The sequence below is a fragment of the Lactuca virosa genome, chromosome 8 (genome assembly GCF_052849685.1).
Source record: "Lactuca virosa cultivar CGN04683 chromosome 8, Lactuca_virosa_CGN04683_v6, whole genome shotgun sequence".
In the NCBI taxonomy this organism is placed as follows: domain Eukaryota; kingdom Viridiplantae; phylum Streptophyta; class Magnoliopsida; order Asterales; family Asteraceae; genus Lactuca; species Lactuca virosa.
This window is the reverse complement of record NC_136433.1, coordinates 117388822-117460910: the sequence shown is the minus strand read 5'-3', so window position 1 is coordinate 117460910 and position 72089 is coordinate 117388822. Positions and strand designations below refer to the sequence as shown.

The 72089-nt window shown below is 36.5% G+C and overlaps 1 protein-coding gene and 1 non-coding gene across 2 annotated transcripts; both read right to left on the bottom strand.

Moving 5' to 3' along the window:
* Window positions 1-12245: 12245 nt before the first annotated feature.
* LOC145130766 (uncharacterized) lies at window positions 12246-67935 on the bottom strand. The gene is made up of 6 exons (XM_079065533.1): window positions 67808-67935; window positions 14858-14929; window positions 14530-14754; window positions 14243-14416; window positions 13713-14128; window positions 12246-13438 (listed from the first exon to the last, which is right to left on the bottom strand). Exons 1-6 carry the CDS (start codon window positions 67933-67935, stop codon window positions 12246-12248), a joined length of 2208 nt encoding a protein of 735 aa, XP_078921659.1.
* On the bottom strand, window positions 65510-65580 carry TRNAG-CCC (transfer RNA glycine (anticodon CCC)). Its single transcript has one exon. It is a non-coding gene; the product is annotated as a tRNA-Gly (tRNA).
* Window positions 67936-72089: the final 4154 nt, after the last annotated feature.

The window sequence follows — 72089 nt, the reverse complement described above, 5'->3', positions numbered from 1 at the left end:
TAAGACGTTTTTACGGGTTATTTAATCAATCTACTTAATGTATACATAAAGACAAACAACACTTCGATCTTGCAAGTGTTTCTTATCCTTTAAATATATCAATAAGATATGTTATAAATAATAGTTTTTATAATGATACGGAGGAAGAGGGACGAGAAGTGGATTTTCCGATTAATGATAGTATCAATGTTACTCTCGATCCAAATCACCTTTGTACAACCACCACCTTTTCTATAGGCCTTAGCTTCGTGAAGTTATCTGCACTAGACTCGCTAAATCAAGGTTCGACCGGAAAAAACCTATTGATAAAAATTGTCGCTGAGTTTGTTAAGAATGCACAAAGAGATGAAGGGTATGTTGCCATGTAGAACCGTTTTTAAAAGAAATTGCATGAAAAATCACTACATTTTGGATAATTATCACAAAGTCACTACATTTTAGTTTCTTTTTAATTTTGACACCCAGAATGTGATATCACCAAAAATTGTCACGACGACATGTTATACCAGTTGTCACGTCATCAAAGATTGTCACGTCAGGATGCCACATCAGCTGACAACTAGATGACTAGGTAAATGATAATTAAATAAATTGATAAACATAATATCTGAATTGAGACAAAAAATAATGCAATATCAAAATCAATTTTTTGTGTAAACTTATTGAGTTTTTGTGGAATGTACCCTACATATTGCTAAAATCGTTTTATTTTATTTTTTTTCAAATTTATGCAACAAAATATATTTTCTTAGAACGGCTGAATGCATTAAGAGGCTACTAGCAATGCGCTAGAGTAAAAACGTAACAATTACATCAGAGAATAAGAAAATGGCTTATAAGCCAATCATTTCAATTAAGATAGAGCTTATGTTTTCTACGAACTATCCAACTAAAAGAAAACGAAACAATACCATCAAAGAGTTTATCAACTCTTTCAAACATACATTTGTTTCTGAAACACCAAACCAAAGGCACAATAGCATCAATTATTAGATTTTGCAAGTAAACGACACATGCAAGGAATCCAAAAAAACCAGGAAGATCACGAACCAAAAGAAGACATGTGAAGTCAACATCGCAACAAAATATTTTTATACAAATTTACAATATGGATTCACTTTAAAACCAAAATATGAAATGATGTATAATATTTTATAAGTTTTTATTTATGTAGCAATACTTTTACTAATCTATGGAATAATATTTACTTTTTATCAGTTTATATCTGCAACTTATATGAATTAAACAACTATATTATAATTTATGTTTACCAATAAAATATTGCATTTATCCTAAAATATTAATCATTGCATATGTTGTATAAAAACACAATACTATAAATGAGCATGTTCTGCAAAACTAACAGGTAGCAGATAGCAGGTAGTTGGTAGCATTTCATTAAATGCTACATGAGGTAACTTTAGATTTGGAGCATTTTATTTAAACTAAACGTTAAAAGTTTGTATTGTTAAACGAGGTTTTTTTTTTTTTTTTTAAATAGAACGTTTTATCAAAACTCTAGAAGCTAGAAGCTCACAAACGTTCCATAACAAACACATCTAACGTATATTGGGAAAATATAAAACTGTTTCAAAAAATATGTATCTAACCATTCTTTTAAAAGATAAAGTTAATACCATCTTCATTTCAATATACGTATTACTCATTTTTTTCATTTCTATTAATCGCCTGATATACATATATTGATATACCCATCTTATATTTCTTAATATATAGAAGTTGATTTAAGTAATTATGACTTATGACAATCAAGATTCAGCGTGTATATATATATATATATATATATATATATATATATATATATATATATATATATATATATATATATATATATATATATATATATATATATATATATAGAAAAAAAATTTATTATCTTTCTACCAAAAATTTCATTCTTATTTGATCTTGACTATATATATATATATATATATATATATATATATATATATATATATATATATATATATATATATATATATCAAAATAAACCATCTGGATTGTCCCATGCAAAGTATATGTTACGCTAATGGTATGCTCGTGGCATTTCGAATGGAGGACAATTTGATCCCAATTACAAATAATAATACTTATTCAACAAATAAATAAATAAATGTTTGCATAGTTTATCAATTCCATAATCCTAAATAAAGAGAGCATAACTTATATTTTTCTTAACAAATAATAAAAATGGTTACAATTGAGTCATCAACTACCTTTTTTTAATCTTGCAATCCTAATTATAGGTAGGAAGACATGATTAACTTAATGACAGTACGATTAGCTTATATAGTCTTTCAATCGTTTTCACGATCAAAATTGTATTTGTTGACCTACTCAAGCAGCTATGTCAATGTTAGCTAGTTTAAGGTTTAATGAATAATGAGTTTTGACTTTTGTAGTATTTAGGTGAGAAATAAGTCTTTAAATATGTTTTCTTAAAATATGACATTGTCCCTATACTTTATAAAAAGTGGCTTGTTCAGTCCTTTTGTAACAGAATGGTCTGCATGGGCGGCCCTTAAGGCATAACTGGCATTTATACTTTTTTTTAAATTTATGGGAAATCTTCAGAAAAGTCCCAATATTTACGGAAAAGTTACACTTTAGTCCCAAGATTTTTTTTTGAACGAAAAAGTCCTGAAAACCGGCAAAAATTTGCAGTTTGACCTTTTTTGACCGGTTGAAACCGGTACCAAATTATTTTAGGACTATTTCGTAAACTAACCCAAAATATTTGGACTTTTCTGTAAACAAATAATATTAGGACTTTTCTGTAAACAAAAATATTAGAACTTTTTCTACAAACAAAACTCTTATTATTATTACTATTATTATTATTATTATTATTATTATTATTATTATTAAAAATATAAATAAGAAGACTATTTTTTGAACTTGTTATTATTAATGCAATTAAATGAAAAAATAATATTAATGACATTATTTAAGGGTGGAGGTGGAGGAGATGGTAATGCTTTTAGCATTGAAATCATGAATGTTTGTTTGTATATTTTTACTTTGTATATGGCCATTTCACATTTGTTATTATTGTTTTCAATTCAGAATACTAATACTTAACAATTTAAAAGAAGTTGCATATTTTTAAAATTGTTTATAAATAGTTTAAGGTAGAAAGATTTCTCACTTTGTATATAAAAATGTTTAAGGTAGAAAGATTACTTTCCAAATCCAACAGATCCACTACAAACATCTACATAGGTAGCCCATATCAAAATTTAAAAGTATTAATTACAATATTTTGTTTAATAAAAAGTAATAGGACATGTTTTTTGGATTAATACTTTTGAATATTGATTAATACTTTTGAATTATTCCTGTTACTTTTTATTAAACAAGATATTGTAATTAATATTTTTGAATTTTGATATAGGTTACCTATGTAGATGTTTGTAGTGGATTTGTTGGATTTGGAAAGTAATTCTTCTACCTTAAACAATTTTATATACAAAGTGAGAAACCCTTCTACCTTAAACTATTTATAAACAATATTACAATTATGCAATTTCTTTTGAATTGTTAAGTATTAATATTCTGAATTGAAAACAATAATAACAAATGTGAAATGACCATATACAAAGTAAAAATATACAAGCAGACATTCATGATTTCAATGCTAAAAGCATCACCATCTCCTCCACCTCCGCCCTTAAACAATGTTATTAATATTATTTTTTCATTAAAATGCATTTATATGTATTAGTAACAATATTAATAATAACCTCTTGTCCCTTGGCTTAATGGATAACATCTTTGTTTGCTTCCCCATATGTCATGCGTTCGAGGTTGGTAGAGAGGAAGAAGAGAGAGGAGAATAATGGTATTCTAAAACAATATTAATAATAACAAGTTCAAAAAATAGTATATTCTTATTTATGTTTTTAATAATAATAATAATAATAATAAGAGTTTTGTTTGTAGAAAAAGTCATAATATTTTTGTTTACAGAAAAGTCCTAATATTTTTTGTTTACAGAAAAGTCCAAATATTTTGGGTTAGTTTACGAAATAGTCTCAAAATAATTTGGTACCGGTTTCAACCGGTCAAAAATGGTCAAACTGCAAATTTTTGCCGGTTTTCAGGACTTTTTCGTTCAAAAAAAAATCTTGGGACTAAAGTGTAACTTTTCCGTAAATATTGGGACTTTTCTAAAGATTTCCCTAAATTTATTATAGAATTTTTCTTTTACAAAATGTAATTGAAAATAATAGACTAAATTGCACAAATGGTCGCTGTGGTTTGCTCAAAATTGCCACTTTGGTCCAAAAAAGTTTGGACTAGCACCAGAGGTCCAAAGTTTTCATTTTGTTGTTTGTTTGGTCCAATCTAATCTGATTTTTTTCAAAATGACGGATTTGCCATTGTTAATTTGATTTTCTCTTTTTTGTTAATTGTTTTCATGATTTTTAGATTTAAAAAAATAAAAAAATAAAATAAAATCTCTCTCTCTCTCTCTCTCTCTCTCTCTCTCTCGTTAATGCCCATTTCTTTCTTCATTAGTTCTCCTTCACCATAACTCTTTAATTGTTTCTTCCCCAAAAATTCATCAAAAATGGCTAAAGAACATCAAATTAGATAAAGTAAACCAAAAAATTACACAGGTCCAAGCTAAAGTCCATCGCAAAACTTGATGATCGAAAGGATGATGATGAAGCATCCGATTCAAAGCACACCTAGTTGGAAGCACCAGAAGAAGGCGGTGATTAAGTCTGTCAAACTCCAACCTCTGATGATCTTGTCCAGCCTTCGTGTTTCTCCTTGCATCCACCATGTCCACGTAACCTCATAATCTGATCTAATTGCTACACCACCATCTCTGGTCTGTTTTGAACTCCACTTTTATGAAACCCTAGCGCCACCACCTGTAACGCCCGTAGATCCGGGCTAGTCAATTTAGAGATAATAGGGGTCGAAAACGACTTTTTGACAAAAGATTATTTAGAATAATTAATCTTAACCAAGTTGTAGAATATGTCTCAAGGGTTCCGTACATATAAAGAACGCCGAAATCCGAGTTATAACGAAGAAGTTATGACCTGTCGAAGTTTTTCGGCAAAACCGGCACGACACCGGGAGACGTAAATAGCGAATTTGCGATAGAGGAATTTTTGACCTTAGTAATCTAAACGAAAGTCGTAGAATATGTTAAACCGATAACATCCATAAAAAGAACACCCAAATCTGACTTCGTATGAGGAAGTTATGATTTTTCTAAGATTCGGCTTAGCAGTGCACGACCCGAAACTCGAATTTTAGTTCGAGCGGTTTTTGGCTTACGCGACCTAAATGAGAGTTGAAGATCTCATTAATAGGAACTCAACGGTAAAAAGACAGACAAAAGAGGTACTCTGATTTTTATAAAGCATAAACAAAATCGGTCTTTTCTGGCCGTGAAAATGGGGATGTCACAGTTGGTATCAGAGCATTAGTTTAAGCGAACTAGGAATAAGGATTTATTTCTAGACTTAAACTTAGAATGCTAAGCGATGATTGTGAGGAGTGTATCTAATATATTTTAGGTAGTACACCTGAATAGACACAAGCACTAACTTATTTAGGGAAAATGTCTAACATGCTTTTATGTGCTAAATGGTTTATGATATGCGTTATATGATCGGATCTATGGTCTGTTGCCGACCGGATCTGGAAATTTTATGTGTTCAGATTTCTAAACGTTTGATTACGGTATTAGAACTGGCATGTAACTTTTCGGAGTGATAGGGAGAATTACACGTCGAATCTTTCCTATCTTAATTCTCGTCATTACACACCGAACGTCTGATTTGGTGTATAGATCGAAATGGCAAGAACCCGAAGTGGAGCTGGAAACGCGAATGAAAATAGGAATCGACGACCTCAACCCGAAGTGATTGAGCAGGTGCCGATAGTCGAAGTTGCACCTGAGCCGGTCACAATGGCTGGAGTTTAAGCCATGATTCGGGCTATGATGGCTGAACAAAGGGAAGAAATGAGACAATTGTTGCTGAATAACAGAAATGAACCTTCAATTACTGTTGAACAACCAGAACTGAATGACGGAGAGTATGAAGAAGGGAATAACAGTCGCACTGTTAGTCAGGTGGAACCCCCAGTGGTAAGAAGGAATGACCCAAAGAGGGAAATCGACCGAGAGGGATGTATGTATAAGAACTTCTTGGGTGCCAAACCACCAAGTCTTTCCGGAAACCCAAAGCCTGTGGAGATTATGGACTGGATCTCCGAAATGGAGATGGTATTTGAAAGCTGCAACTGTAGTGATAAGCAGAAAACCGTCTTTGCGGTTCGACAATTGAAGACCGGAGCCTTGAGCTGGTGGAAATTGTTGGCGGATACAATGCCACGAGGAGAAGCCTTGAAGATGTCTTGGGAAGCGTTCCTGGAGCAGTTGAAGATGCAGTACTGCTCCGAGATAGATCTTATCGATCTAAACAATGAGTTCCAAAACTTGAAGAAAGGGAAAATGAGCATTGATGACTATGCTACTGCGTTTACTGAGAAGATGAAGTTATTTCCATACTTGGTGCCGACTGAACTCGCCAAGATCGAGAAGTTTGCTAACGGATTGCCATCAGACTTTGGCCCAACAGTCAAAATGGCAAGTACGCTGAAGGCAGCCGTTAGAGCAGCCAAAAATGTTGAGACCCAGTTAAAGGAAAGGGGTCTGGAGAGAACTGAGTTGGGTGAAAAGAGGAAGTTCGAGGGATCTTCAAGGTCCAACAAGAAGGGAAAATTCTCGAAGTCCGAAGGAGGAAAAGGTGAAGTGAGATGGTGCGATAAGTGCAAGAAGAAACACTCTGGAAAATGTGGCGATGAGGTGACATGTTTCAAGTGTGGGAAGCATGGGCATTACGCCAATGAGTGTACATTCAAAAAAAGGATGTGTTATGGATGTAATGAAGAAGGGCACTACAAGCAAGACTGCCCAAAGAGGGAAGGAGCTACAAAGGCAAATGCACCGCCAAAGGCAAGAGCATTTCAGATGATCCTTGATGAAGCAGGCGACGATGCAAGGAATTAAGAGTAAGAATCTATAGAGTATCCGTATAAATAGGATCATGTGGTGTAGCCTATTAGAGGTATAGTCTAGGGTGAACTTGAACACCTATGTAATCGTTTCAAGGAATAATATAAAACCTTCGTTTTGTTATCTGGTGTGTTAAGTTGTTATGTGATTTTCTTGTATGATGACTTGGAAAACTGCGAGACAATACTTGGGACGAGTATGAGTAGGTGTGAATGGTAGTAGAGGCCTATGCTACCGGAAGCACAGGACTCACGCTTGGATCAGGGAAGGTCACAAGGTTACCAAGAAGCTAGTAAATGATTATGTTTTGTTCATGTCCGTCGCTACCATCGTTTCAGTAATGACTAAGAAGATGATTGTTATTCCGACCTTAGTGGTCATATCAAATTGAGTCCGACTACGATGAGTATGTTACGTGGTTCAGAGAACCAAGTTCGATGTGGCATCTGACTTAAGCCAAGGAGATTGAAGTAAAAGATAGTCGAAGCAGTATCGCGCTTATAGTTAAAGAAGTTGGTAGCTAGAAATGCTACATGTTGAAATGTGATTATATCACATTAGAACATGAATAAAAGTATATTCCATTCCGGAATTTGACTCAAAGAGACCTGAGACTAAGCATTGCAACATACGTTGAGAGGTCATTAGAACGCGACCCATCGGTCTAATGTGGAAATCGAATAACTTATCTTAAGATTGTTAAGAAGAAGAAGCAGTCTCCAGTAAGGATCGATATTGTGACTTGAAGGTCATAATTTGGAGTCTAATGTGAGATAGGGAGCAGGTGCAAGATCGAGCACCGCCTGCAGTCAGGAAGTCTTAGAGTTACATACTCGTTCGAAGAAACATCAAAGTTACGGTTATTACTTAGGATGAATAGATAACGTATGGAGTCATCATGTGAGCCCTGTTTCGTTGATGATTCCGGGACGTAATCATCCTAAGGGGGAGATAATTGTAACGCTCGTAGATCCGGGCTAGTCAATTTAGAGATAATAGGGGTCGAAAACGACTTTTTGACAAAAGATTATTTAGAATAATTAATCTTAACCAAGTTGTAGAATATGTCTCAAGGGTTCCGTACATATAAAGAACGCCGAAATCCGAGTTATAACGAAGAAGTTATGACCTGTCGAAGTTTTTCGGCAAAACCGGCACGGCACCGGGAGACGTAAATAGCGAATTTGCGATAGAGGAATTTTTGACCTTAGTAATCTAAACGAAAGTCGTAGAATATGTTAAACCGAGAACATCCATAAAAAGAACGCCCAAATCCGACTTCGTATGAGGAAGTTATGATTTTTCTAAGATTCGGCTTAACAGTGCACGACCCGAAACTCGAATTTTAGTTCGAGCGGTTTTTGGCTTACGCGACCTAAATGAGAGTTGAAGATCTCATTAATAGGAACTCAACGGTAAAAAGACAGACGAAAACGGAGTCCGCATGAAGGAGTTACGAATTCTTCGCGGTCATTTAACAGTATAATCTCCTCATACTGTTAAATTTAAAATCGGTCGAGAATTAGCCGACGGAGTCAAAATGAAAGTTGTAGATCTTATTTTTACCTACGCGTAGATATAAAGAACGTCGAAAACGAAGCTCGTATGCGAAAGTTATGAATTTTTGAAAATCGGCTGATTTCCACCCTGTGTGCGATGCCACGTGTCAGCGTCAGGCTGTGCCTGGCTATGGCCAGATGGCTCACGACGTGAGCACCCTTTCTCATGACGTGAATCGGCTCAGACAGCCTATAAATAGAGGCGTAAATCACCCCCAAAACACACACCTTTCATACCCTTTCTCTCCCATTACCCCCAAAACCTCTCTTCCATTCCCTAGTACTTCCTAAGTGCTAGAAGCGAGTCCTGGAGAGCCCGAAGGCTCCAAGAAAAAGAGTTTTTCGGTTTGAAACTATGCCCGCACGGAGCCCGGTTTTCAAGCCAACCTCCCGATTTCGTCAAAGAAGGTTATTTTAAGAAGCGAAGTGTTGTCTGTAGCACTCCTTATCAGGTGAGTGCATAGTTACTTTCATCTTACATATAGATATGAAGTATTTTATATAAATTACGTGTTATGTGCGCATATCTACTTGAGATCCGTGCTAGATGAAAGATTTAAACTTCTTTGTTTTTAAGATCTAAGCTGTATATATATATATATATATATATATATATATATATATATATATATATATATATATATATATATATATATATATATATATATATATATATATATTACACTTTGAGATCTATGTTGGATGAAAGATCTAACTACTTTGTTTACAGATCTGAACCTTTTTCTTCAGATCTAGGCTGTAGATGTATTTTGTTCACAGATCTGAACCTTTTTCTTCAGATTTAGGCTGTGGATGTACTTTGTTTACAGATCTGAACCTTTTTCTTCAGATCTAGGCTGTGGATGTACTTTGTTTACAGATTTGAACCTTTTTCTTCAGATCTAGGCTGTGGATGTACTTTGTTTACAAATCTGAACCTTTTTCTTCAGATCTAGGCTGTAGATGTATTTTGTTCACAGATCTGAACCTTTTTCTTCAGATCTAGGCTGTGGATGTACTTTGTTTACAGATCTGAACCTTTTTCTTCAGATCTAGGCTGTGGATGTACTTTGTTTACAGATCTGAACCTTTTTCTTCAGATCTAGGCTGTAGATGTACTTTGTTTACAGATTTGAACCTTTTTCTTCAGATCTAGGCTGTAGATGTACTTTGTTTACAGATCTGAACCTTTTTCTTCAGATCTAGGCGGTAGATGTATTTTGTTTTCAGATCTGAACCTTTTCTTCAAATCTAAAGCTATAGAGGTATTTTATACCTACAAAAAAATATTGGGTAGAACACGGGTAGATAAATGATGAGGTATGAAAGATGATATAGGTGAATATTGGTAGCTGCATCATAACCTGTAGATGATTTTGAAACGCAATGTACTCTAAACATCCTAGCAGATGCGCCTATAGGATAATATCGGCAGCTGCGCCTAATAGAGAACGTCATAATCCCGGCAGCTGCGCCTAGATGATAATATTGGCAGCCGCGCCTAAAAGATAACATTGGCAGTTGCGCCTAATAGATGATACTGGCAGCTGCGCCTAGTTGACAACAACACAATCCTGGCAGCTGCGCCTAAAGGATAATAATGGTAGCTGTGCCTAATAGATGACATTAGCAGTAATGGACTTCGCGCGTATTCCCTAGGATAAACCTTAGGAATGAATGAATGAAGGATAACTGATTCTTAGGGTAAACCTTAAGAATAAAGATAATGGGGATGGGTAATCGGGTTGATTGTTTGATGATTAAACATAATAATTATATTATTGTGGGTTGAAAACCCTATGTACTCACCAGGTTTCCCAACCTGACCCACTCAGTTTATTTGTATCACAGGTGTCGATATAAAGCTGCACTACACTGAGAGATTAAAGAGATGTAGACCACTAGTGATAATGAATGTAAGTTCTGTTTATGCTTATGCCTCTGTATAGACGATGACATCCCAAATGTTTTAAAAAGAATGAAAATACATTTCTTCGGAAATGCTTTGATAACGTACTTATCATGTTTTTTTTTCTGGGAACAAATTCTGCAACATTTTTATTAAAAGAGGTACTCTGATTTTTATAAAGCATAAACAAAATCGGTCTTTTCTGGCCGTGAAAATGGGGATGTCACACCACCCTTCTCATCTGAAACAGAACATAAGGTGGAAATCCAGGTCTAAAGTTCGATGAAGATGGCGACTGTTTCAAGATGAACAGAACATAAGGACAGCGAGACTAAGGAAGATGGAGACGCCATTGTTCGATGAAGATGACGACGTTGTGGTTAGGTGGAAATCCAAATCGATGAAAATGATGGAGGTTTCAAGATGAACAGAACACAAGCCCTAGCACCGTCCACGCCGTCTCTCGACCCTCCTAGCTCCATCAAACGACCCTCAGGTGAGCTTCAGCTTCAGAGGCTGTCACCATTCTCATTTCCTAAAACCCTAGGGTTTTCAAAGGTTGTCGTCGCTTCAATCCCTAGCTTCGATCTATTTGTCACAGCCTGGAACTTTTAGGGTTAGGGCTTCGTTGCTAGAGCTTCGATCTGGTGTAGTTCATCTTTTTTGTCGATGGTGTTTATCTTTTCTGCCGGTGGTGTTCATGATTTCCGGCGAGAGTAAAGATTGGGTGAGGGAGTGAGGATGGTGACGTTCTCTTAGAGAGAGAGAGAGAGAGAGAGAGAGAGAGAGATTTTTCATTTTTATTTTTTTATTTTGTTATAAAAAAATTATAAAAATAAAATAGAAAATGCAAATTTTCTTTTTTATTTTTTTCCGTTAATCAAAAAAGTATTTAAATAATAAAAAAACTGAAAAAGAAAAAAAAATAAGGGCAAAATAGTCATTATGAAAAAGTTTATAGAAAAATAGACCAAACTCGCAACAAAATGAAAACTTTGGACCTCTGGTGTTAGTCGAAACATTTTTGGACCAAAGTGACAATTTTCAGCTAACCCCATAGACGATTTGTGCAGTTTTGTCAAAATAATAATAGATACCCCCCTCCCCCACCCCCGTCCCTCCAATCCACCTACCCTCCCTTTTCCTTCTCGCCTAAAATTATCACCGTTTATTCGAGGTGAGTTATTAACAGTATGTGTCCATCGGCCTTCCATTTATTCTGGGAAGCATTCAGGAGAATAACCTACAAGAGAAAATGTGAGTATATAGTATACCCTAACGACATACAATTTATGAACTATTTGGTATATATTGTGCAACAATTTTGTTATATACTCTGGATATACCAATTATGATGAATACTTAGGTGGTGTTTGGAACAAAAAGTTTATTACGTATTAACTTATAGCTTATTAGTTTATTGACTTATAGGCTAATAAGTTACAGGGAGTTAACTTATAAAAAAATGACTTATTAGCGGTTTGTCACCGCTATAAGTTATTTTTATCCAAACACTTTTTTAGCTTGTAGAAGTGTGGAACCGCTAATAAGCAGGGGCGGACACAGGAATTAGTAATAGGGGTTGCACAATTTTTTTTCCGCTCAAACATAATATAAAACATAAAAAAAAATTCCGGTCAAACATAATATAAAACGTCTGATACAAAAAAAAAATTTGGTTAAACATAATATAACAACGATCTATTACAATTTAAATTTGTCCTCTTCGTGCAAACATCTTTTGAAACCGCTCCATTACTTTTTCATTCTCAACTTTTGCAAGTGTTTCGGTCTCAACATTACAAAACAACGTGTCGTTCAAAAAGTCATCGCCAATTTTGTTGCGCAAGTCGGTTTTCAAGAGCTTCATCTTTGAAAAACATCTTTCGACACTTGCGGTCGCTACGGGTAATATCAAAGCCAACTTTAAAAGCTTATAAACCAAAGGATAAGACCGATGCTTCCTCGTACTAACCATCAAACGAGAAAGTTCAGAAATTCCTTTCAAACTAGTGAAGCACTCATCTTTGATGCAAGAGTGATAAAATATCTCAAGTTGTCCTTCAAGGTCTATCGTATCCGAATCATTAAAGTCATACTTATATAACTTACCCAACTTCAATAACTTTGATTTTTCAAATTGTGCAAATGAATCACAAGGGCTCAAAGCACCCATGTATTCTAGTAACTGGGTGATTGTTTCACTAAATCGATTTCGATATTCTGTAAGTTGCATATCTACCACCGTGTTGAAGATTTCAACCTCAAAATGAAACCTATTAGTCTTTGTAGTCTTACGGTTTCTTGCACCAATATACAACTCTTCCATATCTAAAGTATCAATTTTGTGTGCTTGACAAAAAGAGGATACTTTTGGCAAAATGCTACCAAACCCTGTGTTTCTAAAAGATTGCAATGTCTCCATTGTCCCACTAACCATTGAAGTCGCTTCTAAAATGTCTAGATCTTTTATTTGAAGTTGCTTTGACAATGTACCCGTGAGGCGTAAAATGCCATACATCATATGTAAGTAAAACACGAACTCATATGATTTAAAATATGCTAAGATTTTGGATGCTTGTTGACGGTTTGCCAAAGACCCTCCCTCATCTTTCACAAAATCTAAAACTACAAGAACATCCACAAACAATTTCATCAAACTTGTGAGTGTGTTGAAATGTGAACCCCATCTTGTTTCTCCCGCTCGAACAAGTGTAGTCTCTTGATTTAACCCTCTTCCGGTTTCAAGTTCATCACTACACAAGCCTTTTTGCACCTTTTCTCCTGCTTGTTCCCGTAGTAAGTCTTTTCTTTTACACGAGGCACAAACAATATTAACCACCAACGAAATTTGCTCAAAAAAGTCATTAACACCATCATGCTTCTTTTCTACAGCCAAAACCACTAATTGAAGTTGGTGTGCAAAGCAATGTATATAAAAAAAGTTGTGTCATTCTCTTGTAATATCAAAGCTTTCAAACCATTGAATTCCCCTCGCATATTGCTAGCCCCATCGTAACCTTGTCCTCTTATCTATTAAAATTTAAAACAATTAATATATATATATATATATATATATATATATATATATATAATATAACACATAAACCGAATTAAATTAAATTGAAATAACAAAAAAGTAAAGAATAAATTATATGACTAAAACTCAACTTATTACTTGTAAGTACTTCATTTATTGCGTTGTTGAGTGTCAAAGAGGATGTATCCTTCACGTGCACTAGTCCAATGAATCTTTCCTTCACAAAGCCAAGACTATCGACATAACGCAAAACAATAGCCATTTGTTCCTTTTTTGAAACATCACTAAATTCATCAACCAGTAAAGCAAATACATCTTGACCAATCACTTCACGAATACTCAAAAGTACTTCTTGTGCAAAACATTGCACAAGTTCGTTTTGAATTTTAGGAGAAATTAGTTGATTGTTTTTAGGAGCATTTTCTAAAGTATTGTTGAAAATATTTTCACTAGTCTCTCGAATGGATTTTAACACTTCAATGTAAAGCCCTCTATTTTCCGAGTTAACCGACTCGTCATGACCACGAAACGGTAAACCGGTTTTCAATAAAAGTCTAACAACAATAATAGAAACACGTAACCAAGTTTTATATTTATGGTCCTCCGCTTCGGTTTGCCTCCTCAAGACTACATTAATAGCTTATTTTTCCCTCATTAAAAATTCACACCTTTCTTTTGCTTTGTTGTGAAAACTATCGACACCACCCACATGAGTCCAAAATGCATCTTTTTTATTCCAAGTATCAAAACCTTGGGAAACAAATGCATCTCTCCCTCCTCTTTGATTCATGAGATTTCCACACACATAACAATATAAACAACATGATCTATTCTTTTTCACACTATATCCAACCAATCAAAATCATCAAACCATGAAGGAACGGATCTTCTAAATCTATCACTTTTTTTTGGAAACTTATGCCCCCTTATTTGACAAGGTCCTTGAAGCAAATACGCTCTTCTTACATCATCTCTTATATTTGATTTGTAACTTGTAATCTTTGGCCTATCCGTCGGGTCCTTTGGAAGATCTTTCAAGTCAACATTATCATTAGGTTGATTAGAGCATGGTGTTTGTGGAGTTGCATTAGAAACTGAAGGGATTGATTGATTGGTGATTGGTATTTGGGAACATTCTTCACCACATTTTTCACCACTTTCATTAGGATTAGGTCTTTGTCTTTTGGTAAAAAAAAACACTTAGTTTAACCTATAAAAACATAACAATTACACCTAATCAAACAATAACTTCAATAAAACATAGAAATTTCACCTAATCAAACAATAAATTCAATAAAAACATAGCAATTTCACCTAATCGAACAATAAATTCAATAAAAACATAGTAATATAACCTAAGCAAACAATATAACTTCAATAAAACATATTAATTTCACCCAAGCCAATCAATAACTTCAAAAAAAACATATCAATTTCAAATACCTAAATGAATTGGTAAAACTTACTTGCTTCATTCTAGGGCTTGATGAATGATGAAGTCGATTTTGTTATTCAAGAAAGTAGAAATCGCAGCTTTACTTTGCCGATTGTTCGAAGGACGTCGATTTTGTCGAATGTCGATCAGTGTAAGTCATGAATGAAGGTTAGCCGATTGTTGATTGTTCAAAGGAAGTCAGGAACATGCGAACAGGAGCCGAAGTCAGGGAGTAGTCATGCTTTTTTCCTTTCTTGTAGCCGATAATACAATTAGTTATTTAGGATTGGGCTATTTTTTTACAAGCAATTAGAATTGGGCTAATTTATAGAATTAATGTTTTATTTGGGGATGTGGGCTATTAGACAATAATGGATTAAAACATTGGGCTGCTATGTAGCTAATTATAAGTTGTAAGCTTATATTTTTTTTTTCGTTTGGTAATTCCCGATAGAGTGACACATTTTTACGTAGTTGCACAAAATGTTTTTAGTAGCTGCATGATTTTTTTTACGTAGTGGCACAACATGTAAAATTTTAAAAAAATCGAAAATTTTTCCACTACGTGTACAAAAGCTAAGTGCTGCCGGTGCCATACCGGGCACCTAGCCAGGACCGCCCTTGCTAATAAGCTAATAAGTTGTTTTGCCAAACACCCCCTTATACAAATATGGTGTGATGGTCGTATTGGATATATGTACTGTTCCGTGTAGATTCTAGACACCCAATACTTGTGGTGATGCCATTTAGTTCGTGCAAACATGTGTGTGATGGCGAGAGAGTGACTTTATGTAACGTCCCGAAAATATTGGGTAAAAATTTTATTTAATTAAATCAAAAACATTCATTCATTTGTTCCAAAAGATTATCAGAGTAAAAGTATTCCCAAAACATCAGAGTGAATCGTAAACAGTCAATGTGGAATAAATCTCCACGGGATGCAGTGCAATCAAGTTGGGTCCTTCCTTTTGAAACCAAAGGTACCTGAAAATAGTTAAACACAAAATCGTAAGACCAAAGCTTAGCGAGTTCCCCCAAAATACCACATATCATACAAGTAAGGGGCCCAACCCAACATACATGCTTTTAGGCCCATTCCATATCATTGGGCCCAACCCATATAATTGGGCATAACCTATCATACATACACATGCAACAGTCACAAAGACAGCTAGCATTCTACATACATAATCCAATGGGCCGATATTGGTGCCTTCGACCCACGAGTATAGTGAGAAGACTCACCTGACTCACGAACTCAGATAAACCACAACTCAATGGGTCGTCATTGGCGCCTTCAACCCACAAGTGTAGTACGAAGAATCACCTGACTCATGAACTCAAATAAACCATAGCTCAATGCCCTGCAACAGATGCTACAACACTCCTATCAAAACATACAAGGTCCAAACTCAGTCTAGACACTAAATCCACTAGTCTTGACCAAAAGTCCACCCAGGTGAACAAGTCAACAGCCCCAAAGTCACCTTAGTGTATCGCTATGTCGTGGGCATCCATTGTCCATGTCATGAAAGCGTAAGTACAAAACAATCGAGTTCCTCCCCAGTCACCACGTCGTGGCGGCTAAGATGCATTGCGGGTACTGGGTTTCAGTAGCTTAATGCATTAAGCTGTTTTCCAACTATTCCAAGAGCTCCAAAGCTCAGGTATGGTACACCCCAAGGTGTTAATGGATAAAGTTTCCAACTTTATCCTTTTAGTTATCCCTATAAGTCAAAACTTATAACCCTAAGTCCTTAATGACTTCTTAAGACATGAGCTCATCCTTTAAGCTCTTAATCACTAAAGCCACCCAATCAAACTTTCCAGAAGACTTTTAGACTCCATAAGCATCATAAAGGTCAGTGCATGTCTTTCCCAAACTAGGTCAAATTCATGGAAGAAATGAATTCAAACTTGTGCATGAGGCCAGATACACCAAGGAACACTAGATCTGGAACATATAACCTCAAACGTGCCCCTAGGATTCATAAAGTTGCCAACTTTATGGAATTCATTCCTTCAAACTCTCAGAATGTGAAGAAAAGGGACGAAAATCCTAGATCTAGAAGCACAAACTAGAAAGTTTGGAACTTGAACACTCATAAGGGTCTAAAATATTCTCAAGATGGTGATGAGGAATATGCTTGCTGGATTAATGCACCTAAACATGTTCGTCGTCTTCTTCTTCATCAAGACACCAAGAATACCAAAATGAACCAAAACTCTCTAAGGGAGGCTAGGGTTTTGAGGTAGGGTTGGAGACTGAAGATGATACCCTAATCCTCTGGAAATGTTGCTTAAATATGGGAGGAAACCCTAAAATTACGGGCTTAGGTAAGAACAACTGCCAAATCGTGGTCAACCCACTGCCACGTTGCGGCACTCATCAGAAATACGCTTACCATTTCATTCATGCCACCTCGTGGGCATCCTTGCATCATGTCGTGGCATAGAGTTTTTCTTAAAACTTCATATTTGGTCCCTGGTGAATAGAAAGCTAAACCAATTTGGAACACGGGAGTTACAGCTCTCCCCCACTTAAATTAGATTATGTTCTCAAAATCATTCCTTACTACTCCCACTTCCACACAGACAACCATGCCAGAGCTTCCTGAATTCCGATTAGGACTAAGAACTACTCTCATCAGACAACCGCTTTCAGCTTTACTAACAAAGCCCAAATCTAAGTAGAGATCACATATCCTGATGAAGAACGAACCTTAACTCTCCACCCTCAACCAACAAAAGAAGGTCCAACTACCCTACCCGAAACTAAAAACCCTATACTATGTTTGACTTCCAGGCACATAAAACCATCCCATACGACATCCATAATAACTTCACTCCGCAACCCGAACCAAGTGAATCCTTCCGAACCTGTATTATCATGCTGTTAACTAGACAACAGATACACCGACCATTCACCGATGCCGATAACCTTGAACCTTAATACAAATGGGGCTCCCACCACACGTATACACTATTGGTGTCAAACCAAATACATAACTAACATCCTAATGATCAAAAATTCGCATAATCGACCTATTCGAGATCCCTCCCCCTTGATTCCACACTGACCTTCGAATAAACTGGGATGCAAAATCTTACCCGTTTGCTAAGATTGACAATATCACACACCGGCGTACAACAAGACTTCGCCCAATAGTCTTACCAATAAAGGCTACCCTAGCTCATCTGCCACATGGATCCAACTCAGTAATCACTAAGCTTCCCTTCTCCAAACTTGATCTAATTCCCCAACTATGCCAGACACAACTGGATCCCACCCTCATGAATCATACACTTACTGATTCACGATACATCGTGACACCATTTAATCCACTTGCCACCGTTCCATTACTGATCTGGGGATTTACCACTAATACTACATGCCCTGACCATAATATCAAATGCCTGAATAGACTGCTCGCCCAAGATAACATAACCAATCGATCCTCGCCTACGGGGTTCACCCAAGCTACCACAACCAAATGGAGCTGGCCCACGGGTATCACTCAAGCTAGCATAGCCAAACATGCCTCTCCCTCAATCGAGAGTTATACCTCATAGTATGAAAAGATAGAAAAGAAGAACACTGCTCCAAATGCTAACTCTACAGGCCACCTAAACAACAAACGTTGACCTAAACTCAAAATACCTAAAATGCCCCTAAGTCAAACTGTGACATCCCCATTTTCACGGCCAGAAAAGACCGATTTTGTTTATGCTTTATAAAAATCAGAGTACTTCTTTTAATAAAAATCTTGCGGAATTTGTTCCCAGAAAAACATGATAAATACGTTATCAAAGCATTTCCGAAGAAATGTATTTTTATTCATTTTAAAACATTTGGGATGTCATCGTCAATACAGAAACATAAGCATAAACAGAACTTACATTCATTTACACTAGTGATCTACATCTCTTTTAAATCTCTCAGTGTAAAGTAACTTCATATCGATACGTGTGATACAAATAAACTAAGTGGGTCAGGTTGGGAAACCTGGTGAGTAGATAGGGTTTTCAATCCACAATAATATAATTATTATGTTTAATCATTAACCCAGTTACCCATCCCCATTATCTTATGTACTCTTAAGGATCTACCCTAAAAATCTGCTATCTCTTGTTCATTCATTCCTAAGGATCATCCTAAGGAATCGGCACGAAGTCCATCATCACCGGGGTTTAGGCACTAAGTCTGCATAGTCGCCAGGATTTATACAACAGGCACTAAGTTCGCATAGTTGCCAGGGTTTTGGCACCAAGTCTGCATGATCGCCAAGGTTTAGGCACCAAGTCTGCATGATCGCCAGGGTTTAGAGTACACCGGGTGAACACATCGTTCATAACACCTACAGGTTGCAAGCCTGCTAGTGTTCCACTGGACTGTCTAGAATAGTCTGTGGTTGTCATCCATACTCTGCTAGATGACGGGGCCAACATTTGGGAACAAGGCTTCTCACATCGTCCACCTCTCACCCTTACCTCATGGTCTATATCACCTCTCAACTCATCATCCAACTCATATTTCATCTACCCATGTTTTACCCAACATATTATGTAGATATAAATACATACATGGTCCAGATCTGTAAAATAAAGCTTACATCTTTTATCCAGCATAACTTTTAAAGCATAAAATACATATATAGTCCAGATCTGAAAAACAATGTTTACATCTTTCATCCAACATAACTTTCATAGCATAAAATATATATACGGTCTAGATCTGAAGAAAAAGTTCAGATCTGAAGGAAAGAAGTTCAGATCTTTCATCCAACATAGATCTCAAAGTATACAGTTTAGATCTGAAGAAAAAGTTTAGATCTGAGATGAGAAAGTGTATATCTGAAGGAAAAAGTTTCAAATCTGAAGGAAAAGGGTTAGATCTGACAAAAAAATACATATACCATTTAGATCTGAAGAAAAGTATTAGAACAAAAAAAGAAAAAGTTTAGATCCGAAGGAAAATCTAGATCTGAAGGAGAAAGTTTAGATCTGGAAGAAAATGTTTAGATCTAAAGGAAGAAGTTCAGATCTGAAAAGAAAGAGGTTCAGATCTTTCATCCAGCAAACTAGGGATGAAAGTGGGTCCAAACCCGGACCGTTGGACCCGGACCCGGAAAACCCGAAACCCGGAATTGACGGATTATAAGACCCGATAACCGGACCGGTATACGGGCACCGGTTCCGGTTCGGTTCCGGGTATCGGAGCGGGTAAAGTGGGTATGGAACCGGTTGGAACCGGAATTTGAACATTGGAACCGGAAACCCAAGATTGGAACCGGAATAAGAAAACTTCCAAAAATACCCCTGCTCTTATTTGCAGTTTCTGCAACGTTACATTATTACTTCTTAAAAATCGTTCAGAATCTTGATTGAGTATTGAATATGTATAAACTTGTAATTTGTTAATATGCAAAATCAAAGTAAAACAAGAAACATAAATATTGGGCATCTTTAATAAGATTCACGATGGTGGATACGAGATGAGTAATTCTAAAGGAATTGCTGTTTGTTTCTTGGCTTCAATAGTATATTATATTCCAAGGCCTCAAATTAAGAATATATTATAATAATCTATTTGTTCTTTAAAGTTAAAATAAAAGGTATCATAAGTTCCAAAAATACCCCTGTTGGGATCTGTTTCTCTGAGAAAGCTAAATTCCGTTTGATGCTTTTATTTGCTTTTATTTCCATTTTTAAAAACATCTTTAAACCAACTAACCAAGAAATTATCTTGATACTCCAGGTCTCCACCCACAACAACCAGTTTGAAACTACAACTTGTAATGGGTAATCACAGCTAGGCAAAAGAACAAGCCATGACCAATATGCAAATTTCACCAAGTGGATTCTCTGCCTTCAGGGTAATAACGAGACCATATGATCAACTCTGTTTCACCTACAAACTTCCACAACCAGATATAAATTGTTTTCACAACAATTAGCATGTAACTGACTTGGAGATAAAGAAACCCAACAATAGGTTGTAAGTGTAAACCTCACATAGACCAAACGTGTAGCTTATGGCCTTGTATCACTTGCACACACAATTATGGAATACAAACAACCAACTCCAAATTTATTCCATACCAAGAAATCCATTTGTATAACATTAGTGGTAACACACACACACGAAAACAATTGAGTCCACACCAAGACCCAATCCCATTCCAATGAGACATGAAATAATAAAAACCAGAGATCTCTATTGCTAAAAATTCCCATATGCGCGCAGCCAAACCCCAGGGAGAAATCAAACACACACCGGAGCAATAGAGAAATTCAACACCTAGGTAGCCAACAAGATTTTCATGATGAATAAACTTAATTTTGAAAAGACAATTCATCTTAATGGATTTATGGACTGGAGCTTAAAACTACAGCGTCTGGTATTTAATTCGGGTTTGGTTCTTTTTTTCGAATCCGGTTCTCAAACCCGTTGGACCCGTACCCGTTGGACCCATACCCGGAATACCCGGAACCCGGACAAGACCAATTTTTAGAATCGGGAACCGGAACGTTTAAGAATTTTCCGGTTATACCGGTTCCGGTTCCGGTCCGATTCTGGTTCCGGTCCGGTTTTCCGGTTCTATAGCTCATCCCTACAGCAAACATCTCAGGTAATCAGAAAGCATATATTTAGACACATAGCACATAATTTATATAAAATACTTCATATCTATGTGTAAGATGAAAGTGACCATGCACTCACCTGATAGGGAGTGATCCGGACAACACATTGCTTCTAAAAATAATCTTCTTTGACGAAACCGGGAAGTTTGCTTGAAAACCGGGCTCTGTGCGAGCAGAGTTTCAGACCGAAAAACTCTTTTTCTCGGAGACTCCGGGCTCTCCGAGGCTTTCTTCAAGTGCTAGGGAAGTTTCCTAGGCTTTTGGGGGGTTTGGGGAGTTAGAGAGAGAGTTTAGAGAGAGAAAGTGAAGGTTGAAGGTGTGAGAAATGAATGGAACCCGACACCTCTATTTATAGGCTGAATTCCTGATCGACTCGCCGAGTCGAAGTACTGACTCGCCGAGTCCATGCCACATGTCAGCTTTCTGGTGGCCAAACGTGTGTGGCCTGTATTGTGCCACGTCACCCCTTTTGCAGCAGCACCCTGCCGACTTCTAAACCCCGTAACTTTCGCATACGAGCTCTGTTTTCGACGTTCTTTTTTTCTATGAGTAGGTAAAAATAAGATCTACCACTTTCATTTAGACTCCGTCGGTTAATTCTCGACCGATCTTAAATTTAACAGTAGGATGAGATTAGACTATTAAATGACCGCGAAGAATTCGTAACTCCTTCATACGGACTCCGCTTTCGTCTGTCTTTTTACCGTTGAGTTCCTATTAATGAGATATTCAACTCTTATTTAGGTCGCGTAAGCCAAAAAACCGCTTGAACTGAAATTCGAGCTTCGGGTCGTGCACTGCTAAGCCGAATCTTAGAAAAATCGTAACTTCCTCATACGAAGTCAAATTTGGGCGTTCTTTTTATGGATGTTCTCGGTTTAACATATACTACAACTTTTGTTTAGATCACCAGGGCTAAAAAGTTATCTACCGTAAATTCACTATTTACGTCTCCCGGCGTCGTGCCGGTTTTGCCGAAAAACTTCGACAGGCCATAACTTCTTCGTTATAACTCGAATTTCGGCGTTCTTTATATGTACGGAACCCTTGAGACATATTCTAAAACTTGGTTAAGATTAATTATTCTAAATAATCTTTTGTCAAAAAGTCGTTTTCGACCCCTATTATCTCTAAATTGACTAGCCCGGATCTACGAGCGTTACAATTATCTCCCCCTTAGGATGCTTACGTCCCGGAATCATCAACGAAACAGGGCTTACATGATGACTCCATACGTTATCTATTCATCCTAAGTAATAACCGTAACTTTGATGTTTCTTCGAACGAATATGTAACTCTAAGACTTCCTGACTGCAGGCGGTGCTCGATCTTGCACCTGCTCCCTATCTCACGTTAGACTCCAAATTATGACCTTCAAGTCACAATATCGATCCTTACTGGAGACTGCTTCTTCTTCTTAACAATCTTAAGATAAGTTATTCGATTTCCACAATAGACCGATGGGTCGCGTTCTAATGACCTCTCAACGTATGTTGCAATGCTTAGACTCAAGTCTCTTAGAGTCAAATTCCGGAATGGAATATACTTTTCTTCATGTTATAATGTGATATAATCAACATGTAGCATTTCTAGCTACCAACTTCTTTAACTATGAGCGCGATACTGGTTCGATTATCTTTTACTTCAATCTTATTGGCTTAAGTCAGATGCCACATCGAACTTGGTTCTCTGAACCACGTAACATACGCATCGTAGTCGGATTCAATTGGATATGACCACTTAGGTCAGAATAACAATCATCTTCTTAGTCATTACCGAAACGATGGTAATGACAGACATGAACAAAACAGAATCAGTTACTAGTGCCTTGGTAACCTTGTGACTTTCCCTGATCCAAGCGTGAGTCATGTGCTTCCGGTAGTATAGGCCTCTACTACCATTCACACCTACTCATACTCGTCCCAAGTATTGTCTCGCAGTTTTCCTAGCCATCATACAAGAAAATCACATAACAACTTAACACACCAGATAACAAAACGAAGGTTTTATATTATTCCTTGAAATGATTACATAGGTGTTCAAGTTCACCCTAGACTATGCCTCTAATAGGCTACACCATACGATACTATCCATACGGCTACTGCATAACTCGATCTTTGGATATGAAGTCCTCATCCTCGATTCCTCGCGTTGTTTTCTGCTTCGTCGAGGATCATGTGGAATGCCCTTGGCGTTGGTGGTGTGTTTGGCCTTGCTGCCTCGTTTTTCTTTGGGCAGTCTCTAGAAATGTGCCCTTCTTTGTTACATCCGTAGCACACCTTCTTGTTGAACGCGCACTTGCTGGCGTAATGTCCTGTCTTTCCACATTTGTAGCAATTCACTTCCTCGCTACATTTTCCGAAGTGTTTCTTTTTACACTTCTCGCACCACTTACCTTCACCTCCTCCTCCTCCTTCAGACTTTGAGAATTTTCTTTCTTTGTTGGATTTTGAAGATCCTTCTGATGGGTTTTGCGCATTCTAACACTCCTAAGTGTACATGCAACCCTAAATACCTTGGATCTATGTTTTCTCTATTATACATGCAATTATGAACTTTCCAAGGTATTACCCTATCTAGCATACAATACTTGATACTTGGGTAATCAAATGGATAGAATACATACCTTTGTTTGATGTAGCTTGTCTCCATGAAGCTTGAGTGCCTAGTGCCCCAAGTGTGACACCTCAAATGGTTCACACAACACCAAATGCACATGGAATGACTTGAGAGAAATGGAACACTCCTTGAAATCGTCTAGCCCTCATATTCACACATTAGTGCACGATTTCTTGAGCCATGGGATTCTTTTATATGGTGGCTATTAGGGTTACACCATGTAACTCATAACTTTACCCATTCCTTATGCTCCATAGATTTTAACCTCCATGGAGTATCCATGGGTCACCCCATGGACTTAGTCCAACATAAGGAATCTTGGATCACAAGCCCACATATATAAGAATGAATGATTTACACAATCAACCCATATATTTAATTAGTCTCCTTTTGATCACTTAATTAATTCCAAATTAACTCTTGATCAATACTAATTAAATAACCTTATTAATATATTAGAACTTATAATATATTAACCAACCTTAAGTGTTATTTCTCTCATTATAGTCTATCCAAATGCATGATGCCATGCAACCCAAATGGACCATGCCGGGTCGGGTCAAGTCTTACCAATTATAGTTATGGACTTAGACATTAATCCAACAGTCTCCCACTTGGATAAGTCTAAAACTATTATTGCGTATGACTTCAGGAACCGATCAGCAATCGTAGCTCTCAAAAGCTTCTGTCGAACTCTGACCTTTGTCAATGACTTGTCCATTAGATAAGGGATCATATATTCCTCCATTCTAGATATCATATGGACTGAGACATGGATTATCAATCATTCTCTCTGTCCATTTGTTGTTTCCCGATTTCCGATTCATGATGACTGACTGATTGAACAAATCAAATCAGTCATGGCTTGGCCAAGCACTCACATGTATCATCTTTAAATCATCGAGGGGCCCACAGATATCGCTTTTATCCCGAAGGTAAAAGGAATGGATAAACTTCGACTCATATGGCTTGTTCTACTACTTGTTGAATCATACACAAAGGCACGTTTTATAACATCGAGTTACCGAATGCGTTTTCGTGCAATCAATGTACAACCAACTCATAGTAACAACTCATATCTCTAGGTTTGAAGAATATAAGATATTATCGTCTCATGATCACTCGTGATAAAATCCATGAAGTGATTCAAATGAGCGCGGGTTGAATCCAATACTCAGAACTTATGAGCACTCATGAGTGTTGTAGCACCACTTTGTCCACCAACTTGGACCTCTACAAACCAACCCATGACAGTCTTGATTCATATCTACTTCCAACATATGACCGACTGTGGATGGTTTGAATAACTTAATCATTCGGGAAGAGCGACTTAGTTATTCTGGAAGTCAAAACATGCAAAGTGAAACACAAGAATAAATGAATCAAATATGGTATCAAACCCTATGAATATAAATAAACACTTTTATTTATCACCATACTGATTATTCATTATTCATTGTTTTGGTTTTATCAACTTTATACTTGAATTAAAAACACTAGTTGTCCCATGCTCCAAGCATGTACACTATGTTTTTCTTAAACAATAGCTTTGCCATACACCAAGTATGCACTCTATGTTTGTCTATGATCCTTACTTTGTGAAATAAACCAATTGAACATAATTTCAATGATTCTAATTTCACACTCCCAAATCCTTATCGGAAAATGTGAGAATTTCAAATTCCTATCATTTATCGAAATCTGTTTAGATTTTAAACTTATATGCACTGACCCTCCTGTAATGAATATGTACAAAGTCACAAAGACTTATCAACAGTCATTATAAGGTATTCCAATGGAGATCAACTCCATGGAAACTAAGTCTCATATTCAAAGTACATTGCTTTGGACATGCTTCTTGCATTAATATTTCTAATCTTACACAGATAACTTCCACCTATGGAGACAACTCCATATTCTCATTTTGACTATCACTTCTGAATAAGAGATGCCTCTTTTCAGAATATGTCAATATGGTCCTTCCAAAATTAGCACTATACTTCCAACTGTCCCTGAGCAACCAATCTTTGGTAAACCTCAGATTGTCCTCGACAATTGCTTAATCATTTTAGTCATATCCAATTCTAGACCTTTTCCCTTCCTAATGCCTCTGGGCATTTGGAAAAATTTAGAAATGACAAATATTATAGCACATGCAATCGATCCTGTACCCAAAGCAAATGGTACACGATTCATGACGTCTCACATAAAGACATGATTCTAGACCAGTCTTTTGCTACAATATTTTTATTTGCCATGTTTTCAAAATTTGACTATGAAGAGGGATGTCGTAATCATAATCGAATTTTGAGAACGCAATATTTAGAATTTCCTTAAGTTGAACCAATCCAACATGAAATTCATATATATATATATTCTTGACTAAAGATGATTAAGGTCTCAATCTAAGCCTTTAGAACTGAAATGAAGTATATCCTCTCCCTTAATTATAGCAAAACAACTTTTGCAATCCCTGCAGCCTCACGAATTGAAACTTTTGTTTTCTATAATTAACATTGCTAACTTTCAACACTAACAATAATTATCATGCTCCCACTAACATGATGATTATTAGCATAACACTTATGCTCCCACTAGCTTTGACATGTACTCAGAAATCAGCTGGACTTCTAGAAATCAATACTTTATTGACTTCCTTACCAAAGTTCAGATTTCTGATACGAGATGCTTTGATAAAACTTTATCAAAATCATACACCTTTCCTTAGATAGCATGCATGTGTGTCTAAACAATTTCAGAACTATGAAAAGGGATGCCGTAATCATAGTCTCAATTGTTTAGACTTTTTGCCATCTGCTTCAAATCTACTTGGTGGAAGTGTTTCCTCACCATCATTTTCATGAATCGAAGAGAAACCTTATGACCCTTAGATTTTATGGTGTATGTGTTCTTATCCATGTGAATCGTCAAAACCATAGTCACAAGACAAGGATAATGACAAATCCAAACTCATATGGACTGAACTTATGCAATCTTAACTTCTTGCCACCTGGCAGTACAGGGCCTGCCATTGCTTCCAAGTTGTTATGCAACCAATTGAGAACTTTCAGAACTCCTATGCAAAGCCAACTTTAACTGGAATGGGCATAGAATATGTCAACATGATAGGTTATAAACCTCAAGTCGTGTGCTAGTGAAGAACCTCAGGTTTTATTCTTGATTAGTTCTTGAAATTCTTTTTAGGATCTTTAAGACTCCCACTGTCCTCTTGACATATAAGACTATCTTGCCAAATATTCAAGAGATAGTGCGGATTCTTTATCAAGACAAACACTTCACACAATTGGCCTTAGTTGGTCTTTGTTTAATCCAAAACATCACAACTTACCAACTTCAAATGTACAAGAGTAGGACACTTTTACTCTTACATTTGACAAGTGTTATAAACCTTTCTTTAAGATATGTCACTCAACTTATAGTCTTGGAGTATGACTCTAAGACTTGTTTTGAAACGAAGTATGACTCATCTTCTGGATTTAACCATTTCAACAATTCATGACTCCTCTTCTTAGTCATAAGAATGCACTAAGATGTCCTTAGAAGACCAATTGTGATGTGGTTCTTTAATCATTAAGATGATCACAAAACATGATACTAAAGTACTCTCCCATCTTTTCAGATTTGAGAAACTTTTATCTGTCTGCCTAATTTGATTTTCTTACCATTCGTTCTGCCATACATTGAGACTTTTCCAATGTTTTAGAATTATACTTAAACTTGTAAGTATAACCATATTTACTAAAATTTAGTAAATCATGACAAATAGTCTTAACGAGCTTTGTGCTGGACTTGACCAGTGCACAAGAATGTGTACTCGATCCCTTTAGTCCTTAACTTGACTCACACATCCATGTGAACAAGTCTTAATTTTCCAATGCTTGAAAGTTCTCATTCATCATACTATTCAACTTGCATGATTCCAAGTTTCTATCCAACTGAAGCCTTGGGAATGAGAATCTTTCCTTATTTGGTAAATTATGACACTACCACAAACGAAAGAATCAAGTCCATTTTTTTCAAATGTTGCTATCAATGGAATCATATAAACAACCATTTTTCACAAATGCCACTTGTAAGGATATTTAAAATAAATATAAAATTAAAAACTTTTATTTTATTTCAAAACTTTGCGGAAAAAACTTATCCTTATAGTGCAAATGCATACGGAAAAACTTGTTGTTATCTATTCCTAAGCAATATATCATAACTCCTAAGTAACAGCTTCAAAATTCTGATGCGATCGAAATCCACCTACGCGATCAGAATCAGCATATACTTCCTTTAAGCTTTCTCTCTATTGTTTCATTCTTAAAACATCAACATGTGACCCAGTCACATCATGTAATGAGGATCTTAGAATAGAAACTTAACAGAGTTAGATAATGGGCTCTACCTGAAGTAGAGTCAGACTTATTGACTTTAACATCCTTAGGTAAACTTGGCAGCTTTGCAATCAACGCCCCTTCCTTTGGCAAAATAAACATATGGACCCTTTGGTAATGAGACTATCTCAGACTTAGCCTTTCTCCTTAGCATTTGGTCAACCGGGTTGACTATGGCCAATCCCTTTCCATTGGGAAGAGAATGCTTTTTCTGGATTTCCAGTGTCACCATTGTCACTGTCCATAAAGTTTTTGGGAAGTTGATCTTCTAATCAAATTTTCTTTACTATCGTTCCAAATCATTGCTGATTCAGCAGCACCAAGCAAATAGATATGATCATTAAGGTTCATGTCATAGTCTGTTTCATAGTAGTCCTAAAGGAACTCACTATGTGACTTAGAAAGTGATTGAACATCCAACTTTCTCAAGACTTTGACACCCAACTCTCCCAGCTTGTCAATATGTGACTTCATCTCTAAGATGTGATCACACATAGACCTTGCTTGCCATTAGGGCTTGAGTGACCTTGAACTTGTGGGTTAGGGAGAATAATTGGAGGAGGTGGAGGAAGTAAAGTTCCAAGAGATTTGGGAAGATCATAGATGTCTGAACTAGACATCTTTTGGGAGATATTCAAGATAGTTGATCTAAAGTCCTTAATATAACACCCAATATGAAATATTAAGGCTAGGATCCAACAACCTATTTATAACCGGAAGAGGGATGCCGTAATCCGAGTTATAAAATACTTGAAGGTATGTAAATGACGATTTACCAATTTCCACCATGAAAAAAGAAATAATGTAATTAGGTTTTTAATTGGATTTGAAACTCCTAGATCTTTTGAGATTCATTGAACTTTTCAATGACATGTTTCAATCTCGAGTGTGCCCTTCAGGTTTTGTGACTGGGATGCCGAGGATCACAAAACAAGGTGTGAAGTAACCATGCAAATATACTTGGTACCCTTAATATTTACCCCTAAATCGATGTGCCGGTTAACCACACGAGCTCCACCGATACTATGATAAATATTAAGTTACCCTTTGCCTACTTTGTTAAATCCAGGTTAGTGTGCCGGTTAACCACACACGCTCCACTAACGGCTTAAACAAAGTGCAAAGTGTAATTTCATGGATTAGCACCTTATTCACATTTTCCTAAGTAACTAAGATTGGGAATTTATAAGTGTTTAGTTACTTAGTATTTATCATTAATACTTTTAATGAAGGGAGAATTATAATCCTTGTCCTACCCGTTCGGCTAACGACCCTCCACCAGTCAAGGAAGCGGTGGGTGAGAGTGGACACCCATTAAACTGCCATTTTATAGGCAGTAACCTTATACCCCCCTTATAGACCGGCTTCGTGAATGAGGCCTACTAACGGTAAGACTGACTTGCTCTTATACATATATTTATTATTAACTTATAATACTATAAAGTATAAGGGTTGAATTTTAACTTTTAAAATTCTAAGGGCTAACTTGGAATTAAAGTATTCATGGGGAAAACTTTACAAATTCCAAAACTTGAGGGCAAGTTTTGAAAATATTCAAAACTAATTAATTCCATAACTTATGTGTTTAAAGTAGTTTTAATTAAAAAAAAAACTCTTCAAGTTCCATAACTTGAGGACAAGTTATGGAAGACTTTAAACTAATAAAAGAATGTAACTTTTCTTTATTTTTCTAACTTATGGAACTAATTAAGGTTACATATTTTATCATTTAATGAAGTGACTCTTGAACCTCCATAACTTGAGGACAAGTTATGGAGTCATAAAACCATTTAATGAGGACAAGACTCTTCATTTTTGTAACCATTGCCAATTTTTTATGAGTTTTATGAAACTTAAATGTGACTTTTCATATAACTTGAGGACAAGTTACAAAAACACATTTCAGAATCAACTCTTAGATTAAAATGGATTGAAAACACATAATCAATTAACTTTTCTATTAATCTAATAAACTCATATGAACAAAGATAATTCACATCAAATTTTTTTCAAGTAATTAGCATAACTTTTAAACTAATACAATTCGATTTTTCAGCTAATTTTGCAAGTATAACAAGAAAACAAGCATTGGCTCTGATACCACTGATGGGTTTTGCGCATTCTAACACTCCTAAGTGTACATGCAACCCTAAATACCTTGGATCTATGTTTTCTCTATTATACATGCAATTATGAACTTTCCAAGGTATTACCCTATCTAGCATACAATACTTGATACTTGGGTAATCAAATGGATAGAATACATACCTTTGTTTGATGTAGCTTGTCTCCATGAAGCTTGAGTGCCTAGTGCCCCAAGTGTGACACCTCAAATGGTTCACACAACACCAAATGCACATGGAATGACTTGAGAGAAATGGAACACTCCTTGAAATCGTCTAGCCCTCATATTCACACATTAGTGCACGATTTCTTAAGCCATGGGATTCTTTTATATGGTGGCTATTAGGGTTACACCATGTAACTCATAACTTTACCCATTCCTTATGCTCCATGGATTTTAACCTCCATGGAGTATCCATGGGTCACCCCATGGACTTAGTCCAACATAAGGAATCTTGGATCACAAGCCCACATATATAAGAATGAATGATTTACACAATCAACCCATATATTTAATTAGTCTCCTTTTGATCACTTAATTAATTCCAAATTAATTCTTGATCAATACTAATTAAATAACCTTATTAATATATTAGAACTTATAATATATAAACCAACCTTAAGTGTTATTTCTCTCATTATAGTCTATCCAAATGCATGATGCTGTTGGGTTATGAGCATTCTAACACTCCTAAGTGTACATGCAACCCTAAATACCTTGGATCTATGTTTTCTCTATTATACATACAATTATGAACATCCAAGGTATTATCCTAATCTAGCATACAAAATAATAAATATAACAAGATAGAATACATACCTCTTTGATGTAGAATGTCTTCATGAAGCTTGAGTGCCTAGTGCCCCAAGTGTGACACCTCAAATGGTTCACACAACACCAAATACACTTGGAATAACTTGAGAGAAACTTGAACACTCCTTAAAATCGTCTAGCCCTCACACTCACACATTAGTACACGATTTCTTGAGCCATGAGATTCTTTTATATGGTGGCTATTAGGGTTACACCATGTAACTCATAACTTTACTCATTCCTTATGCTCCATGGATTTTAACCTCCATGGAGTATCCATGGGTCACCCCATGGACTTAGTCCAACATAAGGAATCTTGGATCACAAGCCCACATATATAAGAATGAATGATTTACACAATCAACCCATATATTTAATTAGTCTCCTTTTGATCACTTAATTAATTCCAAATTAATTCTTGATCAATACTAATTAAATAACCTTATTAATATATTAGAACTTATAATATATTAACCAACCTTAAGTGTTATTTCTCTCATTATAGTCTATCCAAATGCATGATGCCATGCAACCCAAATGGACCATGCCGGGTCGGGTCAAGTCTTACCAATTATAGTTATGGACTTAGACAGTAATACAATAGTCTCCCACTTGGATAAGTCTAAAACTATTATTGCGTATGACTTCAGGAACCGATCAGCAATCGTAGCTCTCAAAAGCTTCTGTCAAACTCTGACCTTGTCGATGAACTCTGACCTTTGTCAATGACTTGTCCATTAGATAAGGGATCATATATTCCTCCATTCTAGATATCATATGGACTGAGACATGGATTATCAATCATTCTCTCTGTCCATTTGTTGTTTCCCGATTTCCGATTCATGATGACTGACTGATTGAACAAATCAAATCAGTCCTGGCTTGGCCAAGCACTCACATGTATCATCTTTAAATCATCGAGGGGCCCACAGATATCTCTTTTATCTCGAAGGTAAAAGGAATGGATAAACTTCGACTCATATGGCTTGTTCTACTACTTGTTGAATCATACACAAATGCACGTTTTATAACATCGAGTTACCAATGCGTTTTCGTGCAATCAATGTATAACCAACTCATAGTAACAACTCATATCTATTGGTTTGAAGAATATAAGATATTATCGTCTCATGATCACTCGTGATAAAATCCATGAAGTGATTCAAATGAGCGCGGGTTGAATCCAATACTCAGAACTTATGAGCACTCATGAGTGTTGTAGCACCACTTTGTCCACCAACTTGGACCTCTACAAACCAACCCATGACAGTCTTGATTCATATCTACTTCCAACATATGACCGACTGTGGATGGTTTGAATAACTTAATCATTCGGGAAGAGCGACTTAGTTATTCTGGAAGTCAAAACATGCAAAGTGAAACACAAGAATAAATGAATCAAATATGGTATCAAACCCTATGAATATAAATAAACACTTTTATTTATCACCATACTGATTACTCATTATTCATTGTTTCGGTTTTATCAACTTTATACTTGAATTTAAAACAATAGTTGTCCCATGCTCCAAGCATGTACACTATATTTTCTAAACACTAGTCATGCCATACACCAAGTATGCATACTATGTTTGTCTATGATCTTTACTTTGTAAAATAGATCAATTGAACATCACTCCAATGATCCTCTTTTCACAGTCCCAAATCCTTATTGCAAATGCAAGAATTCCAAATTCATGCCATTTACTGAAATCTGTTAGATTCTAAACTTATATGCATTGATCCTCTTAATGATTATGCACGAAGTCAGAAAGACTTGACAACAATCATTACAGAGCATTCCAAAGGAGATCAGCTCCTTGGAAACATCCTTCTTTCATTAAGTTTCCTAATCTTATACAGATTGAATAATTTCTAACTTTGAAACATTTCCATATTCCATTTTGACTATCACTTCTGAACAAGAGTTGCCTCCTTACAGATTATGTCAATATGGTCCTACCAGAATTAACATTATACTTCCAACTGTCCTTGAGCAACCAATCTTTGGTAAACCTTAGATTGTCCTCGACAATTGCTTAATCATTTTAGTCATATCCAATTCTAGACCTTTTCCCTTCATAATGCCCCAGGCATTTGGAAAATTTTAGAAAGGATGAATATAGCACATGTAATCGATCCTATATCCGAAGCATATGGGACACGATTCATGATGTCTCACATAAAGACTAAACCAGTCTTTTGCTATAATATTTCCATTTCAATTTGCCAAGTTCTCAAAATTCAGATTATGAAAAGGGATGCCGTAATCATAATCGAATTTTAGAACGCAAATAATGGACCCATATATAGAATTTCCTTATGTTGAGCCATTCCAACATGAAATTCATATATATATCCTTGATTAAATACGATTAAAATCTCAATCTAAGCTTTTAGAATTGAAATGAAGTATAATTTCCTCTCCCTTAATTATAGCAAAACAACTTTTTCAACCCCTGCAACCTCACGAATTGAAACTTTTGTTTTCTATAATTAACATTGCTAACTTGCAACCTTTGTCATAATTATCATGCTCCCACTAACATGATGATTATTAGCATAACACTTATGCTCCCACTAGCTTTGACATGTACTCAGAAATCAGCTGACTTTCTTACCAAAGTTCAGATTTCTGATACTAGATTGTTTTGATAAAACTTTATCAAAATCATACACCTCTCTTAGATAGCTCACATGTGTGTCTAAACAATTTTAGAACTATGAAAAGGGATGCCGTAATCATAGTCTCAATTGTTTAGACCTTTGCCACTTCTCACAAGTCCATGTTAGTGTGCCGGTAAACCACACACGCTCCACTAACGACTTTGAGAATGCAAATATCACAATTGCTATCTAGCTAAAATCTACTTAGTGAAAGTGTTTCCTCACCATCATTTTCATGAATCGGAGAGAAACCTTATGACACTTAGATTTAATAGTGTATGTGTTCTTATCCATGTGAATTTGTCAAAACCATAATCACAAGACAAGGTTAGTGACAAATCCAAACTCATATTGATTAAACTTGTGCAATCTTAAATTCTTGCCATTTGGCAGCTCAGGTGCCTGCCATTGCTTCCAAGTAGTTGTGCAACCAATTGAGAACTCTCAGAACTCCTATGCAAAGCCAACTTGAATAGGCACAAAAATTTCAACACGATAGGTTATAAACCTCAAGTCGTGTGCTAGTGAAGGACTTTAGGTTTTATTCTTGATTAAGTCTTGAAACTTTCAAGAGATTTAAGACTCCCACTGTCCTCTTGACATATAAGACTCCCTTGTCAAATATTCAAGAGATAGTGCGGATTCTTTATCAAGACTAACACTTTACACAATTGGCCTAAGTTGGTCTCTGTTTTATCCAAAACATCACAACTTACCAATTTCAAATGTACAAGAGTAGATAACCTTTTACTCTTACATTTGACTAGTGTTAACAAACCCTCTTTAAGATATGTCACTCAAGTTACAATCTTGGAGTATGACTCTAAGAATTGTTTTGGAACGGAGTATGACTCATCTTTTTTGATTTAACCATTTCAACAATTCATGACTCCTTTTCTTAGTCATAAGAATGCACTAAGATGACTTTAGAGGACCAATTGTGATATGGTATCTTAATCATTAAGATGATCATAAACATGATACTAAAGTACTCTCCCATCTTCTTAGATTTGAGAAACTTTTATCTTTCTGCCATACTTTGATTCTTCTTATTCGTTCTGTCTCACATTGAAACTTCTCCAATGCTACAGACTTATACTTAAACTTATAAGTATAACCATATTTACTGAACTTAAGTAAATCATGACGAATAGTCTTCTTGATCTTTTGTGGTGGACTTGACCAGTGCACAAGAATGTGTACTCGATCCCTTAGTCCTTTCCTTATTCACATAAGGAATTAGTCTTAATTTTCCAAGCTGAAAGTTCTCATTCATCATACTATACAACTTGCATGATTCCAAGTTTCGGTCCAATTGAACCTTGGGTGATGAGAATCTTTCCTTATTTGGTAATATTAGACACTACCACAACCGAAAGAATCAAATCCATTTTTCCAATATTGCTATCAATGGAATCTTATAAGCAACAACTTTTCACAAATGCCATTGTAAGGATACTTAAAATAAATAAAATCAAAACCTTTTTCTTTTATTTTAAAACTTTGCGGAAAAACTTATCCTTACAATCCATATGAAAACCTTGTTGTTATCTATTCCTAAGCAATATAAATATCATAACTCTTAAGTAATAGCCCAAAATTCTGATCACCGAACCATGCGATTGAAATTCATCTTCGCGATCAGAATCAACATGTACTTAATAGAGTTAGACAATGGACTTTACCTGAAATAGAGCAAAACTTATTGACTTTAACATCCTTAAGTAAATTTGGCAGCTTCGTAACCAATGCCCCTTCCTTTGGCAATAGTTACCTATGGACCCTTGATAATGGGACTATCTCAGACTTCGCCTCTCTCTTTACCATTGGGTCAACCAAGTTGACTATGGCCGATCCCTTTCCATTGGGAAGAGAGAGCTTTACTGGATATCCAATGTCATCATTGTCAATGTCCATAGCGTTTTAGGAAGTTGATCTTAGTAAATAGATAAGATCATTAAGGGTCTTGTCTTAGTCTGTTTCATAGGATTCCCAAAAGAACTCACTATGTGACTTAGAAAGTAGTTGAGCCACCAACTTTCTCAAGACTTTGACACCCAACTCTCCCGGCTTGTCAATATGTGACTACATCTCCAAGATGTGATCACACCTAGACCTTGCCTTGCCAATAGGGCTTGAGTGACCTTAAACTTTTTAGGAACTTGTGGGTTAGGGAGAATAATTGGAGGAGGTGAAAGAAGTATGATATCCATGGGACATCATCTTCATTTAGGAAAGCTTGTTTCAAGAGATTTGGGAAGATCATAAATGTTTAGACCAGACATCTTTTTGGGAGATATTCAAGATAGTTGATTTAAAGTCCTTAATATGACACCCAATATGAAATATTAAGGCTAGGACCCAACAAACTATTTTATAACTTAGAAGAGGGATGCCGTAATCCAAGCTATAAAATATTTGAAGGTAGGTGAATGACGATTCACCAATTTCCACCATGAAAAACGAAATAATTTATTAGGTTTTAATTGGATTTGAAAGTCCTAGATCTTTGAGATTCATTGAACTGTTCAAAGGCATGTTTCAATCTCGAGTGTGCCCTTCAGGTTTTGTGACTGGGATGCCGAGGATCACAAAACAAGGTGTGAATAACCATGCAAATATACTTGGTACCCTTAATATTTACCCCTTAATCAGTGTGCCGGTTAACCACACACGCTCCACCGATACTATGATAAATATTAAGTTACCCTTTGCCTACCTTGTTAAGTCCAGGTTAGTGTGTCGGTTAACCACACACGCTCCACTAACGACTTAAGCAAAGTGCAAAGTGTAATTTCATGGGTTAGCACAAAATTCACATTTTCCTAAGTAACTAAGATTGGGTATTAATAAGAGTTTAGTTACTTAGTATTTATCATTAATACTTTTAATGAAAGGAGAATTATAGTCCTTGTCCTACCCGTTCGGCTAACGACCCTCCACCAGTCAAGGAAGCGGTGGGTGAGAGTGGACACCCATTAAACTGCCATTTTATAGGCAGTAACCTTATACCCCCCTTATAGACCGGCTTCGTGAATGAGGCCTACTAACGGTAAGACTGACTTTACTCTTATACATATATATAAATATTATTAACTTATAATATTATAAAGTATAAGGGTTGAATTTTAACTTTTTAAAATTCTAAGGGCTAACTTGGAATTAAAGTATTCATAAGTGAAAACTTTTCAAATTCCAAAACTTGAGGGCAAGTTTTGAAACTATTCAAAACTAATTAATTCCATAACTTATGAGTTTAAAGTAGTTTTAATTAAAAAAAAAAAAAACTCTTCAAGTTCCATATCTTGAGGACAAGTTATGGAAGACTTTAAACTAATTAATAAAAAAAAATAACTTTTTTTTATTGTAACTTATGGAACTAATTAAGGTTACACTTTTTTTTTTAATTTAATGAAGAGACTCTTGAACCTCCATAACTTGAGGACAAGTTATGGAGTCATAAAACCATTTAATTAGAACTAGACTCTTCATTTTGTAACCTTTGCCAACTTTTATGAGTTTTATGATTCTTAAATGTGACTTTTCATATAACTTGAGGACAAGTTACAAAAACACACTTTGGAATCAACTCTTAGATTAAAATGGATTGAAAACAACTATTTCACACAACTTTTCTATTAATCTAAGAACCTCATAAGAACAAGATAATTCAAATCATCAATCTTCAAGAAATTAGCATGAACATACAAACTAATACAAATCTTGAAATTATGACAATTATCTTAGAAATTGGATTAGCATGAACATTACCACATCAAAAACAAGTTTATAAGTCCAAAAACATCTTAGGGTAATGTTCCTAGTCCAATTCCAGCCAAAACAATCGAATATATGCATCCAACTCGATTTTTCAGCTACTTTTGCAAGTATAACAAGAAAACAAGCCTAGGCTCTGATACCACTGTTGGGTTATGAGCATTCTAACACTCCTAAGTGTACATGCAACCCTAAATACCTTGGATCTATGTTTTCTCTATTATACATACAATTATGAACATCCAAGGTATTATCCTAATCTAGCATACAAAATAATAAATATAACAAGATAGAATACATACCTCTTTGATGTAGAATGTCTTCATGAAGCTTGAGTGCCTAGTGCCCCAAGTGTGACACCTCAAATGGTTCACACAACACCAAATACACTTGGAATAACTTGAGAGAAACTTGAACACTCCTTAAAATCGTCTAGCCCTCACACTCACACATTAGTACACGATTTCTTGAGCCATGGGATTCTTTTATATGGTGGCTATTAGGGTTACACCATGTAACTCATAACTTTACTCATTCCTTATGCTCCATGGATTTTAACCTCCATGGAGTATCCATGGGTCACCCCATGGACTTAGTCCAACATATGGAATCTTGGATCACAAGCCCACATATATAAGAATGAATGATTTACACAATCAACCCATATATTTAATTAGTCTCCTTTTGATCACTTAATTAATTCCAAATTAATTCTTGATCAATACTAATTAAATAACCTTATTAATATATTAGAACTTATAATATATTAACCAACCTTAAGTGTTATTTCTCTCATTATAGTCTATCCAAATGCATGATGCCATGCAACCCAAATGGACCACGTCGGGTCGGGTCAAGTCTTACCAATTATAGTTATGGACTTAGATATTAATCCAACAGATGCCATGCAACCCAAATGGACCATGCCGGGTCGGGTCAAGTCTTACCAATTATAGTTATGGACTTAGACATTAATCCAACACCTTCAAACTTCCTCTTTTCTCCCGCCTTATACTTTTCTAGACCCTTTTCTCTTATCTGGGTCTCTACATTCTTAGATGCTCTAACGGATGTCTTTAAAGTGGTTGCCATTTTAACCGTTGGGCCAAAGTCTATTGGCAGTCCGTTAGCAAACCTATCTATCTTAGAGAGTTCAGTAGGCACCAAGTAGGGAAACAGCTTCATCCTCTCGGTGAATGTGATGGCATACTCATCGACATTCATATTCCCTTTCTTCAGGTTCTGAAACTCGTTGTTTAGGTCTATCAGATCTATCTCTGAGCAGTATTGCATTTTCAGCTGCTCCATGAAATCTTCCTAAGACATCTTGCTTGCTTCTCCTTTGGGCATCGTATCTGTCAATAACTTCCACCAACTCAATACTCCGGTCTTCAGTTGTCTGACCGCAAAGACGATTTTCTGCTTGTCGCTACAATCACAGCTCTCAAACACCATCTCCATTTCGGAGATCCAGTCCATAATCTCAACCGGCTTTGGGCTTCCAGAAAGGCTTGGTGGCTTGGCACCCAAGAATTTCTTATACATTCGTCCATCCTTGTGTTTCCCCTCTCCGGGCCATTCCTTCGTTCTCCTTGAGTCCCAACTTGACTCACAAGGCGGCTATAGTTCCCTTCCTCCGATTACTCGAGAATCAGCTCAGGTTGCTCAATGGGCATGGTAGGTTCGTCCCTATTTTCATGCAACATCCTCCTCAATTTTTCCCTTTGTTCACCTAACATAGCCCGAATCATGGCTTGTACTCCAACCATGGTGATTGGTTCAGGTGCAGCTTCTACTACAACAGGTATTTGCTCACTCACTCGGGGTTGATTCTTGTTTCCGTTCGCATTCCTGACTCCGTTTCGGGTTCTTTCCATTTCGATCTATACACCAAATCAGACGTTCGGTGTGTAATGACGAGAATTAAGATAGGAAAGATTCGACGTGTAATTCTCCCTATCACTCCGAAAAGTTACATGCCAGTTCTAATACCGTAATCAAATGTTTAGAAATCTGAACACATAAAATTTTTCAGATCCGGTCGGCAACAGACCATAGATCCGATCAGACATTTTAGCATCATAAAGCATCATAAAGCACATAAAAGCATGTTAGGCATTTTCCCTAAATTAGCTAGTGCTTGTGTCTATTCAGGTGTATTACCTAAATTTTATTAGACACACTCCTCACAATCATTGCTTAGCATTCTAAGTTTAAGTCTAGAAATAAATCCATATTCCTAGTTCGCTTAAACTAATGCTCGGATACCAACTGTGACATCCCCATTTTCACGGCCAGAAAAGACCGATTTTGTTTATGCTTTATAAAAATCAGAGTACTTCTTTTAATAAAAATCTTGCGGAATTTGTTCCCAGAAAAACATGATAAATACGTTATCAAAACATTTCCGAAGAAATGTATTTTTATTCATTTTAAAACATTTGGGATGTCATCGTCAATACAGAAACATAAGCATAAATAGAACTTACATTCATTTACACTAGTGATCTACATCTCTTTTAAATCTCTCAGTGTAAAGTAACTTCATATCGATACCTGTGATACAAATAAACTGAGTGGGTCAGGTTGGGAAACCTGGTGAGTACATAGGGTTTTCAATCCACAATAATATAATTATTATGTTTAATCATTAACCTAATTACTCATCCCCATTATCTTATTTACTCTTAAGGATCTACCCTAAAAATCAGCTATCTCTTGTTCATTCATTCCTAATGATCATCCTAAGGAATCGACACGAAGTCCATCATCACCGGGGTTTAGGCACTAAGTCTGCATAGTCGCCAGGATTTATACAACAGGCACTAAGTTCGCATAGTTGCCAGGGTTTTGGCACCAAGTCTGCATGATCGCCAAGGTTTAGGCACCAAGTCTGCATGATCGCCAGGGTTTACAGTACACCGGGTGAACACATCGTTCACAACACCTACAAGTTGCAAGCCTGCTAGTGTTCCACTGGACTGTCTAGAATAGTCCGTGGTTGTCATCCATACTCTGCTAGATGACGGGGCCAGCATTTGGGAACAAGGCTTTTCACATCGTCCACCTCTCACCCTTACCTCATGGTCTATATCACCTTTCAACTCATCATCCAACTCATATTTCATCTACCCATGTTTTAACCAACATATTATGTAGATATAAATACATACATGGTCCAGATCTGTAAAATAAAGCTTACATCTTTTATCCAGCATAACTTTTAAAGCATAAAATACATATATAGTCCAGATCTGAAAAACAATGTTTACATCTTTCATCCAACATAACTTTCAAAGCATAAAATATATATACGGTCTAGATCTGAAGAAAAAGTTCAGATTTGAAGGAAAGAAGTTCAGATCTTTCATCCAACATATATCTCAAAGTATACAGTTTAGATCTGAAGAAAAAGTTTAGATCTAAGATGAGAAAGTGTAGATCGGAAGGAAAAAGTTTCAGATCTGAAGGAAAAGGGTTAGATCTGACAAAAAAATACATATACCATTTAGATCTGAAGAAAAGTCTTAGATCAAAAAAAGAAAAAGTTTAGATCCGAAGGAAAATCTAGATCTGAAGGAGAAAGTTCAGATCTGGAAGAAAATGTTTAGATCTAAAGGAAGAAGTTCAGATCTGAAAAGAAAGAGGTTCAGATCTTTCATCCAGCAAACATCTCAGGTAATCAGAAACACCTCGCTTCTAAACATAATCTTCTTTGACGAAACCAGGAAGTATGCTTGAAAACCGGGCTCTATGTGGGCAGAGTTTCAGAACGAAAAACTCTTTTTCTCAGAGACTCCGGGCTCTCCGAGGCTTTCTTCAAGTGCTAGGGAAGTTTCCTAGACTTTTGGGGGGTTTGGGGAGTTAGAGAGAGAGTTTAGAGAGAGAAAGTGAAGGTTGAAGGTGTGAGAAATGAATGGAACCCGATACCTCTATTTATAGGCTGAATTCCTGATCGACTCGCCGAGTCGAAGTACTTACTCGCAGAGTCCATGCCACATGTCACCTTTCTGGTGGCCAAACGTGTGTGGCCTGTATTATGCCACGTCACCCCTTTTGTAGCAGCACCCTGCCGACTTTTAAACCCCGTAACTTTTGTATACGAGCTCCGTTTTCGACGTTCTTTTTTTCCACGCGTAGTTAAAAACAAGATCTACAACTTTCATTTAGACTTCGTCGGCTAATTCTCGACTGATCTTAAATTTAACAGTAGGATGAGATTAGACTGTTAAATGACCGTGAAGAATTCGTAACTCCTTCATACGGACTCCGTTTTCGTCTGTCTTTTTACCGTTGAGTTCCTATTAATGAGATATTCAACTCTCATTTAGGTCGCGTAAGCCAAAAAACCGCTCGAACTAAAATTCGAGTTTCGGGTCGTGCACTGCTAAGCCGAATCTTAGAAAAATCGTAACTTCCTCATACGAAGTCAGATTTGGGCGTTCTTTTTGTGGATGTTCTCGGTTTAACATATACTACAACTTTTGTTTAGATCACCAGGGCTAAAAAGGTCTCTATCGTAAATTCACTATTTACGTCTCCCGATGTCGTGCCGGTTTTGCCGAAAAACTTCGACAGGCCATAACTTTTTCGTTATAACTCGGATTTCGGTGTTCTTTATATGTACGGAACCCTTGAGACATATTCTAAAACTTGGTTAAGACTATTTATTCTAAATAATCTTTTGTCAAAAATCCGTTTTCGACCCCTATTATCTCTAAATTGACTAGCCCGGATCTACGGGCGTTACACAAACTTGGTCAAATTCAACAGTCAAAATCAAAGTCAACTCCAACTAGTCGCCATGTCGCGACTGCTAGTTAACAAAACAGACGAGCCTCGACCCAGTCATCACGCCGTGACGACTGGTCTGGACAGCTTAAACCATTAAGTTATTTTTCCCAACTTTAAGAGCTCTAAAGCTCAGATCTTGTCCTATATAAGGTCTAAGTGGATAAAGTTTCCAACTTTTTCCTTTTAGACCTTCCAAGAGATAGAGATCTCACTTCTAGGTCTAAATAGGGCAAAAACATAACTTGGCTTAACCCATTAAGCACTTTCTCTTGAAGACTACTAGATCCACACTTCCAGAAACGTTTCTAGCATCTTATAACCACATAAAAACCGTTCCTTTCCAAACATGCATGTCTAACGCATGTCATGGACCCTTATTAGGTCAAAATGAGGGTTTTGACCCAAAGATCCATGCATGGCATCAAGGCTCACTAATACTTCAGATCCAATGCACCACATGCCCCAAATGGCATGGAGATTCATAAAGTTGCAAAATTTATGAGATCTCACCACCAAATAATCAAGATTAAGGGAAAAAATAGCTAGATCTAGTCACATAGAGCATAAAGGTTCGATTTTTTAGGACTTACAAGAGTCCAAGAGGTTGCTACAACAAGAATGATAGCTTGCTTGCAGATTCAAAGATCACTTCTCCTTCTTACTTTCTTCAATGTCTTCAAAAATCACCAAAACAAAGTTCCAACAAAGGAGTAAAGGATTAAGGTTTTCAAATATAAAAGGGGGCTGCTGGAGGCTGAGAGTGAGCAAACCCTAGCCTCCTCATTCATTTAAATAGGGAGAAAAACCCGGAAATAGGGTTTGTCATTTTACAGCTGCCACACTGTGGCTATATATTGCCATGTCGTGGCCATATATTGACACGTCGTGGCGGCCTTAAATGAACCCTCAATACAACGCTGTGGCAACCTTAAATGCTTAAATTATTGATTTACCCCGAGATATGGGTGTTACAAGTTATGAAAATTATAAGTTGACCCACATTTGAAATTATATCATTAATCCCAAAAGATTCTCCCCCCCCCCCCACTTGGAATCAAATATGCTCTAACAACTTCATTACCATCAGAATTTCCTAGCCAACCCAAAAACGTCCTCCGGTTTGTTCTTGCCACCCATGCTTTCCCTTACTTGGTCATAAGAGGATCTTAATTCCTCAAACAATTCCATAAATTCTATTATATGACTACCATCCATAGGGACAAAACCCCAAGATTTCCAATTTGTGATCATAACCCATATCAACGAGCAACCCGACCATAAACCTTCTCAACTTAAAATAATATCCCAATCTTAAATAACCAAACAGATCCTTCATAAGCACAACTTATCTATAAAACTCCCTAAAATGAATAACGTTGTTCCAACACCCTAAGCCGCAGTTCAAACGTCTGATGCTTCATACTTGCAGAAAGATCGATGTAGCTATTACATCTTCAACCAATATGTAACATCCCGAAATAAGGTAAGCTTATCATTCTTCAACCTTTCCTTAAAATGTCAGAATTAGTCCCTAAAAGATAAAAGTTGGCAAAAGCAATACGCGGGGCGTATGCATGAGTACGCGCAGTGTACTCATGCACCATGCATAATCGCGGCGGACCACCTAGTACACTAGGCGTACTAGGCTCAGGTGAAAAACCCTAATTTTGAGTTGGTCTCTATATAAAGAACATTATGGTCTCATTTCTAGCCACCCTATCAACTTCCAACCCTCTCTACAACCCTAATCTCATGTGTGTGGCTTGTGTGTGTGTTTTTGAAAGTTTTGACTGTTCTTCGCTCTTGTAGTTGAAAAATAAGGTTATAGAAGAAGAAGGTGCCATCAAGCTTAGAGATCCAGAAACTTTCCTCCTTTGTGCATCTTTTTCAGGTATAAAGCTTATACATTGGCTAGTGTTTTTCTAGATCTCTTTAGTTTAAGATTTATGAGCTTAAGTCCCTAAGTTTGGACCTTTTGAGTTTAGGACTCTACAGAGAGCTTAAGCTATCCTTTCATGCATCTTAAGGCACCTAGATTGATAAAAATGCTTGCTTGACCTTCCCTTTTGACTCATGCATGAGTAAAGTGGTTTGAAATGGATGACATGATGTTTTAGCCTCTCATAGCGATGCAAAGGCTTAAAGCGCACGGCTTTATGGATTAAGGGGTTCTAAATAAGTCAAATATGTAGTTAGAATGATTGTCTTAACGGATTAAGACGTCAAAGTGGTGGATTTGAGGGTTTATGGAGTATGTCGTGCATACTCCTAGCTGCATGTAGTGTATCCTGGCTTCACCCCGTTGCACGCTTACCTAGATGTACGACCAACGTTAGGAGTAGTACGCCCAACGTACTCGTTGGGTCTTGACCTTCTGTTGACTTTCGTTGACTTTGACCTTTGGTCAAATGTTGGGATGTTGGGACCAAGGGAAGGGCAAAATTGCCCTTTTTCCCTGGTAAGTTTAGTCGAGGACTTTGGAATCGTGGGTGGTTGTGGACCTTAATTTTTAATTAAGGTTAATTATTTTGTTAACTAGACGGAGTCTAGATCCGACAGTTCGGGTGCTAGGTTTTCGTGTCATTAGTGTCAGGTGAGTCTACTCACTTACTCTAACCTGTATGGTAGGCTAGCTGTATTATTATGACCAGCTGGGTCTAGTCGTTATGTTATGTTATGTGATGATATGATAATTGTATGTGACTGGGGCTGATGATTGATAGCTTATAATATTTCCTTATTTTTATTAGTTTATTTTGGTTTTTTTTAGCTCTTTTTATTAGTGTTGCATTGTATATTATTTATTTTCTTTTTCATGGATCGTGTCGGGTACTTTCTATTTTGCATGAGATATTTTGTAGGGTTTTGGAGCTTATTGCGGTTGCGGTTTAACTGGAGTTGGGCTTAGTGGGCTTCTCGATACATTATTGGGCTTTACGGATCCATCAAAGGAGATTTGGGCTTAAAAGTTGAAGATTTGGATGAAGTGGGCTTTTGAGGATGGGTCATGGATTCTTATTTTGGGCATGGACTATCCATATTTAAAGCTTGAAGGTGATTGGCCAAATTCAAATCACGTGAGTCATGGAGGGGACCAAGGGAATCTTGGGTAGTGGAGAAGAATGGACCAATAGCATTCCAGCAACACTTGCGAGGGTAGAATCTCAGTCGCGTGGGTACCCGCGCAACTGCATACTTTTGGGCATTTGGTCATTTTGTTTACCATTTACCTTGGGCGGTTGGATCTCTTTAGCACACTTCGATTTTCCATCATTAGAGACCTGGAGAGGCGATTTTTGGAGCTTGATACTCATTTATTCTCATCTTTCTAAGTAATTGGTAGTTTCTTGATGCAAATACACTTTTGTGATTGTTATTTTGTTGCCATGAGTGGCTAGTTTCTCTATTTTGGTTAACTTTTGCTAAAACCCTTGGATATTTGTGGGTTTTTGAAGGATTCATGCTTAATTGTCATTTATCTTATGTTTATGATTCTAGTTCATATTTCTTATGCTTGTTTAATATTTTGATCATGAGCTTGGTACTTGAATGAGCAATTATTGGTTTATTTCTTTGGTTTAGTATTGAATCATTGAATTTACTTAGAACAAGGGCTTTATGATGGTATAAATCATCTCTAGCTTATGAATCATGACTCCTTTATGGATGTGTAAGCATTGACACCCTCTAGGAATTGGGGATTCCTTCATTCTTAAGGCTAATCAACTTCTTGGGTTCAATTGATTCAGTTGGATCCTTGATTTTGATTAAGAAGGTGTGTTGTGGGCTTCCCCAACCTCCATACTACCTATGAGGAATCTTGGCATATCATGCTTCATGATTGCTATAACCAGTTTGGGATGAATGATAAGCTTTATATTGAATCCTAATGATAAACACACAAATATTCATTGTGTTGAATTGCCTTGGTTAACCAATTATCTCCAATATTTTAGCATCTCACCATCTTGCTTAATTTCAAGCTTTTTAGTTATTCAAGTCTGTTAGTTTTCAACCAATCACAACACCCCCCTTTTAGTTTAATTGTAGTTAGTTAGTTTATTTACACTAGTTCTATAGGATTGCGTTATTGAATACAACCATTTCCCCGAGGATCGATACCCCTTTTTACCATTATATGACGTTGTATTTGCAAACAAAGGGTGTAATTTGCTTGGTGGAATTGATATCCCACCAATGATAGCCAACCGGGGGTTGTTGATAACCCTACGAGCGTGTTGTTATCTCACCGGGATTACTGATAGTCGCAGGGTTGCAGATAACCCATGGTTGTTTACTTACGCTATGTTATATGTGGTATCTTGGGGAACTCATTAAGATTTGTGCTTACAGTTGTTGATTTATATGTGGCAGGTACTTCGCACGACCGCGAGAAGGCGAAGGTCTGATTGTACACACGCGCTGGGGAATTATTTACTAGGACATGAACTTTTATGTACTCTGATAACTATGATACTTGTGGTTTTTGGATGACTTATACCTGGTATTTGGTTGTGAAACTATGTTTTTTGAATTTGTAAAAATGAAAATTTTGGTCTACAATTTGAGGTGTTACAATTTGGTATCAGAGCCCTGGTTTGAGGGATTTGGATGAACCTTTAGGTGATTCCAAACTCAAACTAAGGGTCTGAACATTTTAAGAACTTAACAAGAAATGAAGACTTTTTACAGAAGGAAAAACCCAGAGAAGCAGTGTGTACAATCGACCAGCGCTCGAGCGGCAGTTTCCCAAAATACCTCAATTTACATTTTAATAGCGCAGAGCATACATGTTATGTTATGAGCAGATAAGATTGCATGCTAGCTAGGGGTATGCTAAGGAATCCTGCAGAGATAGTATGAAATGTTGCCTGATCTATGATGCCTTAGCCTAGGAGTTCATTCCTTGTAGGATTGAAAATGTCCTTATTATTTGTTAGGCGTATGCTATATAGTTGTAAATAGTTAGGATTTTATAGCCTTAGAATGCCTGATTTAGCCTTTCTTCCTGTTCCTTTTTTGGTTGTGAATTTGAGGTAGGATCGTTTATTCAAATTTCTATCGAGTCTCGTACTATGTACAATTGTCATACGCGAGGCAATAAGCGAGGGCAGCGGAGATCTCGTGAGGCAGAGCAGTGCTGGGAGTAGTCTAGAACTAGTATCTAGACATATGATTGAGGTTGTCAAGAACTAGTAGGGCGATTCCATAGTTGATATGAGGAGGTAGAGTTCTTGGGGTCTCGTGGATATGATCCGATACAAATACAGATTGGTGTGAAAGGTAGTATTGGGCCTGTACTACTGAAAGCACCGGATCCGTACGCAGCTCGAGGAATAACCACGAGGGACCAAAGAACTTGTAGGGGTGTAAGTATTGTTATATGTGTTTTTAGCCTGTTGCTGATAATTTTCTTATGCATTTCAGTATGGTGGTTACTCGAGGTTCAAGCTCCAGCGACCCCGAGAGGCTGAGTTTCAGTGATCAGAGAGGTAGGTGGAGTTCCGAATCGACCTGATTCCGGAGCGACGCCGATCGCCAATGCACCGTACCGTCTTCCACCTCCTGAGATGCAAGAATTATCCTCTCAGCTGCAGGAGCTATTGGGAGAAGGGTTCATTAGACCGAGCAATTCTCCTTGGGGAGCCCCAATCCTTTTTCTCGGGAAGAAGGTGTTGGATTAGTGTTCAAGTCCATAACTATAATTGGTATGTACTTGACCCGAGAGTAGCATGGTCCATTTAGGTTGCATATCACCAGGACAATTTGATAGGATGGACTTTTGAGAAGAGGTTATTTATGATTTATTAATATATTATAAGTTCTAATATATTAATATGAAATCATATTATTTAATTAGTATTGATCAAGAATTAATTTGGAATTAATTTTGTGATCAAAATAGACTAATTAAATATAAGGGGTTGATTGGTAAATCATTCATTCTTATGGTGTGGGCCAATGATCCATGATTCCTTAGATTAGGGTAAACCCATGTGACAACCCATGGATGCTCCATGGAGGTTAAAACCCATAGATCCTAAGGAATATGGAAGGTCATGGCCATTAAGGCTTATATGGTGTGACCCTAATCTAGCCACACTATATAAGACGCCTCATGGCTACCAAAATGGCACATAAGTGGAATACTAGAGGGCTGGCCGATTTTGGTGCAAGAAGATACTCTCTCAAAAGTGTCCTTTGTCCAAAGGTGTGTTGTGATTCCATTTGAGGCATTCATACTATTGGTGCTAAGTTCTTAAAGGCCCAACACATCAAGGATAGCAAAGAACAACAAAAGGTATGTCATCTAACTAGAATCTTGTAGTATAGATACTCCATTGTATGCTAGTTAGGATGATGCTTTGGAAAAATAAAAGTTTGCTTGTATATTAGAGATAACATAGATCCAAAGAATCTAGGGTTGCATGTACACCATAGGAGTGTTAGAATGCTCAAAACCCAACAGTGGTATCAAAGCCTAGGGTTGTTTTCCAATATACTTGATGCTACTTGTTTTCGAAGCTTGAAAAATCGATTTTTTGCTGTCTGGACAGTGGACTCGTCGAGTCCACTGGGGAACTCGACGAGTACTCGCCGAGTCAATTCACGCACTCGACGAGTTGGTGCTCCTGGATGCAGAATTTCGAGTTTTAAGGCTGGAATTGGACTAGGATCATTACCCTAAACTGTTTTTGAACTTATAAACCTGTTTTTGATATGGCAATGATCATGCTTATCCAATTTAAAAGATAATTGTCAAAGTTTCATGTTTTGTATTAGTTTATATGATTAGGCTAATTACATGAAATTTGTTTGATATGAATTGTCTTGTTCTTATGAGTTTAATTTAGAACATTGACAAATTGTTTGATTTTGTAAGTTACATTAGTTGATCTAAATGTTTTGATGAATTCCATAACTTGTCCTCAAGTTATGGAAAATGAAAAGTTTTTCTTTTAAAGAGATCATTAAAATCATAGGTTATGAACTTGAAGAGTCTTTTTCCCATAAATGGTTTTATGAACTCCATAACTTGTCCTCAAGTTATGGATTTTCAAGAGTCTTTTCATTAAAACCTATATTAAACTCATAAGTTATCAATTTGAAAAGTTTGTGAATAGTTCAAAACTTGCCCTCAAGTTTTGGAATTTGTAAATGTAAAAGTCTAACTTTTGAAACATTTAATTCCAAACCATAGAATTTTAAAGTTTAAAATTCTACCCTTACACTATTATAATATTATAGGTTTAATATTTACATATATGTATAAGAACAAAGTCAGTCTTACCGTTAGTAGGCCTTATTTACGAAGCCGGTCTATAAGGGGGTATAAGGTTACCGCCTATAAAATGACAGTTTAATGGGTGTCCACTCTCACCCATCGCTTCCTTGACTGGTGGAGGGTCATTAGCCGAACGGGTAGGATAGGACTCTAATTCTCCCTTCATTAAAAGTATAATGATAAATATGTAGTAACTAAACACTTATAAATTCCCAAATCTTACTTACTTAGGAAAATGTGAATATGGTGCTAACCCATGAAATTGCACTTTGCACCTTGTTAAGTCGTTACTGTAGCGTGTGTGGTTAACCAGCACACTAATCTGGGACTGACAGTGCGTGGCAAAGGGTAGCTTGATGTTAATCATAGATCAATGGAACGTGTGTGGTTGACCGTCACATTGATTATGTGGTTGTAACATTGGGTGTACCAAGCTAATTTGCATGGTTATTCACACCTTGTTTGTGATCCTCGACATCCCAATCACAAACTTGAAGGGCACAATCGAGATTTAAACATGCCATTGAAAGTTTCAATGAATCTCAAAGGATCTAGGAATTTCCATTCACTTAAAACCTAAAGTTCTTTTTCGTTTTTCGTGATGGAAATTGGTAAATCGTCATTTACCTACCTTCAAATATTTTGCAATTGGATTACGGCATCCCTCTTATAAATTATAAAATATTGTGTTGGGTCCTAGCCTTAATATTTCATTTGGGTGTTACATTAAGGACTTAAATCAACTAATTTGAATTTCTCCCATTGTAGATGTCTAGTTCAGACAACTATGGTCTTCCCAAATCTTTTGGAACAAGATTTCCTCTTGAAGATGATGTCCCGCGATTGGATCGTGGAAGTCATACTTCGCTTCCTCCACCTCCTCCAATAATTCTCCCTAACCTACAAGTTCAAAGACTTGAAAAATTCAAGGTCACTCAAGCCCTACTTGCAATGAAACATCAAGATGGAAGGTCTATGTGTACTCACGTCTTGGAGATGAAGTCACATATTGACAGGCTGAGAGTATTGGGTGTCGTTGTCTCGAGGAAGTTGGCGGTTGACTGGGTTCTTCAATCACTTCCCGAGTCATATAGTGAGTTCATTAAGGACTACTATGTGACAGACCATGACATGACCCTTATTGATCTTACATATTTGCTTATTGCTGCTAAATCAGCAATGATTTGGCGCACTGGAAAAGCAAAATTGATTGGAAGATCTACTCCCCAAACTTCCATGGACATTGACACTGGAAACATTGGAAGTCCAGAAAAGATTTCTCTTTCCAAGGGAAACAGAAAGGCTAAGTCTGAGATTGTCCCGTGTACCATTCCCAAAGAGTCTATATGTTTCTATTGCCAAGAGAAGGGGCATTGGTTGCGAAGCTGCACAGACTACCTGAAAGATCTGAGAAAAGGTAGAATCGAAAAGTTTGACTCTGCTTCAGGATTATGCAAATGGAAGGAAGCTTAAAGGAAGAGTATGTTGAATCTGATCGCAAAGATGGATTTCAATTGCATGGTTTGAAGATCGGATTTTTGAGCTGCTGCTTAGGAGTTATGATAGATTGCTAGGAAATATGTAATAACATAGTTTTCATTTGTATTGCATTGTAAGGAAAAGTTTTTTCCGTATTTTATAAATAAATAAAATTTGTTTTTATTTTTATTATATCTCGTTGCAATGGCATTTATGAAAATTGATGTTTGTATGTTTCTATGTTAGCAATATGAATTTGATTCTTTCATTTGTGGTAGTGTCGAGTATTTTCTAAATAAGGAAAGATTCTCATCACCCAAGTTTCAGTTGGATAGGAACTTGGAATCATACAACTTGTATTGTATGATGAATGAGAATTTTCATCTTTGGTAAATTAAGACTAATTCCTTGTTCACATGTATATATGAGTCAAGTGAAGGACTAGGGGATCGGGTACACTGGGTATGCGCTAGTCAAGGTCCACCACAGAGAACGATAAGACTATTCGTCATGATTTACTAAAGTTTAGTAAATATGGTTATGCTTACAAGTTTAAGTATAATCCTGCACATTGGAAAAGTTTCAATGTATGGCAGAACGAATGAGAAGAATCAAATTAGGCAGAAAGATAAAAGTTTCTCTAATCTGAAAAGATGGGAGAGTACTTTAGTATCGTGTTTTATGATCATCTTAATGTTTATGGAAAAACCATATCACAATTGATCCTCTAAAGACATCTTAGTGCATTTGTATGGCTAAGAAGAGGAATCGTGAATTGTTGAAATAGTTTGAATCAAGAAGATGAATCATACTTCATTCCCAAAACAAGTCTTAGAGTCATACTCCAAGATTATAACCTTGAGTGACATAATCCTATGAAAGGTTTAAAACACTTATCAAATGTAGAGTAAAAAGTTTTCTACTCTTGTACATTTGAAATTGGTAAGTTGTGGTGTTTGGGATAAAACAAAGACCAACTAAAACCAATTGTGTAAAGTGTCGTTCTTATTAAGAATCTGCACTAACTCTTGAATATTTGTTTTGTCAAGGAATGATTCATGACAAGAGAATCTTATATGTCAAGTGGGCAGTGGGAGTCTTAAAGATCTTGGAAAAACTTCAAGAACTAATCAAGAATAAAACCTATTGTTTATCACTAGCACACGACTTGAGGTTTATAACCTATCATGTTGACATATTCTTGTTTCTTTGCTCATTCCAGTTAAAGTTGACTATGAATGTGAGTTTTGAGAGGTCTCAATTGGTTGCATAACAACCTCAAAGCAATGGTAGGCCCTTGTGCTGCCAGGTGGCAAGAAATTAAGATTGAACAAGTTCAGTCCATATGAGTTTGGATTTTTCACTAACCTTGTCTTTTGATTATGGTTTGACAAATTCACATGGATAGGAACACATACACCATAAAATCTAAGTGTCATAAGGTTTCTCTCTGATTCATGAAAATGATTGTGAGGAAACGCTTTCACTAAGTAGATTTTAAAGAGATAAAATTGTGATATTTGCACTCTCCAACTCAATTATGATTACGGCATACCTCTTCATAATTTGAATTGTGAGAAATGGCAAAGGTTCTAAACATTTTAGACTTATTGTTGTAAGTTCTAAAATTGTTAAGACACACATGTGAGCTATCTAAGGAAAGGTGTATGATTTTGAGAAGCCTAGATAAAGTCTTATCGAAACATCTCGTATCAGAAATCTGAACTTTGGTAATGAAAGTCAATAAGTATGTATTTCTAGAAGTTCAGCTGATTTCTAAACACATGTCAAAGCTAGTGGGAGCATAAATGTTATGCTAATAATAATTATTATGCTAGTGGGAGCATAATTATTATGGTAAGTGTTGCAAGTTAGCAATGTTAATTATAAAAAACAAAAGTTTCAATTCGCAAGTTGCAGGGTTTGAAAAGTTGTTTTGCTATAATTAAGGGAGAGGAATTTATACTTTATTTCAATTCTAAAAGCTTAGATTGAGATTTTAATCAAATTTAGTCAAATATATATGAATGTTATGTTGGAATGGTTCAACATAAGGAAATTCTATTTATGGATGTGTTAATTTCGTTCTCAAAATTCGACTATGATTACGACATCCCTCTTCATAATTCGAATGATGAGAACATGGCAAATAGAAATATAATAGCAAAAGTCTGGTCAAGTATCATGTCTTTATGTTAGACATTATGAATCGTGTCCCATATGCTTCAGGTATAGGATCGATTGCATATGCTATAATATTCTCGGGCTCTAATTTTCCGAATGCCTAGGGCATTTGGAGGGAAAAGGAATAGAACCGGATATGACTAAAGTGGTTAAACAACTGTTAAGGACAATCTAAGGTTCGCCAAGGATTGATCGCTTAAGGACAGTTGGAAGTATAGTAATGGAAGGACCATATTGACATTATTATGAATAGACATGAGTCTATTAATAATGAATTGTCGTATGGGAAATATGGAATGTTTCCATATTGGGAGTTGAAGAATAGATGAGAAAGTTAGAAACTTTTATGCAAGAAGGATGTTCAAAGGAATGTACTTTGAATTTGAGACTTCATTTCCATGGAATTGTCTTGTAACAATCTCCAAAGGAATATTTTGTAATATCATTGGTCAAGTATCTGTGACTTTTGGCACCTAGACATTACAAAATAATCATTGCATGATAGTTTAGAATCTAACACTTTCTAGCAGTGAAAAGAATTTGAAACTCTTACACTTGCAATAAGGATTTGAAATTTTGAAATGAGCATCATTGAAATGTTTTTCAATTGATCTATTTCACAAAGTAAGGACCATGTACAAACATAGTGTACATGCTTGGTGCATGGCATAGCTATTGTTTAGACAAACATAGTGTGCATGCTTGGAGCATGGCATAACTATTGTTTTAATTCAAGTATTAAGTTGATTATTCGAAACATTATACAATGAATGATAAGTAATCAATATGGCTCAAAAGTTTTGGGGCCATATAGGATTAGTATTAATCTTGTGTTTCACTTTGCATGTTTTGACTTCCCGAATAACTAGGTTATTCAAATCATCCACAGTCGATCATACTTTGGAAGTAGGTATTAAGGCAAGATTGTCATGAATGGGTCTGTAGTTTGTCTAGGACAAGGTGGCTACAGTGTTCATGAGTACTCCTGGAATAAGATTCAGGTATTAGATTCAACCCACACTCATTTGAATCACTTCATGGATTTTATCACGAGTGATCATGAGATGATAATATCTTATATTCTTGAAATGGAGACATGTGAGTTGTAGTTGCGAGTCGGTTCCACATTGACATATGCAAACCTACCAGTAACTTGGATGTTATAAAACATATTGTTGTGTGTAATTTGATGAGTAAGTACAAGCAAGCATTTGGGGCAAAGTTTATCCGTTCCTTTTACCCCATGTAGATAAAAGCGATATATGTGGGCCCCTCGATGATTTGGTGATGACACCAGGCCTGGACTGATTTGATTTGTTCAATTAGTCGGTCGTCATAAATCGGAAATCGGGAAACAACAGATGGACAGAGAGAATGATTATAATCCATGTCTCAGTTTATATGATACCTAGAATGGAGGAATATATGATCCCTTATCTAATGGACGCATCATTGACTAGGTCAGAGTTCGACAACGGCTTTTAAGAGCTACGATTGCTAGTCGGGTTGTGAAGTCGTACTTGCAATAATAGTTATTAGACTTATCCAAGTGGGAGACTGTTGGATTTGTGTCTAAGTCCATAACTATAATTGGTATGTAGTTGACCCGAGAGTAGCATGGTCCATTTGGGTTGCATATCACCAGGACAATTTTATATGATGGACTTTTGATAAGAGGTTATTTATGATTTATTAATATATTATAAGTTCTAATATATTAATATGAAATCATATTATTTAATTAGTATTGATCAAGAATTAATTTGGAATTAATTTTGTGATCAAAAGAGACTAATTAAATATAAGGGGTTGATTGGTAAATCATTCATTCTTATGGTGTGGGCCAATGATCCATGATTCCTTAGGTTGGGCTAAACCTATGTGACAACCCATGGATGCTCCATGGAGGTTAAAACCCATGGATCCTAAGGAATATGGAAGGTCATGGCCATTAAGGCTTACATAGTGTAACCCTAATCTTGCCACACTATATAAGAAGCCTCATGGCTACCAAAATGGCACATAAGTGGAATACTAGAGGGCTGGCCGATTTTGGTGCAAGAAGATACTCTCTCAAAAGTCTCCTTTGTCCAAAGGTGTGTTGTGATTCCATTTGATGCATTCATACTATTGGTGCTAAGTTCTTAAAGTCCAAACACATCAAGGATAGCAAGGAACAACAAAAGGTATGTCATCTAACTAGAATCTTGTAGTATAGATACTCCATTGTATGCTAGTTAGGATGATGCTTTGGAAAAATAAAAGTTTGCATGTATATTAGAGAAAACATAGATCCAAAGCATCTAGGGTTGCATGTACACCATAGGAGTGTTAGAATGATCAAAACCCAACAGAAGGATGGTCCGCACCGGATGTGCAGAGATTATCAGGAACTGAACAATCTGACGATGAAAAACTGTTACCCTTTGACGAGGATAAATGATCTTTTTTACTAGCTTCAGGGGCGTCTTGGTTTTCCAAGATTGATTTGAGGTCCGGCTATCATCAGATGATGGTATGGCAGGAGGATATTCAGAAGACGGTCTTTCGAAATCCTTATGGGCATTACGAGTTTGTGGTGATGCCTTTTGGGCTCACCAACGCACCGGAAGTATTCATGGACCTCATGAACCGTGTGTGTAGGACCATGTTGGATCAATCACTGATCGTTTTTATTAATGACATTCTGGTATATTCAAAGACTAGGGAACAACATGAGAAGCATCTTCGAGAGATTCTTTGGGTTTTGAGGATGGAGACGCTTTATGCCAAATCCTCCAAGTGTGATTTCTGGTTGTGAGCGGTTCGGTTCTTGGGACACCTTGTCAATCAAAACGGTATTTTGGTCAACCCAACCAAAATTAAGGCGGTGATGCAGTAAGAGGTGCCAAGATCTCCATCTGAGATTCGAAGCTTCCTTGGTTTGGTAGGCTATTATCGCAGGTTCATCAGGGATTTCTTGAAGATTGTTGTTCCTCTCACCAAGTTGACCAGGAAGGATGTTGCCTTTAGTTGGGGGCCTGAGCAACAGGCATCATTTGAGAATCTTTGCCAGAGGTTGTGCGAAGCCCCACTACTTTCCCTCTCGGAGGGAGTTGAGGATTTTGTAGTCTATTGTGATGCATCCATTGCGGGATTGGGTGTTGTGTTGATGCAGAGAGGGCATGTGATAGCCTACGCTTCGAAGTAGCTAAAGCCTCACAAAGTGAGGTACCCCACTCATGATTTGGAGTTAGGGGCGGTGATTTTCGCCCTCAAGATTTGGCGCCACTATCTCTATGGTGTTCGGTGTACCATCTAAACGTATCATAAGAGCCTGAGATACCTTATGGATCAACCTAATTTGAATATGAGACAGATGAGGTGGTTGGACGTAGTGAAGGACTATGATTGTGAGATCTTGTATCATCCAGGAAAGGACAATGTGGTGGTCGATACCTTGAGCTGGAGGGTAGCGAGTACCCCGATGCATGATGTGTGCATGAGGATGACCGTGATGACTCCAGTTTTAGAGATCGTCAAGGAAGCACAGACGGAGGCCATAAAGGAGAAAAACCGGAAGAGTGAGCGCGTGATCGGTCAGATTTCGGCATTTGATATGCATCGTAGAGGGATTTTGACTCTTCATGGGCGGGTATGGGTACCGTATGTGGGTGGGCCCGATGGATTTTGATGGAGGAGGCCCACAAATCGAGATTTTCTATCCACCCGGGGGCTATAAATATGTATCTTGATTTGAAGCACAATTATTGGTGACCATGTATGAAAAGGGATGTGGCATGGTTTGTGGAGCGATGTTGACCTTCCGGAAGGACAAGGAGAAGCACCAGCGCCCTCATTGCAAGTTGCAACCTCTGGAGGTTCCCCTATGGAAGTGGGAACAAATTATTATGGATTTCATTACGAAGCTACCGAGGACTACGAGGGGTGTTGACACTATCTGGGTGATAGTGGATCGTTTGACGAAGAGTGCTCACTTCTTAGCAATTAGTGAGAACTCTTCCACAGAGAAGTTCGCCGAGATTTATGTTCGTGAGGTGGTGGCTCGGCATGGGTGTCGCTATCTATTGTGTCTGGCCAGGATGTGCGCTTTACTTTCGAATTGTAGAATAGATTTATGAAGAGTTGGGTACCCGGCTACACTTTTGTACCGCGTACCATCCATAGATGGACGGACAGAGCGAGCGGATGATTCAGACGCTCAAGTATATTATACGCGTCTGCGTCATTGATTTTGGTGGGAGTTGTGATGGGTTTTGAGCAAAACAACAATCCTATGGTGCATATGCAAAACCCTAAAGCTTTGGATCTAGTTTTTCTAATTGTACATGCAATAATCATCCAAAGCTTGCAAACCCTAAACTAGCATACATAATTTCGAAAATCATAACAAAACAAAGTTAGGATGTTACCTTTCAATTGTAGCTTGTAGAATCAACCTTTGAGAGTTTTAGTATCACAAGTGTAATACCTCTAATCGATCACAAACACCAAGAAGCAAGTTGGAGAATATGAGAGAGAGGAGGAGGTATACTAAAATCGGCTCTAAGATCCTTAGGGTTCAAGTGGCTGAAAATTAGATGCCCAAGGGGTCTTTATATAGCTGAAGAATTAGGGTTTCAGTCAAATACCTAATCTGGTTGCTTAAGCCCTAAGCAGCCCATAGGAATCTTCCAGAACACTAGCCTTGGACGAAATCCTTATGGGCTATCCATAAGATTTCATCCACCCCTATCCTTAGGGATCCTCAGCCCATTTTGCAATTATCACATAATTACAATATCAGTCCCCTTAATTTAATTAATCTCTTTTGACCACAAAATTAATTCTTGACCAATATCAATCAAATAATATGATTTCTCTTTTAATATATTATTCATATAATATATTAACAAATCATAATTAACCTCTTTCTCCATAATTCATCCAGTCAAGTTGCTTTGGTGAAGGCAACCCAAAAGGACCATGCTACTAGCGGGTCAAGTGCATATCAAATATAGTTATGGCTTAGACACCTAATCCAACAAGTTGGGACTCCTATCTTCCTTTGGCTGAGTTCTCTTATAACAACAGCCATCATACAAGTATCGGTATGCCCCCGTTCGATCTCCTTTATGGTCAGAGATGCCAAACTCATTTTTATTGGGGCGAAGTGGGACAGAGGGTCATGGGGAGCACAAAGGTCATGCTCAAGACGATTGAGCTTATGCATCAGGTACGTCAGATGCTTTTGGCAGCGCAGAGTCGTTAGAAGAGTTATGCAGATCGACGACGCTCTAAGTTGGAGTTTCAGGTGGGGGATTCTGTGATCCTGAAGGTGTCACCCTGGAAGGGTGTTATCCGCTTCAGGAAGCGAGGCAAGCTGGGTCCCAGGTTAATTGGCCATTTTCGAGTGCTAGCCCGTGTGGGCAAGGTGGCTTACCAGAGGAGCTGAGTCAGATCCATGATACCTTCCATGTATCCCAGCTAAGGAAGTGTATAGTCGATAAGGTCGTTGTGGTTCCCTTGGAGGACATTTAGGTCGATGATCGCCTGATTTATGTGGAAAAACCTGTAGCCATTTTGGATCGGAAGGTGAAGCCCTTTAGGAGCGAGGTCATGAAATTGGTCAAAGTTCAATGGCAGCGCAGAGTCGTCAGAAGAGTTATGCGGATCGTTGACGCTCTAAGTTGGAGTTTTAGGTGGGGGATTTTGTGCTCCTAAAGGTGTCACCCTGGAAGGGTGTTATCCGCTTCAGGAAGCGGGGCAAGCTGGGTCCCAGGTTAATTGGCCCTTTTCGAGTGGTAGCCCGTGTGGGCAAGGTGGCTTACCAGAGGAGCTGAGTCAGATCCATGATACCTTCCATGTATCCCAGCTAAAGAAGTGTATAGTTGATAAGGCCGTTGTGGTTCCCTTGGAGGACATTTAGGTCGATGATCGTCTGAATTATGTGGAAAAACCTGTAGCCATTTTGGATCGGAAGGTGAAGCCCTTGAGTAACAAGGTCGTGAACTTGGTCAAAGTTCAATGGCAGCGCAGAGTCGTCAGAAGAGTTATGCGGATCGGCGACGCTCTAAGTTGGAGTTTCGGGTGGGGGATTTTGTACTCCTGAAGGTGTCACCGTGGAAGGGTGTTATCCGCTTCAGGAAGCGGGAAAAGCTGGGCCCCAGGTTAATTGTCCCTTTTCGAGTGCTAGCCTGTTTGGGCAAGGTGGCTTACCGGAGGATCTGAGTCAAATCCATGATACCTTCCATGTATCCCAGTTAAGGAAGTGTATAGTCGATAAGGCCGATGTGGTTCCCTTGGAGGACATTTAGGTCGATGATCGCCTGAATTATGTGGAAAAACCTGTAGCCATTTTGGATCGGAAGGTGAAGCCCTTGAGGAATAAGGTCGTGAACTTGGTCAAAGTTCAATGGCAACACCGTAGGGGTTCGGAGTGGACATGGGAACCAGAGTCCGAGATGTGTGAGCAGTATCCTAAGCTGTTTACGAGGGATGACTTCGAGGGAGAAATTTGATTTTAGTAGGGGAGAATTGTAACATCCCGAAATAAGGTACACTTATCATTCTTGAATCTTTCCTTAAAATGTCAGAATTAGTCCCTCAAAGAGAAAAGTTGGCAAAAGCAGTACGCGGGGCGTACGCATGAGTACGTGTAGCGTACGCATGCACCATGCATAGTCGCAGATGACCACATAGTACGCTGGGCGTACTAAGCTCAGGTGCAAAACCCTAATTTCGAGTTGGTCCCTATATAAAGAACATTATGGTCTCATTTCTAGCCACCCTTATCAGCCTCCAACCCTCTCTAAAACCCTAATCTCGTGTGTGTGGCTTGTGTCTGTGTGTTTGTTTTTTCAATTTTTCAGTGTTCTTGCCTCTTGTAGTTGAAAAAGAAGGTTAGAGAATAAGAAGAAGGTGCCATCAAGCTTAGAGATCCATCAACTTTCCTCCTTTGTGTATCATTTTCAAGTATAAAGCTTATACCTTGGCTAGTGTTTTTCTAGATCTCTTTAGTTTAATATTTATGAGCTTAAGTCCCCAAGTTTGGACCTTTTTGAGCATAGGACTCTCCAGAGAGTTTATGTTGTCCTTTCATGCATCTGAAGGCACCTAGATTGATAAAAATGCTTGCTTGACCTTCCCTTTTGACTCATGCATGAGTAAAGTGGTTTGGAATGGATGAAATGATGTTTTAGCCTCTCATGGCCATGCAAAAGCTTAAAGCCCACGACTTATGGATTAAGGCATTCTAAATAAGTCAGATTTGTAGTTGGAATGATTGTCTTGACGGATTAATATGTCAAAGTGATGGATTTGAGGGTTTATGGAGTACGATGTGCGTACTCCTAGCTACGCACAACGTAGCCTGGCTTCACCCCGTCGCACGCTTACCTTGTTGTACGCCCAACGTTAGGAGTAGTACGCCCAGCGTACTCGGTGGGTGTTGACCTTCTGTTGACTTTCGTTGACTTTGACCTTTGGTCAAATGTTTGGACCAAGGGAAGGGCAAAATGGTCCTTTTGCCCCTACTAAGTTTAGCCGAGGACTTTGGACTTGTGGGTGGTTGTGGACCTTAATTTTTAATTAAGGTTAATTATTTTGTTAACTAGGCAGAGTCTAGATCCGGCAGTTCGAGTGCTAGGTTTTCGTGTCATTAGTGTTAGGTGAGTCTCCTCACTTGCTCTTACCTGTATGGTAAGCTAGCTGTATTATTATGACCAACTGGGTCTAGCCGTTAAGTTATGTTATCTGATGATATGATAATTGTATGTGACTGGGGCTGCTGATAGCCAACTGGGAGTTGCTGATAACCCTACGAGCGTGATATTAACTCACCGGGACTGCAGATAGTCCCATGATTGCAGATAATCCATAGTTGTTTGCTTACGTTGTGTTATATGTGGTATCTTGGGAACTCGCTAATATTTGTGCTTACAGTTGTTGATTTATATGTGGCAAGTACTTCGCAGGACAGCGAGAAGGCGAAGGTCTGATTGTACACACACGATGGGGAATATATTACCGGGACATGATCTTTTATGTACTCTGATAACTATGATACTTGTGGTTTTGGGATGACTTGTACTTGATATTTGGTTGTAAAACTATGTTTTTGGAAGTTTTAAAAATGAAAATTTTGGTTTAAAATTTGAGGTGTTACACGATACAACTCGAACATCCTCGAACGATCTCAACAGCTGAACAAATCCATGTGAAATGCATCACCCACACCCAAAAGTTGATGGATCACAACAATTCTTACCCTACTAACGATAGCGATCGGTTCAACGAGCTAACCAACCCATCAACTGATATTCAACATGAGCGGAACAAGCACCTCTGAACTTTATATTCATTGTCCTAGAAGGGACATCCAGCTACAATGAGATATTTGCCTAGAAGCTTCCGATACGAGGGCCACCCATACATCCCTGAAAGTGTGAATCTGATAGTAACTCGCCCGATACTTTCATTTCGTCCGATCCCTTATACCTCTCAACCATGAAAGATCTCAACCATATCGAATTCCAAAAATCCAAAGAATTTACACTGCAACTTTCTCCGACCCATGGCGCTGAAACCATCAAAATCAATCTGGTTGCTAATCTTCCAAGCAGATACGAGTCAATCCATGCAAATTCCCGCCAAAATTATTGGTCATATCATGATGATGTCATAAGTTGGTTGTCTTAATAACTAACAATTTTGGTGCCAAAAAGCATGCAACTTCCGTTTAACTACTTTCCCTCTTGTATAAAAACGTTTACTGGTTCCAGAAAACGGGTTGGAACACATATACACGAAAATCATATATTTGATTTGATCTATCTCTCAAGAACACAAAACAGCAAGGTATTTTCTGTGTTTCTGATTTAGAAGTAACATGTCTTCTAAATTGAAATTATTTGGATTATCCTAAATCTAATTTAGTGATACCCCAGACTATAGGGTCAAAATCACAGATTTTAGAAATTGAGTGCAGTCACGATCTAATAAATATCTAAGTAAATTGACATTCTTAAGACCCCAAATTCTAACATCTAATTGACTTCATAATTCTACTTCTGTTACTTTTTTGATGTAATTATTCTTTTCTAGCTCCTTGATAGTTTTAATAAAATCACCGATGTAAAAAAAATGATAATAAAATGTAAAAATTAACCTAAGTGGCAAAGTAAAAGTTTTACATGAAATATTGACCAAAAACGTTATAAAAACTTCGGAAAATAACTAAATCCACATATTTTTTTTCTTTGACCAAATCCAAAATTTACGTAAACACGAGAAAGAAACATGTAATTTTGTCAATTATATATAATTATTGAAAAAAACCCTTGTAATTATATTCACCATTATGATAGTTTTCTTGGATTAGTATACCTAGTTCTGGAAATCATCAGATAGTTCTTAAAATTACCAACGCTACTATTGTGGTTTTCTTTCAATCATAAGGCTACTTTATTTTTTTATAACACTAGTTTTAAAAGATATAAGCAAATGAGCTCCTTCACACTGGTCAATAAGGATACCATAGTTTTAAACCAACAATCATAACTCCTAAGAGCTCGTAGTTCGGTTGGTTCCAAATTGGTATTTTAGGGTTTAGATAAAGAAAGCATACTTATGTATGAGTCCAAACAATTGTGGTGCAAACTTTTACATAATACTCATGGGCAGGGTTGGGATGTTAATGTAAAAGGTCATTTGCAAAAATAAAAAATGGACCTCTAAAATTTTGGATTAGCAAAGGATTAGCGACATATAATAACAAAATAGCAACAGACTAGTGATGGAATAGCGACATATTGTGATGGATTGATGGCAGAACCGCGACAAATTAAAATTCCAGACCCTCGGACGAGATGGGTCATATGCGGCCGCACACATGCCTTGCTCCTGGGGAATTAGGTGATATGACCTAATTAGGGTCAAGAATCAACCTTTTGATGTTTGGTTGAAAAGCTAATTTTGTAGGGTGAATTACAAACTTCAAGCCTGATATTATAGAGTTTGTGATAGGGTGTCCTTATGAGATAATTGATTACCTAAAAAATAAAGGGAAAAGGGAGTTCGTATTTCCAAAGTTTAGTACCAATAGTATCGTTTTGCGATAGTTTAGGTAAAATAGTAACAATATAAGTGTTCTAGAAGGATCATTATTGTAATTATTCCAATTTGTTACACAAAAGTCCACCCTACCCTGATTGGACGATCTAGATCTATAATCGCGAAACACCGCCCCATGTGAAATTTGAGACACCATCAAATACTCTGTTTTTGGATAAATGATTTAATCGGAATCATGATTCCAAGAGAACATGACACTTTGATTGCACAAATCTTTGTCCAATTATGTGCCAAGATTTTACAATTTCATTTTCTCCCTTTTAGTGACTATAACGTTCAAAAAGTAAAGTTTCATTATTATGAGTAACTTCTTTTAACAACTTTTTATAGACAAGTAGTAAAAACATTCTGTATTTAGATGTCTACAAGTAACCCATTCATTAGATGTGGAGAATTATATCAAGTATCATTTACTCAAGTGATTAAAGAATAGAAGATTACTTATGGCAATCGGAATTGACGTTATAGTTTGTTGTGTATAATTTGATGATCTAGCAATAAAAAGATAATTGATTTAGCTATATGGTTATTTAAAATAGAATTGCAATTCTCTTTGCTGTTGGTAGTTTAAATAGTTTTGAGAAAAATAAAATCAAAATGATCCAACCAGATTAATTTTGAAGGGGTCGATTAACCAAAAAGCGTGTTTGCATCGAATGTTTGAGAGCTTTAGCTTTTATCTTTTTATTTTAAACAAAAAACTTCAAATTTAAAAGTTATTTCATATAGGAAAAAAATATTGAGTTTTTTTAATCAATTTATAGAATTGTTCTTAAATTTTTATTTTTATATTTATCTTTATTAAACAATTATTTTTTATGCAGTTTACATATTTCAAAAATAATTTCCAACTACTTTTTGAAACACTTATGACAAATAAAACCTATAGTTCCAATTATCCGTTTAGAAAAAAATATATATATTTTGTTTGTTATTATAAAAGAAATGCAATGACGTTACTTGGAAGGGAAGACAAGCGGCAACATGTATAAAGCTTAGTAGAACTCATACTTATCACTTGCCATAAATCTTAAACGACACTCAAAAAAGTATAAAGATTTTTGTAAAGTTAAAGGGGGATAAATATTGAAGTTTTTTATATATAATATTGGGTAACCCATTCCAAGTATATTTATAGTGAACCGTGTTTACTCGTTTTTCATTTGATGAAATGGAAGTTTCTGTAACATATCACATCATCCTTTACACTTTTTTTTTCTTAAAAGACACAACATTTTGATTTAAAAAAATAAATAAATAGAGGGGGTGGCTTGAGAATGAATTCAGACCCTTGATATTTTTTTCACATGCAACATGTTTTACCACTAAACTAAGGCATTAAATTGATATTCTCTTTGTGACTTTATTCAACCCGATTTGTGTCAAACCTTTTTTTCCAAGCATTTTTAACAAGCTTGATTTATAAAAACGTTTTTGAAGAAAACGTCTTCAAATAGGATTTAAATTTTTTTTTTTTTTTTTTTAGAATAGAAGTTGTTCCAAATCTTTAGTTGTATCAACGACCATGATGAGTCCATGAGGCATCATCCTTTTGTCGAGGCTCATTTTGTTCTTTCAAAAATTTAACAAAAAATATGCGCATCCGGGGAATCGAACCCCGGTCAGTACCGTGGGAGGGTACTATGATACCACTACACTAGATGCGCTTTGCTCTTTTTTTTTCTATTTTCAAAATATTTATAGTGGTCATAAGTATCAAGATGATCAGAATCAACAAGTATTTTTTCACGAAACTGACATTATAATATGCAACTGCAGGAAAAAAGACATTTTCTTTATTGGATTCAACTGTAGAAGATAATCAGAATCCACTAGTTTTTCACTAAATTATACTATATAAAAAACATGTTTTTGTTCGGTTGGAATGAACTTCAACTATTATTGTTTAAAGTTAGATGTTTAAACATCTAACACCTAAAGAAATGATAATACATCGTTCATTGGTTAATTAAATTTATAATAGCTGACCAAGTTCTTACGTTTATAGAAGATTCGGGGATCACACGTGTTTCAACAAAGTCCGTTCTTGTTTGTGGTCATTAGAATTTAGGCAGAGTTTGTTATGTGGAACTGGATTGGACAGAACTGAACAGAACTGAACAGAACTGAACAAACTTTTTTTATAGCGTTTGGTAAACATTTGTTATGTGGGATTGGATTGGACAGAACTGAACAATTTTTTTTTATAACGTTTGGTAAACATAGAACAAAACAAAACAAAATGTCAAAATTACTAGATTGTCCTTGATTTCAGTTAATAAAATACAAGCAATCTAACTTAATAATTAAGTATGGACATAAACCCTAGATCGTTATCCAGCGAATGTGAGATTCAATTATAAAGAATATTCAATACTACGTCAAATTTAATCCAATAATGAAAAATCTCAATACCCACTGGTAGTCTCATAGGTCACCGAATCATAGTAACTAAATAATTATATTGTCAAATGGTGGAGGAGGTAGAACGACGTACTGACGGTGCTCAATAAAAAAATCATAGTTGATTTTGGTAGCTTTGTTGGTGAAAAGCAATATGACATCTTTATTCCCAATCCATGTATGTAGGAATTTGTGTCGTTGTAGCATGTGATATTTTTTAAATATTATAATGATGTGTTTCACCACTTACAGGTGCTCTAGAACTTGATGAATCACCATCACATATACGTAATCATTTTAATTCTTTGAATTGCACATTTTCTAATAATCACATTCATTTGTTTAATTATAATAGACATACTGTATTTTGTTAAATTTTATTATCAAGCGGAAGAGGAGATGTCACAGTACGTGAAAAACTATAGATGAAAGGCGGAGGGTGGGAGTGGTACGTGGTAGAAGTTAACTGAGGGCCTTTTAGTCATTATTCTCTTTGTTCATGTTTGGTCTACGCTTTTGGGTGGGACTAAAATTTTATCTTTTAGTCCCATTTGACTTGGTCATTGTCCCATCTTGTCCTATACCAATCAATGCCAAAGGTTATTCGGAAAAAACTTGTTCTGTCCAGTCCCATCTACCAAACGATATCTTATTGAACAAACCAATTTCATACACTCTAAATCTTATAAATACAAATAAAGGAGTTAAACAATGTGTTTCTAACAAAAAAATCATGAGTTCAATCTCAGATATATACTAACTCGTTAAAAGAAAAGAAAAAAAAAAATCCTAAATATGTTCGTTTAAAGTTAATATAATAAGCTCTTAAAGCTTTGTTACAAGATTATACTAAGCTCCTTAATACAAAGTAATAGAGGTTTATGTTGCTAATGAGTAGCGAACTATTCAAAAAAACTTAAGTTAATCACTGTAAACTATTTAGATGTATTTATGGAATTATGGCCCATAAAGCGGTAGAAAGTGTTTAAATTCTGCCAATATGAACTCTAATAGTAGGTTTTGCAAGTTTCTCTTTGATAGTAAACTATGATTCAAACTAATGTTTGTCCAATTTAATTGAAGTGACAAAAAAATAGGTTGAAATTTTTGGTTAGCAGGTCGAATTATTAATAATATCATCCAAAATGCAAATATATTTATAATACTAAAGATCAATTGTAACTTTTTTTTTAAAGAAAAAAAATACTTGTTACTGTCTTATTGGCAGAATTTAAGTGTATATATATATATATATATATATAGGTTCAGATATTCAAATTAATTATTGTGTTATTGTATGTATCAATGTAGGCCAATCATTTCAAAATGGTAAATATGTAATCTTACATTTAATTAATTATGGTAAATATATAAATCAATTAATATCCCTTTAATTTAGGAATATCAGTTTTAATTAAAACTCAATTTCTAGTATATATATCCTCACGTCCGCCTCTTCCCTCTTCTCTTCTATTCATCGTCGCCCCCAACCTTTTCCCTCTCATCTCCCTCTCATTTGTACATGGCATTAGATCATCGATTACTTCACCACAGCCTCCTCCATCGATAATCATCATTTTTTTCTTCAAGATTCCACATGGGTGTCCACCCACCGCCATTATCTACTTCTGATCTCCACCCATCAAGAAACCTAGGTTTCTTCTTCTTCTTCTCCCTTTCTTCCTTACTGATCATCACGTCCTTCTTCCTTACTTCGAATGTCGATTTCTTCCCCCATCGCCTACGGTTCTACTGTATCGATGTTTTTTCACGACGTTCCGGTCATTGACGCTGCTGGTAGAAGAAGGCGGTCGACCAGCGGTACCATGCCCAAGCGCCCATATGGTTGAAAATTAGCTCTGTGATCTCTACAGAGCAAGTGATGTATGTTGCAATGTTCATCAAATATTCTCCTTCTTAATAGGTTTGATCCTCTATCCATCCCCTTTGTTGGTTCGTTAACGCTTTCAGCTGCAGGTCGGACCTGCAGACTGGCCCTGCTTCTTCAAAGTTTAAATTTTGGTGGTTAGGTGCGTCGTTTAGGGTTCGATCGGACCAATCGATTACACACCCCTGTATCGATAACAAGTTTGATTTCTATTCCCCTTTCTTTATTTCTTCGTTTTATAAATCAAACCCCTAGCATTTTATATATGATTTACTCACCGATTTATGATCTTTTTCCATTTTGTAAGATGTTGTTTGAGTCTTTGAATGGTCTAAACATAGTTGGGAAGAATAGAAGCTTGAAATTATGCTCTAGGAAGTGAACCAGAAACTCTTATTAGGTTTTTAGACTGAAGATATATGACCGAGCAGTTGACCAGAACTTACTACCAGTAGCAAAGGTAACATATGGAAGAACACAAAAATAATTCTTTGAGAATATTGCACACCAGGTGATTGTAGAAATGCCTGAAAGAGAACTTGATGTTCAAATTCTTGAAGAACACAAAAATAATTTATGAGTTCGTTATTTGTGTTACTTGATTTTAACATGTACTATGAGTTCTCTTAGAATTACTAAAATTTGTTTTATTTTTGTTGTATAAAAGCATTCTCACATAGTTTTATTTTTACATAATTCAATTTCATGACAATTATTCTCATAGAATGAATGAAGTACATGATGATCAATGACCCGAAGGTTGGATGAATGTGTGCGGGATAGACATGAACAATCCTCAATGGTCACCGTCTCATAGAATGAATGAAGTACATGATGATCAATGGCCCGAAGGTTGGATGAATGTGTGTGGGATAGACATGAACAATCCTCAATGGTCACCGATCTTCCACAAAAATGCACTACTCATTGTCATATGTAATAGTATATTCCAATAGAATAATCTACATATTATATTTGTTTGTTATTAGGGAGTGTTTCATTATTATAGAATAAAATATAAAGTTTTTTATTTTTTCAAGGATGTGATAGAAAAAATTTAACTTATATCTAAAAATTTGTTTATTCTGCGAGAAGTAAGACTCTTTATTAGTTTATGGCTTGCATTTTCATAGAATATCATTATAAAAAAAATGTCATTCTGTCAGAATAAAACCAGGTATGATTAAAATTATGTTAGAATTATTTAAACTAAATTAATTTAAAAAAATCAAAATTCAAAAGTTAAGATAATAAAAAATCCATTAAAATCTGTAAATTTTTTTTTTTTTTTTAAATTTGGGTTTCCTAATTTTAAGGCAATGCAAATGTACAATATTACCCTTCTTTTAATTAAATGACATTATTCTATTTTTCTTTTATTTAATAATATAGGTAAATTACTTTCTTAAAATAAGAAAAATGATTGACCTACATTGATGCATACAATAACACAATAATTAGTTAAAATAGAATAACCTAAGCCTATATATATATATATATATATATATATATATATATATATATATATATATATATATATATATATATATATATATATATAGGAACGGTGGCAATATATTAAACCAAAAAAAGCTAGCTATGCGCTAGCAAACACAAAATCAAGGCGGGATAGGATTTTGCAACTATGCAATCCAATTTATCCTAGCCTTAAAGTTTCGTAAAGAAAACAAAAAAAATGCTAGTAAATATTATCAAAAATAGATTGCCTCATATACTCAGAAAGTCGGAATAAAACAACATCTGATACGCCCAAATGACCTATAACATTATCATAAAAACTCACTCCACAATCGTATTTTCCATTCTGACCACCGATCGAACATCTATCCAAGCTATAAAATCTGACACCAACGAAAACCCTAGAATCTGCAGGTCGAGCCAGAAAAGCTACACGTCCCCAAATTTGAATAGCCACCGAACACTGAAAAAACAAATGTGTAATATTCTCCAGCTTAAGCTGACAATTAGGGTAAAGAACTGAATCCAACTTCACTCCCCTCTCACCCAAATTAGATCGGAGAGGAAGTCTATCTAACAGGAAGTGCCACATAAAGACAATAAAATTTATCAGGGACAAAACTATTTCATCTAGTATCATTGTTAATATTATCCACCATATTTTTCCCAGTGTACGACACTAGACAACCATTCATAAATTGATAATGTACTGTGCAAATTGTTCTTTATCAACTTCATTTTTGAAAATATATGTTCCATGATAGATGTTGCAACAGGTGTAATAAGTGTTAATTTTAATAGATGTATGAGTTTTCATAGTGTGTTTGTTTGTTTTGATCATCATCTTTTGTTAACATTCAAATTCTCTTCAATTGTTAAACTTTGCATCCCCATGAATATCCACAATATAATTTTTGAAGATTTACTTTAAGTGTTTCAAAGTCGCGTTCTATGAACCGTCAGGATAAAATTTAGCCATTTTGAGTAATGCATCCACTTTAGATGCTTGAAAAGCCATAGAAACAAGCAATGTAACACCAGTGTTCCAGGTAATTTTTGTAATGGCCCAAGTTCATTAAAAGTTGCAAAATTGGTCCCTACGTTGGGTGTACGAGTTGGGTACGCCGGGCGTAGGGCCTTAAGTGATGATCGCGAACCCCCCTCACATACGATGTGTGTACGTGTGTGTACGTTGGGTGTACGCAAGCAGAGAGCAAACCCTAATTTATGGGGTTTGGACCATATTTAAAGGACATTATGGACTCTAACCATTTCCTACCTCTAACTTCCATCTTTCTTAGTGTGACATCCCCATTTTTACGGCCAGAAAAGACCGATTTCGTTTCTGCATTTTAATAAAAATCAGAGTAGCTTCTTAAGAAAAGTGTTGCGGAATTTGTTGCCAAAACAAAATATGATAAAAATTTATCAAAGCATTTCTTAAAGAAATGTATTTTCATTACATTACAAAAACTCGGGATGTCAATCATCGATACAGATCATAAGCATAAACCAAAAACATCATAGGCCACAAAACACAATTTGGCCTCAAAACAACATAGGCCTTACAACATTCCATTTATTTTCTACTGGCCTAAAATCCATAATCTCTCGTCAAGTCATCTAACTATGCCTTTGCCACTACCTGTAATACAAGAAACTGAGTGGGTAAGGATGGGGAGCCTGGTGAGCATATAGGGTTTTCAACCCACAATAAATAAGTTTATTATTTTCAACAATCATTAAACCCGATTACCCATTCCCGTTATCCTCACCTTACGTCCCTAAAGCATCTATCATAAGGGATCTATCCTAAGGAATTTCATCGGGATGGACACTACTGCTAAGGGGATTCCTCAGCCATAAGTGTCCGTAAGGCAACCATGGGGGGGATGGAGTACACCGGTGAACACATCGTTCACAAACAGGTTGCGAGTCTGCTAGCGTTCCACTGAACTGCCTAGAAAAGTCTGTGGTCGTCATCCATACTCCGCTAGATGACTAGATCAACGTCAACATCGAGGCCTCTCATCATTTTATTTCATCACACACCAACTATTTCATCTACCCATGTTTTACCCAACATATTTGTAGTTATAAAATACATATATAGTTCAAATCTGAAAAAAAAAAACAAAGTTTAAATCTTTCATACAGCATAGTTCTCAAAGTGTAAAACATACATACACAATTTAGATCTGAAAAGTTTAGATCTGAAGTGAGAAAGTCTAGATCTAAAGTGAGAAAGTCAAGATCTTAAGGTTAAAGGTTCAGATCTGGAAGAAAAGTTTAGATCTGAAAGAAAAAGTCTAGATTTGAAGGAAAAAGTTCAGATCTGAAAAGAAAGTGGTTCAGATCTCTCATCCAGCATGGATCTTAAGTAAACAGATAATATATATACACATA

Coding starts and splice junctions, on each gene's coding strand:
- LOC145130766 (XM_079065533.1), bottom strand. CDS start 67,935: ATGGCGGTGGGTGGACACCCATGTGGAATCTTGAAGAAAAAAATGATG. Junction 14,930..67,807: donor AGGGAGATGAGAGGGAAAAG/GTTGGGGGCGAC, acceptor TTGTTTGCTTAG/GTTATATTACTATGTTTTTA. Junction 14,129..14,242: donor CACAACAAAGCAAAAGAAAG/GTGTGAATTTTT, acceptor TATTGTTGTTAG/ACTTTTATTGAAAACCGGTT.